Consider the following 52381-nt stretch of genomic DNA (forward strand, 5'->3'; position numbering starts at 1 on the left):
TTTTGTAATAGCTCCACCCACTGCCCCAGATCTGAAATGTCACATATGCGTCACATTGGGCATACAAGGTACATTTGTTCCATATTTAGAAAGTAATTCTGTAAACACTTTCTTGCTTTTAAAAACAGAATTTCCTTTTTATTTTCAAATTCTTAACATGGATAATGATGGTAACACTTCTTGGTTTACTTCAACAAGCTTCTTGGAAAAAAAATCATATAAATCAGCCCAATGTTGGAGGTACAATTGAAAATGTCACTGAAAAAACATTAACATTAGAGAGGTGTAATGAACTAAAAACATGAGCATATAAAAACATTGTGCCAAAATAGAAAAGAATGTTACATAAAGTCAATAACTTGCTCAAATGGCTTTTTTTTAAATTGCAGTTGTTAGAAGTTTACCTTTGGTAATGGTAACTTTTGAAGCAATTTCTTTCCTCTGTGAAACAAAGACGTACATCACATTTTTCACAGAGGGTGGTAGTTGCATTCACCTTGCAATTTTTGCACCGACCTCGCTTTTCACATTTTACAGGCCAATGTGCAACCTCATCAGTCCGGACATCCTCTGGAACTCCAACACGAACTCTCTTGGGTGGTGGAGGTGGTGATGAGATGTTCTGTGATGGGCGCCCCCTGTGTGATTTCCAAAGGATCAGGCTTGTGGCAACTTCTGCCTGGAAGCTTCTTTGTTTCAGTGGCTTTTGGACACCAAGTAGCTTGCAGTCACGACGGTAAATCAACCATGCGTTGACAACACCGAGCATGATGGTTTGCCAGAACAGGTACAGATACCACCTCCGTGACTTCATGTGGTACTTGTACCTTGCAATGCAGGCATCAAGCAGGTCAATACCCCCCATGAATGTGTTGTACTCCTTCACAATGTGTGGCCTTTTGACCTCAACAAATGCCTTGCCCGATTTGCTCCAGCGACGGACTGTATCTTGAGGCTCAGTTGAACAATAGGATGAGATGAGGGTAACAGATTTGTTGTCATACCACTTCACAATAACCATGCTCTCCTCCTTATTCACCCTGGCATCAACAGATCCTCTGCCTCTCTGGGCAAGACTTTTTTCATCTTCAAGCTGACAACCTGCTAAGCGATTTCCACGAAGTGTTCCTACAAAGTAGATCTGTCGCTGAAGAAGTGTGAGCACAAGTGGGGCTGAGGAGAAGAAGTTATCAGCAAAACCTTTGTAGTTTTGCTCAGCTGGCAGAGTTTCACACAACTTCACCACAACATCTCCTCCAATCCCAAGTAAAGTTTTCTTCCCAGTACCACCTTGATAAACAACAAAATCATGGAGCATACCAGAGGATGAGCACCGGGCCCAGATTTTCAATCCCCAGGGGTGGGGCTTTCCCTTCACATACTGCCTTATTGGGCTGTGTGTCCCCTTGAAGGGTACCATTTGCTCATCAACAGAGTTGTACTCCTCTGGGACGATATCCAGGCATTGTTTGTGAAACATTTCAAGCCATGGACGGATCTTCCAGCACTTGTCTTCTGCATCTCTGTGTAATAAATCTGTATTGTCAGTGAAATGTAGAGATCCCAACAGGGTTTGAAATCGGTTGCGGGACATGTTATCTTCTACCATAGGACACCTGGTGTCATTTTCCCAGTATGCTCGATTTCCAGGCATTTGGCATAGACCCATCCTCAGATAGAGACCAATGAGTATTTCTAGTTCTTTAACAGTGGTATTTACATTTCTCAGATGGTTGGATTTTTGTACACTGTATAAATTTGTTTGTTCCATTAACAACAGCAGCATATCATCTGTGATGAAGTTTTTGAAGTACTCCAGTGGAGTGTGGATCTCATCTGGAGGTTTGGCACAGGGTCCCTTGAATGTGGTCTCAGGGGTTTCGAACATTTTCTTTCTCCAGGAGAATTTTTGTCCTTTGATAGCTGCCTTGGGCTGCCCAGTGTCCATATGGCTTGAATGTGGCTCTGTCTCTAAATCACTTGAATCACAACTGTCTGAATCACTGGATTCACTTTATTCATCACTGTCCACGTCTTTGTGGGGGATGTAATTAGGGTCTTCAGAATCTTCATCTGAGCTACTTTCACATCCCTCATACTCACTGCAGAAGACAGTGAGTATGAGGGAGCGCATCTTGAACACTATATTTTTTCTTTTTATCCATTCTACAAAAGAGTGAAAATGATAAAAAATGGGGGGTAACTGAAAAACCCCTCGACAAAGCTAAAGTAAAGTTCCATCACAAATTTAGGTAATTTAATAAATTAGTTATGCTTGAATTTAGTTAAATATGACTGAGAATTAACAACAAAAAATACATTTACTTAAAATAACTGAATGAGCTAAACTGACTAAGCAAATGATCAGTTTTTGTCTTTTTGTGACAAATATGTCACATCAGTTTTTTTAAGAAAATTTGGAGTTTAATGCCCGATGTGACATATTTGTCACAGCGATATTTAACAAACTGATTCTAGATCAAATTGTTTCAGAAATATTACCAAACTAGGTTACAAGGGACCTATGACATCTTATCTAAAGTTTAGAATTGCTGAATGAGTAAAAGCTTACCTTTGCAAAAAGAAAAGAAAGTTTTTAAAATTAGCATAGTGGTCTCATTAGCTAACCAGGTGGACCAAGACTTTGAAAATGGTGTCTTGAACACCCAGAGTGCCTCACTTGTCACATGACTGAATTAGTTTGTGCAGTAGACGTCACTTAGGGACTTTATTAGTTAAAAGTCAAAGTTAAACCATTATAAATAGTTTTTCTCTAAGTGTAAAGGGGCGGTGACGCCAGTGTCACTGTGGGTCCTTAAGGGTTAAGCAAAAATAATCATGTCTTTACAAAATTCCTCGGTCTCAGGAATGAGTATGACACAAAACTAACATAGCAGGATTACCAGCAAACTGTAGCTGAAAAGCTAATGCTTCATCTTGCATTACTTTGCCCGAATGGGTGCTCTGCTAACTAGCGGGAATGTAGCCCGAAATTGCGGCAAATATTACCAAATGAAACATGCACACAAACTGCTCATACTCTCATCAGACAGTACATAAACCTCTCAATAAACACAATATATGCTTAACAAACCGCCATTTTACACAGTGGAACACTTATTTTTAAACAAAAAACCAATGCAGTACACCACTGACAGTGCTTACCTTTGCAAATCACAGTAAACACTGAACCAAGATGGCGCCCGCGCGAACAAGAAATCTGAGCTATGGTGTCCTGCAGAGGACAAATAGTCAAAATTGCTTCGATCTACCATACGTATGCAGCTCAACAGTGACACCTTGTGACTTATTCCAGTCACTGCCTTACATCCACCTCTCCTTTAAGTGATGGCGTCACAGTCATCAAACAAAATAAAACAGAACAGTCCCACTATGTACAAAAGAATAATGGTGGTGGAAGATATGCAGTGTAATGCGAAAATGGCTATGTGTGTATCCTATTAGTATGGGTACACTGGCTGTGTCATCCTATGTGTTTCCTGCAGCCCTCCTTGCTTTTGCCCTCTGCCACAGCTTCCATCCCCTTTCTATCTTCTTCTGATCCTCCCCTGGTTCGTTAACTCTCGACCCATAAGTCAGTCTCTTTGGGGGATGCCGACTCCTCGGCAAGTTCCTCCTTGGTCCACTTGGTCTGGGAGGTGAGTGGGTGACCCTGGCAGTTTCATTCCCCCTCCAATCTTCACTCTCTTGTCCTGCCCCTGTGTCTCTTTCCTCTGGTCCTGTGGGGGCAAGTGATCCATTTGCTGCTTCAGGTGAAATTCCCTCCACACCTCCTTCCAGGCTTTCAGCCTCCCCGTCCTCGATCGTGTCCGACTCTTCATCCTGTCTGATTACTTCACCAGCCTGCTCTCCACTGTCCTCTACATCCTCAATCTCTCCTCCATGAACCTCCTCCACGTCGAGCTCCATTTCCTCCCTTGCCTCCTCTCCCACCTGCTCCACAGGAAGAAACATACACTGTGTGAGTAGGTTGCGGTGGACCACTCTCTCTGTATCACCATTTTCTGATCGCACCACATACACCGGCATGTCTGGCTGTTTCTTCACCACAATATATGGACGTGACTCCCACTTGTCTCCTAGTTTGCTTCGCCCCTCCACATGACACACTTTAACAAGGACTCTGTCACCCGGGCTGAAGCTTTGATTCTTTGCTTGTTGGTCATAGTATCTTTTCTGGTGACCCTTAGCCTGGCGAGAGGCCTGATTAGCCTGTGCATAAGCCTGTGACAAGCAGTCATGCAGGGTCTGGACATACTCGCTATATCCCCCCGACCCATTAGTGGTTGACAGCCCAAAAACCAAGTCGACAGGGAGCCGTGGATGCCTGCCAAACATCAAGTAGTATGGTGTGTACCCTGTCGAATCATGGCGGGTGCAGTTGTAGGCGTGTGTCATTGCATCCACATATTCGTGCCACCGGGGCTTCAGGTGAGGTTCTAGTGTCCCCAGCATGTTCATGAGGGTGCGGTTAAACCGTTCAGTTGTCCCGTTGCCCTGTGGGTGATAGGGCGTGGTGTGGGTCTTAGTGATGCCGGTGCATTTACAAAGCTCCTTCAGCACAGCACTTTCAAAATTGCGCCCTTGGTCTGCATGCAATTTTGCTGGGAAGCCAAACCGACAGAAAAAGTTTCTATACAGCACCTTAGCCACTGTGCTGGCTCTTTGGTCTTTAGTGGGGTATGCTTGCGCATAGCGTGAGAAATGGTCAGTGACAACGAGTACATTTTCGATACCACCTTTTGATTTCTCAAGAGTCAAAAAATCCACACAAACTAGCTCCAAAGGGGCACTGCTGTGGATACTGACCAGGGGGGCCCTGACCCCTGCGGTTGGAGTTTTCCTAAGGCAGCACCTCTCACATTGCTCACACCAAGCCTTGATTTCCTGAAACATCCGTGGCCAATAAAATCTCTCCCTTATCATGTGCAATGTCCTCTCAAAACCAAGGTGGCCTGAGTCATCGTGGAGAGCAGTCTTCACTGATATACGCAAATCCTCTGGTAGCACCAATTGCTCAACTACTCCCCTTTGGCTGTCTTGGACACAGCGGTACAGGATGCCATCCCTTACCACTAACCTTCTCCACTCCTTTAAGAGAAGGCGCACGTGCCCTTCAGCACTCATTCGCTCACTGCGGCTTGGCTTCTGGTTCATACTCTTATAGTGCAAGACAGGGCCAATAACAAGGTCTTTTTTCTGCCCTGCACGGATCTCCTGTTTGGTCATGGTGGGCAGGGATTCCATCCCCACATCCCTGTAAGGCTCAGTGGGTGTAGGGGGCCCGAGTTCCAGTTCCTCCCCTGCAGGCGTGCCGTGGCCAGTGAGGTTTTGAGTATCCTGGGGAGCCTGTGTCACACCATGCCCCTGTTCGTCGACACCAACCCACTGAGGGCATGTCTGTAGGATGTGCATGACCTCCTGGTTAGACATGCGAGAGAGGGCGTCAGCGTTTGTGTTGCTCTGTCCCCTCCGATACTGGACATCGAAATCGAAAGCAGCCAGCCTAGACACCCACCGCTGGCCTGTGGCATCCAGCTTTGCTGAGGACATAACATACTTGAGAGGGTTATTGTCTGTCTGGACAGAGAATCTACACCCATAGAGGTGGTCGTAGAATTTGTCTGTGACCGCCCATTTGAGAGCAAGGAACTCGAGTTTGTGTGCAGGATACCTTGTCTCTGCTGGGCTCAAACCTCTGCTGGCGAAGGCTATGACCCTCTCAGCTCCCCCTTGGACCTGAGCTAGAACGGCGCCCAGACCCTCCCCTGAGGCGTCCGTCTGCAGAATGAAAGGCAAGCTATAGTCAGGATATCCCAGCACTGGAGCGCTTGTCAGCCTTTCTTTTAGGGTCTTAAATGCCTTCTCGCATTCATCTATCCACAAAAAGGGTGGATCGGTGGCCAGACTTTTCTTTCCCCCTCTCTTTTTCTTTCTGGGGTCACCAGCAGTTAGGCGGTACAGGGGAGCAGCTAGGGTAGAGTACCCACTTACATACTGCCTATAGTATCCAGCAAATCCCAGGAATTGCAACACTTCTTTGCGATTTGTGGGCCTCACCCAGTTTTTCACCTTGCTGATCTTCTCTGGGTCTGTCCGGATCCCCTCAGCAGACACTAAGTGACCCAAATACTGAACCTCCTTTCTCACTAGCTGGCATTTAGAAGGCTTTAACTTCAAGCCATGCTCCCGAAGCCGATCGAACACCAGCTGCAGTCTTTCCAGATGCTCATCAAAGGTTTTGGAGAATATGATGAGATCATCAAGATAGATTAGGAGGTGGGTGAAGTTCAGGTCGCCAAAGCAGCAGGTCATGAGTCTCTGAAAGGTGGAGGGAGCATTCTGCAGTCCGAAGGGCATATGATTTGCTTCAAACAGCCCCATAGGGGTGCTGAATGCCGTCTTGTGTTTGTCATGCTCCGCCACCTCTACCTGCCAATAACCCGAAGTGAGGTCAAGGGTGGAGAAGTATCTTGCCTGCCCTAGAGCCTCCAGGGCTTCCTCTATTCTGGGGAGAGGAAAAGCATCTCTCGTGCTACAGGAGTTCAGTTTCCTGTAGTCAATACACAGCCTTAGTGATCCATCTTTCTTGGTTACAATCACGACAGGTGAAGCATATGGACTTTTGCTGGGCCTGATAACTCCTGCTGCCTCCATTTCTGTCAGCAACCTTCTCACATCCTGCCACTGTGATGGGGGGATCTTACGGTAAGGCAGTCGAAATGGCTTAGAGTCGACCAGAGGGATTTCATGTTGCACAGTCTTTGTATGGCCATAATCCATGGGATGCTGTGAGAACACACCTACGTTCCTTTCCACAAGCTCTTTAAGAAGGGAACGCTGGTGCTCGTTTTCGACATCTGCTCCACTTAAATCCACTTCCTGGCTTGCCACAACGTGGTCCATACCCAGGCATGCTTCACTGCCTCCGCGAATGTGATGACTGCCCCGCACCCTGTCTGAAAAGTCCACAATACTTTCCACCAGAGATGCCTTGGCCAGATGCGTGTGAGGCTTGATAGTAATAGCATGCTGGGAGAGGTTCATCACTCTTACCGGGGAACATCCTTTCTTTACATCAGCAAGAACTCTGGCGACCAGGATGTCTTGGCTGAGCCGCAGGGAGGGGTGGCCTTCAATTAGGGCTGTATAAGTCGTTCTTTGTGGTCCAGCTTTTATTTTGCACATTAAATCCATCTCTTTCCCTGCTTGAATGTGTACCTTACGACCAGTGTAAACAACAGGGCCCACTGTGTCATCCATATCACACTGTTCAGTGCTCCCAATCTCTAGCAGGGAGGTGTACCACTCCGGATGAGTCTCCTTGACCTGGAGAAGAAACTGCTGGCCGTAGGTTGCCTGGAGGTGACTTCTGGAGGCACGGAGGACATTAGTTCCCACAAGCAGAGGAACAGAGGAGCGGTACTCTGTGTTAGTGACAACAAAAGCAGGCACACCCTTAAACTCTCTCCCCAACAATTTCAGGTTGATGCGTAGCACACCATGGTAGGTGACACTCTGGCCCCCTGCACCTTCTATGGGTATCTTAGAAGGCTGTAGTTTTTGTTTATGGAGGGTGGGGTGGCTGCGCCAGTACTGATGCGTAATACTGGTTATCTGGGAGCCAGAGTCGATGAGTGCCCTGCACTTCATTCCGTTGACTTCCACCTCCCCCTCATTCCTGGGACCAACTAGGGGAGTGCTCTCTCCTCCGTCACCTTTGTTCACTTGCAGTGTGGGGACTTGCTGCTCGCCCATGGTTGCCCCAGCGACCATGGGCTTTATCTGTTTAAAGGCTGAGCTGAGTAAGTGTTTCCCTCCATGGGGGTCACAGGCTGAGGATCGTGTGCCCATGTCTGATCAGGCCCTGGGAGCACTGCTCTGCAAACCCGGGCTATATGTCCTTGCTTCCCACACCGGTAGCATGTGACCACTGACATTGGGGTTGTAGCCCCAGGAGGTGGTCGGACTCTCAGTGGAGTGGCAGAGGATGGAGCATCAATTCTCGATTCAAGGTGGGCTGCTGGGTACTTTGCACCGCTGGGTAGTTGGGATATGAGGCAACATGGGGTGCCGGTGTAGCAGTGGGCCCATGGACACTGGCCTGAGGGGAAAAAGCAGGGGGCATAGTTATCTGTACATCTGGCTGAAACACTGGAGGGGCTGTAGTTAGAGGGCTGTGGTTGGACTGGCTTGTCTGATTGGCTGGCACTGAACTTGGGCGAATTTCAGATAGGTGTGAGGGCACCTGCATTTGGCCTCCATAGGCTGGCAGTGGTGGGGCATGAGCTGGAGCCACGCCAAGATCAGTCTGGGGTGAAAGCATGGTTGGTGGTGGGGTCTGTTGTGTGCCCAGCCCAGAGTCGGTGAGGTCCCTGATTGGGGTGTGATACTGTAACCGTTGGCCAGTGAAGCTGGGGAACTGGGTGACCAGCTTCGACTTCACTGATGACTGTTGGTCCACTGTACTGGCGCTAGCTGTTGCCCCTTCATTCAAAAGGTGAGGCTGTGCCCTCTTTGGAGTGTCTGCATAGTCTCTCATCATTTTCACTGTCCTGTATCTCTAATTTAGCTGCACCAGAAAATGTGTGGGCTACCCGTAGTATGCTTAACTGTGAGTAAGTACAATATATTTCTAGTAAAATAGAACACAACACAGATGTATGACGACTATCATCTCATAACGCAAAAAAGAATTCACAAAAAAACAGCATTAAACTCAGAGTGCAGTTAAACAACTATCTTCGGCACAGAGGTTGTGAATGACACAAATCAGCAGCAATTGCTTAACCGTATTCAATGATTATCATTATAGACAGGGAACATCATTTAACATTCTTGCTACAATTCAAGTCTGAGTCTTTTTTTTTTTTTCAACGACAGAAAACCCTCAAATGAAACCACCCCAAGATTTCACTTTCAAAGGATATGCCTGGGGAGGTGAAAGTCCCAGTAATACAGCTGCACAGGCAGTTATATACTTAGTTCAGTACCCCATCAGATGGCAACACCTCCTACTGTGGCAGCGTAGCTGGGGGGTGTCGGCATTGCTTTCTCTACGGTCTCGAAGTGCCACAAATCCGGGTCACGGCACCAAAGATGTAACCCGACCAGTGCAGGGGCCTCCCTACACCCCGGACTCTGCGTTGTGTAAGTTTGTGTTGGATTGGGGTGCACAGTAGAGAGACCAGTCGGACACAGGCGTTCAATTTGTGGCTCGGACCGCGCCGTTTATTCAGATGCTGGGGCAAACACCACTCCAACTCTGCTGCTGGCCCTTTGCAAATCACAGTAAACACTGCGTGATTATCAACATATAGTGAAAGCCAACAACAAATATATAAAAAACACATTAAGCAAAAATAATCATGTCTTTACAAAATTCCTCGGTCTCAGGAATGAGTATGACACAAAACTAACATAGCAGGATTACCAGCAAACTGTAGCTGAAAAGCTAATGCTTCATCTTGCATTACTTTGCCCGAATGGGTGCTCTGCTAACTAGCGGGAATGTAGCCCGAAATTGCGGCAGATATTACCGAATGAAACATGCACACAAACTGCTCATACTCTCATCAGACAGTACATAAACCTCTCAATAAACACAATATATGCTTAACAAACCGCCATTTTACACAGTGGAACACTTATTTTTAAACAAAAAACCAATGCAGTACACCACTGACAGTGCTTACCTTTGCAAATCACAGTAAACACTGAACCAAGATGGCGCCCGCGCGAACAAGAAATCTGAGCTATGGTGTCCTGCAGAGGACAAATAGTCAAAATTGACAGTACATAAACCTCTCAATAAACACAATATATCTACCATACGTATGCAGTTCAACAGCGACACCTTGTGACTTATTCCAGTCACTGCCTTACATAAACTATGAGCACCATGACTGATGCTACCTCACTCGTGCATTAACATCCTAATGAGAGCGTGTGATCTGCATGTTGGAATACGGTTACCAAGAAGCCTTGATCATTTTAAGATATTATAATGTAACATTTTCATAAGTAAAATAGCTTGTTGCTGACGAAGCTCCTGTTAGTTTACCCAGTTATTGAGTTGTTTATAATGTTTATATTTACTTTATGTATTCGTTTGTGTATTTCTGTTCCTAGTTCTCATTTGCTTCAGAGTTTAGTTTTTACCTGAGTGTCCCTTCCTCTTGTGTCTAGTCTTTTGTATTTAGTCCAGTCATGTGTCTGTTTTCCATGTTCCTTTATGAATTCCTTATGCTTTTGCTTCTAGTTTTGCAGCCATGACTTCTTCTGCTGTCTTGTTCGGCTGTCTCCACTCATATAATCACCCATTTAGTCGCTGTCTCCCCTTTTTCTCATGTCAGAATGTCTGATTGTATTTCAAAATCTGTTCGACTTGCCTCATTTTTTTGGTATCTCTGGTGTGTTTTCTGTAGTTAAATATTTCAGTCTGTGTATTTCTTTAATTTTAGGTTTTGGTAGCTGTAGTTTCAGTTTCACTTTTTTGGATTGTGTTTTTTGCCATTTTGGCTTTTGCCTTTTTGGATTTCAACAGGCTGGAAATTAATAGCTTGCTTTAAAATTTACCTCACTCTACCTCTGCATGTCTGCATATTGGTTATCCATTCAATATTTAGTCTGCATGTCTTGCACATTACGACAGTTAAATTAAATGCAACCACAGTTTCCTGAACAAGAGGACTGATATCTGATACTTAGTTTGTGACTTTCACAGAAGTGGCTCTGAAAACAGCCTAAAATTATGCACAGTATCATTTTGGAGTCTTTGCAGTTATATTTCTATACTAACTGCACTTGCAAGTTGCATAAATTTAACAGAAAATATATTGGGTGTTGTTGTTCGGCTTATTTTTAATTTTTTTTTACTATTGCCTTGCTTAAATGGTTGAACTGCTGCTATATCAGCCTATAGCATCTCTCACGCTCAGTGCACAACCTGTATCTTGGTTTAGATGTTCAGGCCAAATGTAAAAAAAAAAAAAAGCGGTGATTGTTTTCATATTGCAGCATGTGGGGAAGGAAAAAGGTTGCCCAAGTGATTTTGTTTTTTCATGACATGACTGGACATGACATGGTTTTTGTAAGGCGGCGTCTCTTCTTGTTTTTTAATCTCCAAAAACATCACAGCTTTTTCGTCACACTGAAATTCAACAGAAGACATGACAACTGATGCTTACGGTAAGTTTATCAGTACTAGTTATACTCTGAATTTTGTACTTAATTACGCTTCATGCTTTACTACTATACAAAAACTAAAGTACATGTTTCTCTCATTTAAGGCAGATTTGCTAAGCTAATGTGTTTAATTATAGTTCTCTGTGCGTGTTTTCTAGAAAATTAAAAATGGAAAACAACATGACAGCTAATGATGGAGTGAGGGATCCTGAACATTACATTTGTAGAGTTGAATTTCCAATTTTTACCGGGACTTTCTTCATCTTAATCTTCATCAGTAGCCTCATAGGCAACATCCTCCTCTTATGTGTTCTTTTCATCTACGAGGGCCTGAAAAGTATCACAAATATTTTCATCCTGAACCTGGCCTGCTCTGATTTGATCTTCACCATCACACTTCCATTTTGGGCTGTTCATCACCTACACCACTGGGTCTGACTTCGTGTGAAGTGAAATGTGGAAAGGAACTATTACTTATCACAAGACTATCACAGCTTTCACATCACAGTGCAAGTCAGCACAAAACGTGGCAGTTGACGTTTGTGGTAAGTTGATCAGTACTTGTTTTTATTACAAATGTGCTACATAATTACTTTTTATATTTACCTAAAATACAAAAACTTAAACTAAAATCAACAATTTCTGTTTACAGAAAAGTGTTGAGTTAATGTGTTTAATTACGTTTTTAAAATGTAGGTTTGTGTTTATGTTTTCCAGAAAATTGAAAATGGCAAACTTCACATCCACTTATGATGGAGTGAGCGATCATGCTGCATACTTTTGTGATATTAATGTTCCCACCATCACTGGTCCCTTCTTCATCTTGATCTTCATCATCAGTATCACATGCAACAGTCTCCTCTTATGTGTTCTTTTCATCTACGAGAATCTGAAAAGTATCACAAATATTTTCATCCTGAACCTGGCCTGCTCTGATTTGATCTTCACCATCACACTTCCATTTTGGGCTGTTCATCACCTACACCACTGGGTCTTTGGGGACTCTAGTTGCAAATTCCTGACTGCCGCATTCTTTGCTGGTTTGTACAGCAGTGTCATTCTGCTGACTGCCATGACAGTGGCCCGTTTCATTAGGGTGGTGCTTCCAAACTGGAAAAATAACCGTGCTATAAGAAAGAAGTGTGCAGTTGGTGCTTGTATAGCTGCCTGGATCATCAGCATCTCAGCGTCCCTGATTAATGCAACAAAAGCAAAGTTTGAAAGCTGGGGTGTTAAAAACTATTGCTATGATGAATCTGAAGACAAGCTTGGACATTATCTCCAAGTGTCACTGCTATTCTTTCTCCCATTTGCCATCATTATTTTTTGCTATTCTGCCATCCTCAAGACAGTTTTACAAGGTTTAAATAGAAAGAAGCACAAGACTGTAGCTGTGCTGTTGTGTATTGTTGCAGTCTTCTTCATTTGCTGGGGGCCATACCATATTATGCTTTTAATCAAGTCTCTCAATACAAACACAGATTGTAAGGTACTGAAACGGTTAGAAGTTGCCTACCATATCTGTGAAATGCTTGCCTGTTCTCACTGCTGTATGAACCCTCTGCTATGTATGCTCTCGCAGAAGTTGAGAAAGCATCTTTTAAATCTTTTGCGCTGTGAAAATGTGCGCAGGAAGAACAGGGAGAGAGACACCAGGCAGAATGTGGCTTTCACTGCTGACAGTCCACATAGTCAGTCATTAAATTAAACATTGATTCAGTTTGTAACTGTAAATGTAGAGACTGTATTTCTTTCATATATATATATATATATATATATATATATATATATATATGTTTATTTGTGTCTGTATGATTAGTTTTATTCTGATTTTAGTGTTTGCTTGTGAGTGTAGTTTTGATTTTATTTGCATGATTTTATTCTGATATTTGTATTGCATGTTTCTAGTTGTTTGTTTTATTATATAAATATATAACGTTGTTTTAATCCATTGTGGGCTGGCTGGACATGGGACAGTTTAGCTAATAGCAGGCAGCTGTTGAGGCGTGAGATTGGTGTTTGTTTGTTTTTTCCCTCGTCCTCCTGGGACTAGGCTGGGGTGGTCCCCACGTCAGAAGAGGAGTTCCTGTCTCTAACTTTTACACACAAGGAATATTCGTCTTGGGTTGTTGGACAATTGACTGGCGGGAATGTGTGGGATTCTGGTGTACAACGAACAACGAGTTTCTTTTTTTTTGTCTTTTAAATCAGGTTTTATTATTGCTTTCTGCATCTGGGAATACTTTTTTTTCCAGTTAGACGTGTTTGGTCTCTGGGTTTCTGATTCACTTGCTTCCCCCGTTGTATTCAAAGGACCTCCTTGTATGACATTTTGGCGCACCAGCTTTAGGTTCTACGTGTGTGAATATATATGTAAAAACTTACATTCACTGCTTTTATTTGCAATGCTGCCTCTGTACAAAATAACAACAATGTAATCAGTCAAAATCTAAAATACAGTCAGAATGTTAAATAAAACTTAAAAGTAAGGAAGGAATTGTGCTATTAGACAAATCATACAAATGTGCGGGTATTTAATTTTTACAAACGAAATGTTGGCGTTGTGATGAAAGCAGCAGTGGGTTTTTGTTTTGTTTTGTTTGTAACGATTCGTTTCATTGAGTCACAGTGACCCCTGTAGATTTTTGTCATTTATAGATCTCTGGTTTCATGTCATTGTGCCGGAACACAACATCTAAAGTTGCCCACGTTATTTAAATTTTAGTCAGTCTTCTGAATATGGATGGAAAAATAAGACATCCCAGATCTGAATGAATGAAATATTCTTATTAAATACTTTGTTCTTTACATAGTTGAATGTGCTGACAACAAAATCACACAAAAATTATCAACGGAAATCAAATTTAACAACCCATGGAGGTCTGGATTTGGAGTCACACTCAAAATGAAAGTGGAAAAACACACTACAGGCTGATTCGACTTTGATGTCAGGTCCTTAAAACAAGTCAAAATGAGGCTAAGTAGTGTTAGTGTGTGGCCTCCATGTGCCTGTATGACCTCCCTACAATGCCTGGAGATGCTCCTGATGAAGTGGCAGATGGTAGATGGTAGAGGAGATCTGGGAGTGATCTCCTCCCAGGCCTCTTCCACACTCCCTCCCCTTACCCCCAACCAGTAATGGGACATGGCTGTGCCTCCCTGAGCCTGGTCAAGTAAAGGCTTTGACATATATATCATTAGTAAATCTGGCCCTCTATGCCCCTCCTTTATAATCCGGTGTCAGACTGTTAAAGAGAGATTCATATTCTCAGCAAACCATTCTTCTCTTTTCCTGAGGGCTTATCAGTTCTCCTAGTTTTCATCGAGGTGTAGGAACCATGAGAAGGAAGGGAACGAAAAAATAGGTTAGGAATAGGAGATACTTTTGAAACGCACCCTTTGTGTTTCCCTGATGAGCATCAGTGATACAGATTCTTAGATGCAATTTAGGACACCTACACTATACTTGGTGACCCCATATCTAATTTATATGTTGACTATATTTGAATGTTTTTTTTTTAAATATATTTAATCTTTACACTCAAAAGTATTAACAGCACTGAGACTGCAGCTGAAACAATAAAAAGAACAAACTGATAACATCCGAAGTGGTTTTGGTCTGAAGTTTCGTTTAAAATCAACTGCAAGAACAACGTTTTACCTTTAGTTTCACTTTGATCTTGATCGAGGAAACTGAAGCGATTTTCTCTTTTCCGTTAGCAGGTTGGGAGACATTAAAGTTTCAGAGATGCTGTTTAGTCCTGTATAGGCCATCTCCTCCCTGTATCCGTCTGACCTAATGTAGTCTTAACTTGTTGCAACTAGATTTTGTCGTTTTCCTCTCACTAACTGTTTACTTGTTTTATCATGCAGCACAGGGACTTTAGGTGGTATGTGATGGCTCATAGGCTTACTGTGGAAACATGGTGTCCTCCTGAGACCCAGAGGAAAAACAAGTTATGATACTTATTTATTTATCTTTTTAGAATAATGGAAGCATTGCGTTTAAAACAAACATATTGCATTTTTTAACAAAATTGTTATGTATTTGTTGTTTTTATCATCTGTAGTATAGTATATTGTATCAGGTGTTGTTTAATCACAGAATGTTGTGATGTAATAATGTCATACATTTTCAAAATCTATGTGGATTTCTGTTAAAGGAAATTTTGTTACATATTGAAGCAATTAGACAGAAGCAGATGTAATTACTAAAATATCATATTGTGGCATGTTGGGAGTGGCTAGTTAGCTCCCATCATGCCTTGGGAATATGTGTTGCTGTTTAAGATGTTTATTGTTTTGTGACTCTTAACTGTTCTTGTTGATGCTGCAGTATAAATTCACTGACAGTTATTGTTTGATGGAAATAATTTTGTACCATGAGTGAGTTCAGGCATGTAGTTATTGACCCTCTGAAGCACAGTGTAATACAGCAGAAGCGTTCAGTGAAGTTCTCCCCTTTTCTGCTTGGGGTAGGATAACATGCTCAACCTCAGCATGGGTTCTTTACTGTTAAGATTCCTCAGTTTGGCACAATATTAACAACTGACAAATAGACTTCTCATTTTAACTTTTGTTTTTGTCAACCTTGCTTCTGCACACCTATACACTCATATCAGTGTTAGATTGTTTCATCCACAAATGACAAAGGACCGGGAGACAGAAAGGATTTTACTCATAACTGTGGAAGTGGAGTTGTTCTTAGAGCTGTCAGGAAATGAGGTGGAGGAGGGCCAGACATTAGAACAAGAAGGTAAAAACTCAGAGGGGGAAATTTCAAGTTTTGAGGAGCCTTAGAAGTAGGGGTGGGTTTTGATTATCGATTTTCTGATGAAAAGCTTGAATAATGCGATATCGATTCATTAAAATCCTGAATCGATTTTTAAATATAACTTTATTTTGCCCCAAACGACAGAATCTCAGGTTAAACCTCACCTGGGAATATTAGGTGCTGCAAGCGCCTGGGTGGCTCCAGCTCAAGAGATAGAGTAGGTCACCTACTAACTGAAAGGTTGGTGGTTTCGTTCCCCAAGTTGATCTCCAGTGCGTCCATTGGAAGGTGAATGGTAGATAGAAAGCATTTACATAGGAAAACAAAAGTCTACGGTGACTGTAGACCAGGGGTGTCGAACCCCAGGCCTCGAGGGCCGGTGTCTTGCAGGTTTTAGATCTCACCCTGGGTCAACACACCTGAATCAACACACCTGAATCAAATGATTAGTTAATTACCAGGCCTCTGGAGAACTTCAAGACATGTTGAGGAGGTTGTTTAGCCATTTAAATCAGCTGTGTTGGATCAAGGACACATCTAAAACCTGCAGGACACCGGCCCTCGAGGCCTGGAGTTCGACACCTGTGCCGTAGACGGTTACGTCTTTTCATTGGCCCAGAGTCTTCGGTGACCGTAGACACTGTAGACTCGGGGCCAATAGGAGCGCCGAATCCAACTGTAGACTACCAATCGTATGTCGATGGAAGTTGCGTCACCAAAACGACAACACACGGCGGGACAGCGAAGAAGCCGGTGTTCTGGGAAAAAACATCCTACCCAATGGTTCTGCGCAGACGCACAACACCAACGCCGAATTAACGTCTTTTTCTCTCACCCATCCGGAATACTTCTTAAGGTTATGGTTAGGGGCAGGGTTAGGTTTAGTCGCAAGTCACCGTCAAATTATAATACGGGTAGGACGTTTTGTCAGAGTAGGATGGCTTCTCAGAACACCGGCAAGTCTGCTATTTTTTATGGAAACTGGCATTTCTTTTATGTTTACGGTAAGTGATAGACTCTAAGACGCTCCTGGATTTAGCTGAAATTACACGAGGCTGAATAGCCCATTTAACTCTTTTACTTTAGGGTACATCTAATGTATTACGCCAAATTTTTGGTCTTTTCAGTGGCTACAGCTGATGATGGCGACACTAGCAATTCGTGTTATAAATCCAGATGCCCCTCCACCTCGTCAGCAGACCGGGTGAGAAGTATGGTCTTCACCAAACATCCACAGGAACTGCTCAGCCGAGTCGTTGCATTCACTCACGCACAGAGGGTATCCACGCGCCTTCACGTGGTGCTTTCGGTGGCTCGTTACAAACGATGTGAGATATATGAAGTAGTAAGTGTATCGTGTATTTAATATCATACTAGGCAGATTTACTGCACTGCCATTTACTACCCATTTACCCGTGTATGGCTATTGTCAGTACATGTTGCTCGTAAACTTTCTTTAAGTGTGTAACATTCACAGTGATATTGTTGATGGCAACGTGTATGATTCAGATAGTCTTGGTTGAGGTCTAGTGACTGTGAAAGATATGATTACACCATTTTCATAATCAACTATTCAGTGACCCCTCTTCAAATACTTACGTCACAATACAACTTTGTACTGATTTTACGACTCGTTTCCCTTTGAGAAGTGGACCCTAACATGGCAGCAAAGTGCAACAATGTCTCTCCGTGTGGGGGTCAGAAGTTCAGGGTATGCCTTTAATTTCTTGCTTGTCTGTAAATGACAGTACAATGGTATGAATAATCCTTCTCAATTTACCAGTATAAAAGTAAAACAATTACATCGTCTCATCGGGGCACTCCTCCTATGGCCAGTCTTTGCACATCATAATAACACAGAAGAAATGAAAGCAATTTATTCTCAATTGCTGTTAATTTCATTGGATTTTCCAACCTGTTTTGGTTCAAAAGAGCCAAAGGAAAATCCTCATCGATGTTGGAGTAAAAACTAGATGCTTTTATTGTTTGTACACTGATAATGCTTACTGTGCTGTCATTGTAAACCACTCAAAATAAATAAATAACACATTGTGATCATACTGAAGACCACAAACAGCAATCCAGGCATCAGTTGGGATAAAGGAGCTGGAAACATCAACTGATAAAGGAAAAAGACAACCGACTGAATGAAAAACAGAAGTTTCCTTCATTGCACATTTTTCACCAATCACAAGCCTCTTCTTTCCCCTTTTGCCACCCTAGACTTTTGACCAATCACCAATCTGGATGAATTGCACTACCGTACTGTCGATCCCCTTTCTTTTCTTCTGTGTTATTATGATGTGCAATGACTAGCCATAACAGGATTCGGAGCTCCTATCGGGCCAAGTTTTACAGTGTCTACGGTCACCGTAGACTCCGGGTCAATGAAAAGACGTAACCGTCTAGGTCACCGTAGACTTTGCGCTACCGTAGACTCGACGGGTATCTTCTCCTGAAATTCAATTGAAATTACATGCATTTTTTAATTTTAATGCGCCAAGTAAAAGTAAAATGTATGCGTTTAAGAATCTGAACTTTTCTACTGCACTTTTACAAGCAATGCTGTTTTTGTAAAAAAGAAAATGAAAATAAAATGTTGCTGAAATCCAGTGAAGCTGTTTTCACTTCTCTCTTCTCTCTGCACATGTCATGATAGGCTAGATGGAAAAAATGCAATGAAAGCAAATTTCTGTGGTCATATTAGTACGAAGTGTAAGTGTATTAACACAATCAGTGAGGGAAACACAGAGTGCACACACAAGGTAGGCTCTTCTTGGCTGTTTTTCTCTTTTGAATTAGGTGATAATACTCATAAGAAATGATTCATGTAATAATAAAATATTAGTATTTATTATAATAACAATAATAAAGTATTATTTATTTATTATTAACAAAAATAAATGTTGTGACAGAAATACAGGAAATGTAAGGAAATGTAGGAATATGGAGTGGAATTTGATATTACTGCGATATGAATTAACCAGAGAATATTAAATAAAACTTCAGTGCTGTTATGCAAGCAACATTATATGTTTTGACCATTTTCTTCACTGGTTCACAATAACCCCTGTGGACTTGCTTTATTTGCCATTCATAGATTTATGATGTTATATCATTCTTTTTACATTTCTACATTAAATTTTTCCTGAATGCTGTTGAAGGCATGAATATTATGCTGTTCAACTTTATAATCATTGGTTCTAAACTGCATTAGTTTTTATCTTGACTAACATATTTGTACCAAAATGCATTAATTATGTTACTATATATAAATAAATAAATAAAAAAATCATCTTCACAGTATAAGATTTTTTTTTTTCATTTCCTCAACAGCACTTTCCTCCCAAGACCTAAACAAGTAAATCATGGCCTTGGACAGCGACAGTTATGATTACATACACTTTAATGAGACTCACAGCAGCGAGATCGAGTATGACATTAAGATATCAGAACTTTACTATCCTGCTGCTGTCAGCAGTCTCGTCTTCTGCATCAGCCTGCCTGCAAACAGCCTCCTGCTGTGGGTCCTCTGGACGGAACGAGCTTGGAAGATCACATCGGATATTTTACTTCTTCAGCTCACAGTTTCTAACCTCTGCCTCACTGTGACATTGCCTTTTGCAGCCTGTAATGCACTCCATACGTGGGTCTTTGGAGAGTGGGCCTGCGGAGTAGGTGTAGGGATTTATTTTCTGGGACTGTTCACCGCCGTGGTGATCCTCACTGCCATGTCTTTGCATTCTTATGTTACTGTGGTTCAGCCTTGGTGCTTGTCTGCACAGGCCTTAAGAAAATATGGTGTTCTCATAGGTAGCATTGTGATGTGGCTGGTGTGTGCTGCTGCAAGCATTAAACTGGCTGTGAGTGGTCGAGTCATCGAAATCGCTGACATGAAAGTGTGTGTAAATTTGGTGGAGTCACTAACCATGAAACTCACTGAAATCTACACACAGATTTTTCTTTTCTTTCTCATTCCTGTCCTTATCACTTCATTCTGTTATGTTCACATGTGGATAATGGCGAAGCAGGGCAGGATAAACAGCCAACAACAGCCTTCAAAATTGATTTTAGGCATAACTGTCAGTACTTTTCTATGTTTGGCCCCTTCTAGCATCCACATGTTCATACAGTCCTTGCTACTATTGGATTTTTATGAGTACACACATGAACTGATATATGCATTGAACTATGCTTGGTTGATCATTCATCCCATCATTCACATCTACTGCTGCTTTATCCCTTTGGTGCATTTAATAGGAGTACAAAGGTTTAGGAGGTATCTTCCCATGCCGTGCAATACATTATCACTGTGCAGAGATGAAACTAAAACTGACTGTCCAATGGCATTAATCCCTCTCCAAAATGCGGAAGAAATTTGAATTTACTGTAGCATGCATGCATTAGGATGAGACGGGTAGATGCTGGAGAATTTGATTAGATAAATTAGCTGAACTTAATATAGTACAAGCAAAAAAACAACAAAAAAAAGTTGGCAGCGACTATTAATGATAGAGTCTGACTTTTTTGATGCCAAAGGGGTGTACCACACAGCAAGATTAAGTTTTCTGTTACAAAAGTGACTTTGTTTTTACCTGGCTAAATCACCATGGCAACATGCTTAATCGAGGGCCGGTGTCCTGCAGATTTTAGATCTCACCCTGGGTCAACACACCTGAACTAAATGATTAGTTCATTACCAGGCCTCTGGAGAACTTCAAGACATGTTGAGGAGGTCATTTAGCCATTTAAATCAGCTGTGTTGGATCAAGGACACATCTAAAGCCTGCAGGACACCGGCCCTCGAGGCCTGCAGTTTGAGACCCCTGATATAAAGAGAAACAGAAGTGACAATTTCAGTTTGACATTGTGCAATGTGTTGTGTTTCAATACCTTTTCTTAATGTTTTTATCTGTGTTTATATACTTTCTAATCAGAATCTTCTATTTTATACTTCCACTACTCCAAAATGATCAGTTGATTATACTGTATTGTAGTAGTGATATTGTAGATCGGTCACTATGATTACATGTCTCCAAAAGTTGAATCTGTTCATCTGGACGTAGCGTTTTCAGTGGGAGAAATGTTTTGTCACTCATCCAAGTGACTTCTTCAGTCTCAGCCGACTGCAGCTTTCCCCTATCTTATAAACAGTACATTTGCATAATGACTGAAACCAGCCAACTGAAAGAAGAATGGGCTGGGAGGTCAGTTCCTTCATCATAAATATGCAAATTCTCATGACCATTGATCAAAGACCACTGATCATTGGCCATGAGTACCATTCACAGAGATTTGGGGAATGGCTGCAATCACAGCATTGTAAAATGGCAAATGATGTAACCTTAGGCTCCCTCCTCCTTTAAAAAAAAAAAAAAATCACTTTAAAAGTTGTTGTTTTTTTATATACATTTGATATTATGATTATTTTTCTCAATGAATTTCATTTTAAAAAAATTAAACTAACTTTTGTATCTTGTTGAAGTTTATTTATTTTGAAAGAGATACCTTTTAATATTTTCTTAACAGCATACTTTCTTTTTCAACAAGCAAGCAACTAGCAAATAAATTGCACTTTGTCCTGTCGACTTAAGAGGTCGATTTTGTAATCATGTTGGACCAAATTCCTGGTGCAGATCAGTTAGAGTGTAGTGTGAAGAAGCCTCAAATAACTCACTTAGCATGATAATAGAAAAGGCTCAACGATTGATCCAGCATGTTAACATCTTCCATGTTCGGTTCAACAAAGCAGGCAAGTTCAGCAGGTGCAGACTCAGCCATCAGATTAGCATGTATGAAAAACAAACAACAAAATCTTGGTTGCTGAACGTCTTTAATTTAACCAGTTAAACCACTAATACAACATCTTAAGTTTCCATATTTTATGTATTTAATATTTGTTTTTATCACCTAAACAATCTTTGGATGAGAAGGAAAATGTTTTAAGTTTTCTTCATGCACTTACCTGTGACAAAACTGTTCTTAGATCAAAGAGCCTTTTATTGCTGTACTACTGTAGTAATTATAAAAGTATATTCATCTACTGAGTATGCCACATTACAGATATCTCTTTGTTGTTCTGTTTTAGGGATTTATGTTATTATATCAATTAGTTTTACAAAGTTTTTTTTTTTATTGTTTCCATTTTTTTCAGCAGGATATATTTTCTTCCCAAAAAAGTAGCTTATTTTCAAACTTTATATCATCAGCATTTTCAGGCTTTACCAAATAAAAAAAAATCAGATAAATAAAACTTTATCTTTATCTTTTGATCAGTGCAGCAAAACTGTAGACAATTAGTTGTGAGTGATATTGAAACATAGGTGTAATTTTGTTTAAGTTTCATTTTAAATGTGGACAAAATGTTTGTTTGTTTTTTAATGTAGTTTTGGTTTGGGCGTTATCTTGAACTTATTGTGAAACAGAAAGAGGAACTGTTGGTTTGCTTAAGATCATCGCAGCTTTTCCTGAACAGTACAGTTCAACAGAATACTTGCTGGCAGATACAAGAGGTAGGTTTCTGTGTTTAATCCCCTTTATTAGTCTCTGTTTTACATATTAAACTAAAACTAAAATCCACAGTTTCTGTCAGTATAGAGAAAACAGCTAAGTTATAGTATTTAAATGTGTTGAAAAAATCTTATTTTGTGTTTATATTTTGTAGAAAATTGACAATGGCAAACAACATGACAAGCGATGAAGTCCATTTTCTTTGTGACAGTGACTTTCCCAGTATTACTGGCCCTTTCTTCATCTTGATCTTCATCCTCAGTGTCATAGGCAACGGTCTCCTCTTATGTGTTCTTTTCATCTACGAGGGCCTGAAAAGTATCACAAATATTTTCATCCTGAACCTGGTCTGCTCTGATTTGATCTTCACCATCACTCTTCCGTTCTGGGCTGTTGATCACCTACAACAATGGGTCTTTGGGGACTTTGTCTGCAAATTAATGACTGCCGTATTCTTTGTTGGTTTGTACAGCAGTGTCATTTTACTGACCGCCATGACAGTTGCCCGTTTCATTAGGGTGGTGCTGCCAAACTGGAAAAGCAACCGTGCTAGAAGAAGGAGGTATGCAATCGGCGCCTGTATAGCTGCCTGGATCATCAGCATCTCGGCATCCCTGAGTGATGCAATTAAAGTAAAAGCAGTAAACTGGGATAATCATAACTATTGTAATGATGAATCTGATGACAAGCTTGGACGTTATCTCCAAGTGTCACTGCTATTCTTCCTCCCATTTGCCATCATTATTTTTTGCTATTCTGCAATCCTCAAGACAGTTTTACAAGGTTTAAGTAGAAAGAAGCACAAGACTGTAGCTGTGCTGTTGTGTATTGTTGCAGTCTTCTTCATTTGCTGGGGGCCATACCATATTATGCTTTTAATTAAATCTCTTTATAAACCCAAAGGTTGTAAGGCAGAGGAACGGTTAGAAGTTGCCTACCGTATTTGTGAAATGCTTGCTTATTCTCACTGCTGTATGAACCCTCTGCTATATATGCTCTCACAGAAGTTGCGAAATAATCTGTTTAATCTTTTGAAATGTAAAAATTTGTGCAGTAAGAACAAGGAGGAAAATATTGGCCAGAAAACCTCTGGTATTCAGAATGTAGCTTTCACAGTAGACAACTCTTCTGTTAACACAGAACGATGCAATGATCCATTTAAAAGTCCCTCTTGAAATTAAACACTGATTCAGTCTTTAAATACTTTTACAAAACAAAGGTTGTATATAATTTGACATGTTTTGCATATAGGCTTGACATTTTTGTTTTAGCCTTTTTAATGTGCAAGGTCAAAGATGTTTGTAAAATTGTGCATTTCGCTGGCGTCGTTTTATTAGTATTTTTTGTAGAAATGAAAATGTTGCTGAAATACAGTGAAGCTTTTTTCACTTCTTTGTTTTTGTGGTATGTAATGTCAGATGAATTGGGAAAAAAAATGCATTGACAGCAGTTTTCTGTGGTCACCGATAGAGTCAGAGTAGTGTGTAGTGTAAGTATATTAACATAATCACTGAGGGAAACCGTGAAGCAGAAGGGAAGTCACTTGGGCCTTTAATCTTTCTTTGAAATGGATAATAATGTAATGAGTCGTGTAATAAAAAATGAGAAAAGTTTTGGAATATGGACATTAATATTACAGGAATATAAATCATAATAGAAAAAAAAATACAAAATGTTAAAGCTTGGACATATGGAATAAATTATGCTTAACTGACAATTCATACAGGTTTGCAGGTATTCTACAGGTATGCTAACTCTTTGTTTCACTGACTCACAGTGACCCTAGACTCACTTTATCATTTATAGATCTCTGATGTCATCTCATTGTTCTCAAACACAACATTTAAATTGCTCCACTTTATTAAAATTCCATTTAGCCTTCTAATTTTTCTTCCATATAGTTGACTTCATATTTTTTAACTGTCTTTGATGACAGGACACATATGCTGACATGCTGGATAAATGTTATGATCATTCTGGATGCTTTTGAGCAGGATTAGTTTCATCTAGCTGTGGCCAATATAGAGCTGACACAAAAAGTGAGGCAATGTTTGCTGTGCTGGAAATGTTGTAATATTCTTAAGCAAACTAATAGCTTCTCTGTCATAATCTGCAGGGTGTTTAGATTTGAAGGTGAGTTGAACCCAAATGCAGACATGAGCAGGCAGAGGTTAACAAAGCGAACTGTGTATTTGATTGATGGCAAAAAAGGAACGAAAGCAGCAAACATCCAAATGGGTGAAACAAAAGCTCAATGGGGAAAACAGAAAACTAAACATCTACGAAAAAACACAATGAGGTGGCATGACAAAACACACTAGTACTGAGAAACACAAAGGACAACGGAAAAAGGAACTACAACAGATACTCTGTCAAAGGACAGTGCGCTAAGAACACAGGCTCACTAAAATAAAACAGGAAGCATAAACACAGAGAGACTAAGATACCCAAATTTGACATTGACAAAACTTAAACATACATGGAGACATGACAGACTTCAAGGAGACACAAAAGAATAAAACACAGACAGATGTCTAAAGGGGCAGGAGGAGAACTAACAGACAAAGTCATTTCTGACTAAACTAGAGACATAAAATAATAGAATAGGGAACTAGTGGGAATAAAAAAAAAGTCATAAGCACAAGGAAACCCAAACATAATTAACAGAGTCTGCAAACAAAGCCCACATCACAAAATCTGTAATGAAATTGCAAAAGCTCAGAACCCTTGGTCACCTGACCCATAACCATGACATCCTCTTTTTGTTTTGAATTTACTGTGAATTTAATGTTTTGTCAGTAAAAAGACATGCGTGCCTAAGTTGGTGCACCAGCAGTTGCATCAGTGTATTCCACAATCCTTTCCTATCTGACATTTCTGCTGATGAAAAACCGCTGTGTGGCGTGAAGACAGTGAAGAATTGAGGAGTCGTGGGTAAGACAGTTTAAATATATATAAAACTGCATCAGTGAAACTAAAGGTCAAAGGTAAAAACATAAAGGATATATGACTTTGACTATGACTGATTTCAGGCAACTTGTTGTGATCCCTAGAGTCCGGTGCTCTTCCCAATCCTCCTCATTCACTTACTCTCTGTAGCTTTCCCTCTTTTGCTCTCTTCTTGCCTCCTCCTCTGCTGCATGCAGGCATCACTACATTGTTCAACTAGTTTGATATAAGGATCAGTTTGGCCTTAACGTGATTTTAGTTTGAAATGCTTATCTTCTCCCAGGGAAACCTCTACAGGGAGTGCAGAATTATTAGGCAAATGAGTATTTTGTCCACATCATCCTCTTCATGCATGTTGTCTTACTCCAAGCTGTATAGGCTCGAAAGCCTACTACCAATTAAGCATATTGGGTGATGTGCATCTCTGTAATGAGAAGGGGTGTGGTCTAATGACATCAACACCCTATATCAGGTGTGCATAATTATTAGGCAACTTCCTTTCCTTTGGCAAAATGGGTCAAAAGAAGGACTTGACAGGCTCAGAAAAGTCAAAAATAGTGAGATATCTTGCAGAGGGATGCAGCAGTCTCAAAATTGCAAAGCTTCTGAAGCGTGATCATCGAACAATCAAGCGTTTCATTCAAAATAGTCAACAGGGTCGCAAGAAGCGTGTGGAAAAACCAAGGCGCAAAATAACTGCCCATGAACTGAGAAAAGTCAAGCGTGCAGCTGCCAAGATGCCACTTGCCACCAGTTTGGCCATATTTCAGAGCTGCAACATCACTGGAGTGCCCAAAAGCACAAGGTGTGCAATACTCAGAGACATGGCCAAGGTAAGAAAGGCTGAAAGACGACCACCACTGAACAAGACACACACGCTGAAACGTCAAGACTGGGCCAAGAAATATCTCAAGACTGGTTTTTCTAAGGTTTTATGGACTGATGACATGAGAGTGAGTCTTGATGGGCCAGATGGATGGGCCCGTGGCTGGATTGGTAAAAGGCAGAGAGCTCCAGTCCAACTCAGATGCCAGCAAGGTGGAGGTGGAGTACTGGTTTGGGCTGGTATCATCAAAGATGAGCTTGTGGGGCCTTTTCGGGTTGAGGATGGAGTCAAGCTCAACTCCCAGTCCTACTGCCAGTTTCTGGAAGACACCTTCTTCAAGCAGTGGTACAGGAAGAAGTCTGCATCCTTCAAGAAAAACACGATTTTCATGCAGGACAATGCTCCATCACACGCGTCCAAGTACTCCACAGCGTGGCTGGCAAGAAAGGGTATAAAAGAAGAAAAACTAATGACATGGCCACCTTGTTCACCTGATCTGAACCCCATTGAGAACCTGTGGTCCATCATCAAATGTGAGATTTACAAGGAGGGAAAACAGTACACCTCTCTGAACAGTGTCTGGGAGGCTGTGGTTGCTGCTGCACGCAATGTTGATGGTGAACAGATCAAAACACTGACAGAATCCATGGATGGCAGGCTTTTGAGTGTCCTTGCAAAGAAAGGTGGCTATATTGGTCGCTGATTTGTTTTTGTTTTGTTTTTGAATGTCAGAAATGTATATTTGTGAATGTGGAGATGTTATATTGGTTTCACTGGTAAAAATAAATCATTGAAATGGGTATATATTTGTTTTTTGTTAAGTTGCCTAATAATTATGCACAGTAATAGTCACCTGCACACACAGATATCCCCCTAAAATAGCTAAAACTAAAAACAAACTAAAAACTACTTCCAAAAACATTCAGCTTTGATATTAATGAGTTTTTTGGGTTCATTGAGAACATGGTTGTTGTTCAATAATAAAATTATTCCTCAAAAATACAACTTGCCTAATAATTCTGCACTCCCTGTATGTCTTGCTGTGCTTCATGCTTTCCTCTTAGATCTCCCCTTGACTGCAGTTTGGCTCTGAAACCATGTTGGAAAATAAAAAGGTGTTAAGATGATAGCGCCTTGCTTTCCTCCACCATCTTGTGCAGCAGATTGATAAAAGCACTACAATGTAGGAACCCTGTTAGATGTCTGCCTGGCCATAATATCCTGCAGTTTCTGCATTTCACTCTCTGAAAGATATAAACTAATACAAACTCCCCCTTTAGTTACAACTATTATAGCAAGGTGTCATCTTAGTAAATAACTGAAAGTTTTCTGGCTGGGTCACAGTAGGAACCTTCTCAGTGGACTTTGAAGTACTCACTACCCCCCACAGAAAATGTCAGCTATTTTTAGAACAGAAAAAGGAAGTCGAAAAAGCACAAAAATGTATAAATAATGTGCAAACATGACCCATTTGAGTTTCAGAGAATACTGAAATGTAAGTATACCATCAGAGTCTAAGGAGGTGTTTAAGAGAGGAAGAGAAACACTGAGCACCAACAACCACAGGGTACTTTCAGTTTCACAAATGATGAAATAGGGATTCACTAATACCTTACCAATGCTTAGTAGTGTGTCGTTTACCATATCTTATGGTGTAACAAGTTATAACAAAATAAATGTGAAACTCTTTGTGTAACTAAAATGTCTAACAGTATGCAGATTTAATGGGCAAAGGGTATTTTAACATTATAGTTTCATCATAAAGAATAATGTAAAATTTCCTGCTTCAAACTCAGTATGAACACAGAGAGAATGCAGAGGTAACTACAGGAATGGCCTGTTTAAGATGGAAACATGGTTATTTCCCTTTCCCCTGTTGTTCAAGTAAGCAACATACATGTATGTTCCTTACTGGAACAGCACCTGAAATGACATGGCCTCCTAAAATTAGCTAGACCAGACTGAGCTAGGATAACACAAAAACATGTTGGTGTTATTTTTCATGGTATTGCATCAGGTTTCCTGAGTAATTACACTTTGATTCATTTGCCTTCAGTATTAGCCTTCAGCAGGAGCTTAATCTTAGCCAGTATAGAAGGAGCTTGCCCCCTGCTTATACTACAAGGATACAAGTGTGACACTCACATGATGTCCTCTAGTGGACCAGCCAGTGCATTACATATTTTTTCCATTTTACTGGGCTGCTGGTCTTTAGTGAAATGAACTGACTGCATGTTCTTTTATAAGCTAATTTAATTATTATTAGTAATCATTGTACAATAGCACCGATACTGGGTTGTATGAAGACCAGCACAAACTGCAGTGGGTCAAATTAATGCAGCTTCCTCATCTGGATGGATCCTGCACTCCACCTGAGAATGACTATATATTATGTAAGTGCAGTTTGCAGTTGAAATTAGGTTTAGATGCTTTGTATTAGAATTAGATAAATTACCTGAAATTTATATCAGCATCAGATTTGTTATAATAAATAAAGCTGTAACTTTTCAGATCATTTTCCTTAACACTTCTTTTGTCTGACAGTCAGAAATTACTGATGATTGGGTCTTTATCTTTATTACTGGTTGCTTATTGCTATCATTTGATTAAACATGAATGTACTAATTTGTTCATTGATAAGGTGTATTATTTCAGGTTAAAAAAGGAATGTGACCTTAATGATTTTAACTTTTTACTTCCATAAGAGCTGGCTCAAGGACAAGGACTCAGTTAAATGTTACCCATTTTGGTACAGCTACATCAGGCATAACATGCAATATGTTGTTTTAACATTATATTTTGCACAATTTGCAACAAATTATGTCCCCAAAACTCTGGTAAATCATGTTTGTGTGATTCATTTGAATGCAATTTAAAGTTGCTTATTGTTTTCTTTGTGAGTTGATCTCTGTGTAGAGATGTAACCTAAGCAGGAAGCTGTTTTCACTTCTCTGTTCCCACAAAATGATTTTGGTATGTCACAATAAACTGGACTGGAAAAAACAAAATGCTCAGACAGCACTTTTCTTTGGTTCATGTTAGAGTGAAATTAGTGTGAAGTTTACGTGCATTAACACTATCACTGAGAGAAGCTGTGAGCAGGACCTAGCCTGACACATGAGCACATGCACAAGGTAAGAAGTCGATTTATGTAAATGGGAACGTTTGGGAAAAAATTTAATGAAAAATCCAAGAATATGGAGTGAAACTTATATTACAAGAATGATAATCAAAATGAAAAAAAAAACCATTTTGATGTTGTTATGCATACAATAACACTTGTTGTGACAATTTTTTTAACGACTCACTATAACTCTTACAGAATAGGTTTATGTGCCATTTATGGGTATTATAGTGCTTTAGCACATTTCATTTTATGTGGTTCATTCTAAGTTAAAGGCATGATACATACGGAATTGTGATATTTCCAATAAATATCATTAATAAGCATTCTGATCACTTTGACTGTTTATGGTTTGCCTTACAAAAAAGGCAGTATAACACAACCTCTTAAACACTTTAAGACAGTTCAAGCTGTGTATTAAAAGATAGGATCTGTTATGTTAGGCTTAGTCTAGGTTGGCCTTTATCTAGGTTGGCCTAAAAAATAATTACTTTATTAATGTATATACTACTACTAATAATAATAATAATAATAACAATAATATATTCTCACTTCTTTGCTAGATCAATAGTAATGTCCTCACAAAGACTCATAAATAAAAGCCTCAAACGGTGATTTTAAACTCTTAATTAGACTAAAAGTCTAGGTTGAGGTTGAGCTTCATCATGGTTTCACTAGTAGGGATCCCAAACCCAACTACACATTACAAATGTTTAGTGATCATGAAGCAACAAGCTGCAGTGGCTTCTGGACTTGGCAGATCCACAAAGGAAGCCCTTCTAGGAGCAGAATGAATGTACATGCACTTGGCAGGTGGTCGTGAGTGTAATTAGAATGAAGAGAGATGCATTTCGTGCTATAGGATTGTCCTGAAACCTGACAGCAGTGCGTGGAAGGTGGATGAAAAGAACCGGTGTCTAAATTAGACAAAACTGATGCCGCTGTGTTCACCTTTACTGTACACATTATAATTCACAGGAATAGATGGGGATAGGATACAAGCGCAAAAATTATATGTTGAATAAATATTATGATTACTTTGAATTAATTGATATTACATTAAAAAGCACTCATGGTATTTCTTATAAACATTACAGTATAACACAACAGTCGCTCCAAACGACAGATTTCCAAATCATAACCTTTTAACTTTCAACACTGTTGAAGTTTGTATAGTGTTGTGTCTATTACACTGGACTGGATTAGTTTTTATCGAGATTTGTCTGATAGATTTAAACCACAACAAAAAATGTAATCATTTATGTATATTAAAAAAAAAACTAACCTTATATCTTTACTTCTTCAATAGATCAGCATCCATTTCCTTACAAGACCTCAACAAGTAAATAATGGCCTTGAGCAGTGACGAGTTTACACTCTTTAATGAGACTGAAAGCAGTCAGGATGACTTTCCACTGTCGGCGCTCGAATGCTATTGTGCTGCTGCCATTATTATTTTCTTCTGCATCAGCCTGTCTGGAAACAGCTTCCTGATGTGGGTCCTCCGAAAAGAACAAGCTTGGAAGATCACACCTGATATCTTACTTCTGCAACTTACAATATCTAACCTTTGCATCACTGTGACCTTGCCATTTGAGGCCTGTAATTTACTCCGTAGCTGGATCTTTGGAGAGTGGGTCTGTGGATTCATGACAGCAGTTTATTATCTAGGACTGTACGCCTCTATTTTAATCCTCACTGTCATGTCGTTGCATTATTATTTTTCTTTTGTTCAGGTTTCACGTCTGTGTGCACAGGTCTCAAGAAAATGTGGTGTCCTCATTACTAGCATCTTGGTATGGCTGGTATGTGCTGCTGCAAGCATTAAGCAGTTCATGTATTCCGAAGTCATATTTGAGGTTCAACTGTGTCTGTTTGAATGGACCCAAGCTCGAGTCTACACAGAGTTTTGCCTTTTTTTTCTCATTCCTTTCCTTATCACTACATTCTGTCATGTCCACATGTGGATAATGATGAAACAGGGCAAGATAAACAGGCAGCAACTGCCTTCAAAAGTGATTTTAGGGATAACTTTTGGGACTTTTCTTTGTTTGACTCCTCTGCATGTCTGCGACTCTGTAATGTCACTTATAATCTGGGGTTTTGTGAAACACGCACATGCAGTGATGGAAGCATTGCACTTTTCTTGGTTTATCCTTTATCCTCTGTCTCAGTTCTGCTGTTGCCTTAGTCCTCTGTTCCATATAATTGGAGCACAAAGTTTTAGGAGGTATCTCCCCATGCTACGTAATCCTTTATCACAAAGCAGAGACGTTAGTAACGATGGGAGTTCAGTTGCATTCATTTCTCTAAAAAACACTGAAGAAATCTGAATTTGTGATGCTTAGCATTAGATTAGATCAGCGGTCCCCAACCCCCGGGCCTCGGACCGGTACCGGTCTGTGAGTCGTTTGGTACCGGGCCGCGAGAGTTGAGGCTCAGGTGTGAAATGTATAGTTTTCAGGGTTTTTATCGGTTTTCAGCGTTATTTTGTTATCGTTTTGATTGTTAACTCGGTTTTCCTGGGTCTTTTCACGTGTGTTATGAATAAATCTTCTGTTTTTCGGTACCGGTACTAGTTTTATTTTGTTGTATTTATCCACGACACCTTAAAGGCCGGTCCGTGAAAATATTGTTGGGCATAAACCGGTCTGTGGCACAAAAAAGGTTGGAGACCGCTGGATTAGATGTTTTTAGTTCAGATAAGATATTACGAGATCTCTAATTAGATTAGATAAAAACAAACAACAATTAAATTGAATAGCAGCTGTTTATAACAGAGATTGATTTTTGTTAATGTGAGGATTGACAAGGCCAGGTTTCTTGTGCCTCATTCATTTGTGAGTGAGGTTGCTGGAGTTCTTGTATTAAACTTGAGAGGCTCGACAGTTCCATGTATTTAGTTTTTCTAACAGGAAACATGCCTAAATTGTTCTAATAGTTTTGTATTTTTCAAAGGTTTTTTTCTCCACCAGAATGCCTAGTTTATTTTAACTATTATAAGTTAACCTAGTTTTTTGCTTTTTAAGAGTGTGACCGTGATAAAAAAAATATCCAATACTAATTTATGTTTCACAACCTTTTCACTTTAAAGAAAGGGGCTGGTTGAACTTGGATGACCTCGTGTAATACGTGTAATACGTGTAATGTGTAACGTGCTGTGTTTCGTAACGTTTTGTTTTTTTATGTAAATATCCGTGCCGATCAAATTTCTGATCAAACTCTGCTGTGATCAAGATTGTTTTTATTTTAATTCTCATCTTTTCCATATTTGCCTTAGCTTATATATTTTATCTATCTTACATGTTTTTATTTGCCAAGTCAAAAATGTATGTTTCTGAAATCTGAATCTCATTCCTGCATTACATTTGCTGTTTTTGTATAAATGAAAATGTTTCTGAAATGCTGTGAAGCTGTTTTCATTTATCTAAATAGTGATTTTAGTATGTTACAATAAGCTGCACTGAAAAAATTGCAATGACTAAAGCTGGTTGATGCTACACTCTGGTACTTTGTTTTGTTTTGCTTTAACAAAAAACAAACAACAATTAAATTAATGGCAGATGTTTATAACAGAGTTAAAACTGGACATTTGATTTCTAAGATTGAAAATGAAAATGAATTTTAAAAAAAGAAATAAAAATAAGTGCTCTGACGATGTTTGATTGATTATATGAATAAATAAACAGCAAAAGGAACATTATTGTAGTACAAGTCAACAAGATTAATTGAAGTATATGTCAGTAAAATGCAGACAGTTCATATTTTCCCTGACCTTTGACCTTTGACAACGACTCCTTTAGTTGTGATAGGACACTTTCAAACTTTTTTCCTTTCTATATTATGTTGCACGACAAAGGTTGATCAAATATATACTGGTTTCAGTACTGTTTGTAGGAAAGAGCAAGAATGACTTAAAATTTATCAGAAAAAAAAATGTGACTTGAAAAAATGCACTTTATAGCTAAAGTAGATTATAATGAAGGAAAACCGTATCACTGCAAATGATTTAGTTTAAAAACAATGCATCCTTTTGTACCCAGCCTTTTGTAGGTATATACAAGATTACCGTATGGGAACAGCAGATCTTGCAATGAGCATTCAAAGGTTAAAGACCTATTTGGACACTACACTACACAATTAGCACAAAAGTGCTAGAAAGGAGAACGGTGCACCTGCCTGGGAAATCAGCATTTCAGCATCACTGAAGGATGATATTAAAGTGAAGGGACGACAATGTTAATAAGGTTCTTTTGAAGGACCTGATGACAAGCTGTCATGGTTTAACCACTATTATTCCTCGCAGTTACCATAATTGTTTTCTGATATTCTGCCACCTTCAAGACAATTGTTTTTTTAATATTTCTTTGAAATTATATAACATGGTTTTCACTTCCCTTCCATTTGGACTATTGCAACTCTCTTTACCTGGTCCTCCAACTCTCCCTCCTTCAGCGCCTGCAATTGGTCCAAAATGCGGCAGCACACCTCTTAACTGGCGCTAGAAGGCATGAGCACATCACCCCTGTCTTCGCTAATCTACACTGGCTTCCCCTCAAATATCGCATTGATTTCAAAATCCTTCTGCTCACTTTTAAAATTCTAAATAACCTGGCCCCTAGCTACTTAACGGATCTCCTCTATCCTTACAACCCAAAGAGAGCACTAAGATCCTCCAGCCAACTGCTCCTAATGCAAGGAGGTCTCATTTAAAAACCAGAGGTGACCGTGCATTTGCCATCGCTGCCCCTAGACTCTGGTATAATCTCCCAGTCAAAATCCGTAATTCGGAATCAATTCAATCGTTCAAATCCTGTTTAAAAACACTCTTGTTTAGCTTTTGAAACAAATTCATTTGAATTTCATTCAGCCTGCACTACACCATGTAAATGCAATTTTAAATAAAATTATACTATTTGTTCTTTGTTCTGCCCGCACTGCGGTTTTATTGTGAAGCAATTTGATGTACACTAGTCTTTTAAATGTGCTATATAAATAAACTTTGACTTGACTTGACTGTTAAGTGTTTAACTTTCTAATGTAAGGAGTTATCGCCTTGACAAAAGTAAAGCAATCTCTTTCATCTGAAGGAATGCCGTCATCAAGCTCATCAGTTTATCTTGTAGCTGCAGTTGGCTATTGTTAAGCTCTGCTTGTTTCATACTAGTAGGAAACTGTAGCTATCTCATTTTTATGTGTTAAAGCTACTACAAACATATGAAACAATATGATCCTGGACATGGACATTACACAGAATATTGAAAAAAAATAAGAAAGAAAGAACGAAAAGAAATCACTATTTTAGATTATTATTATTATAATTTGTATCTCAAGTAGAATGAAAAGTACAAGATGCATTTTACTACTATTGTTATTATTTATTACTATAACACTGTAACACTAACACTATTATCGTCTTTTATCTCTGATATGCATGTCATGAATGATAGCATAACTGCAGGTTACATCAGTGCTGGTAATCTAACTGTTCACTGATCAGATTTTTGCTTTTCCAAAGACAAAATTCAACCTCTAAAATATGGAGGGATTACCAATTTACTTTACCTGTCTTGCTTAAAGCAAACCTTCATCTGCAACACAATAATAATATTTCATTTTAAACTGTAGGCTAGTCTTTAATTTTAATAAAATTTCAAAATAACACACGTTGAAATGCATCAAGGGTAACAAACAAACACAAAAAAAACCCCCAACTCATTCATTGTCATACGCTGTGTAAAAGAGAAAAATGTGAAAATTCTAAAATTAAACCTTTGTATATTCTCAGTTGTAGTTCTTCTAATTGTTACTATCACTGTAATTCTGTAATTACTGTACTGAACAAATCAACCCACAAGGTGGCAACAAAAATGACAGTAATGACAGAAAGTAATGTAGATGGAAATGTCTTGTTGTGTGTTTTTCTACAGAGAAAATAGACATCATTATTCAATGTTATTATTTGTGATTATTTTTATTTTAATATTGTTAATCTTTTTGCTTTGATTTAACGAACTTAAAAGCAGATTTTATACATGGTGTTTATACAATTTAACCCTATATTTTCAATTTAACAATAAAAAAGCACAACAAGACAAAATCTCTGAGAGCGTTATAAAACATAACAACTGCATTTGTTAAAGATCAGTGTTTTGTGTTGTGTCTCTCACAACATATTTTCAATCTGTAATTTTTGCAATAACATAGATATTATATTTTTTTTGTATTCTCTCTGGCATGAGCTTCACTATTTGACACACATGCAAAACGAATTAACTCTCTGAATTATCAGTAGAATAATAAATTCTCCATATAATTGATTAAAGTCAAATGAACATTCTGACATCCCTGCATTTACCTCAAATTATGTTTGGGAGAAAGTCAGTTATGCCATATTATTTCAGTAATATGAACCAATTCCCTGTTTATTTATGGCCCAAATATTTTAACTTTAGTATAAGTAATGCATCACTTTTGGGGTCTGTCAGTGTTCTTGATTATGGTTGACTTGTAAGGCCATGATGGCTCCACTGGGGGTCCTGAGAAGAGTGTATAGGGACAGCTCAGTGGGCCTCTCTAACAGCACTCATATCTGTCTCTAGGGCTAGATTAAGCTTAATTAACTAAACCATCCAGCACGCTTGGATGAATGGATACAAGTCAAGGGCAGAGCAGTCGGGAGTGTGTTCACACTTTCTCTGGCAGAGAATTAGGGAGGGTTTTGTGCCAGATATAATTTCAGTACATGTTGTTTGTGTAATAGCAAAACGTGAAATTATACTGTAGCATGATCAAGTTATGTTTGCACAACTCAGCAAAAATAATGGGCTTTTTTAACGTGTACTATCAGTGACCCATCAGAGCCTACATTTGGTTCCTCTTTCCACACCAATTTGAGCAATTCTCTTGAACAAATTTTGGAGTTATCAGTTTTTTCTCTATTTGAGAAGGAAGTGAAAGAAGTATTTATTTATTTATCAGATTGTATCCTTTCGTGGAGACAAAAGTTTCCTCTTCTTTCTTCTTTTTTTTGTATTTGTGTTTTTACATTCACAGAAAACAACAGATTTAATAACATCAAAGACTGCAGAGAAAAGACAAAAGTCTAAAACCTACCCCACAGAGTCATCCCATTTCTTATCTTTGAGCCAGTACAATCTCTTTTCCCAGATCATTTTCTTAGCAAATGATGTTGTTGTTCAATCCTGTTTTTAGCCACGAGCGAAACAGCTGTTGTTGTTTTCTTATGGAGTTTCTGCTACTAGCCTCCCTGGCCCTCACATTCACTCCCTGCTCTTCTTTTCTCCAGGGCAACTCACCCTCCTTTTTCACATTGATATCTCCCCTTTCATTTTAGTTATCTATAACGATAATTACTCCAACCATATGTGAATTTAATTGATGCCTAGCAAATGTGTAAGTGCGTGTGTGCATATTGCTAATAAAGTCTTATTGCTTGTTAATCTGAACTGTCAGGGAAATGCATGCAAATCGATTAAGTGTGTCAGCCTTATAATTACAAACAACTGTTTTAGAGAGACAAATATAGATGACTTATCATTTCGTGACACACACTGGCATGTAAGACATTTCACTAATGCACCTAATCCTGATCGAATTTGTCATGGGAGTCTTTTTGTCTTTCCTTTTTGTTTTAAGGCGTAAAATACTTAAATTTACACTTACCATACACACTTTGCAATTTTTTTTTCAATCAAGAATTCAGGTGGGTGACATGGAGCTTTTGAAGTTCACTCTTAAGAAAAAAATATACTTAGAATTGATCATTTGCTATCTTTCATCCAGCATCTTGGCCTGTCTTCTGCCAGAAAGAGTCCTTTGCCACTTGCAAGGCTGCAAGTCTCCACTAGAGGGGACGTTGGTACAGGTTTATGCTGATTCTTTCTCCACAGTATAACTGAACCAATTGTACTTTCATTTGAGCCATAAATAAATGAAGACAGAGATGTATGCTTTAACAGATCTGACAAAAAATGATTATTCCCTAAATGACTCCACTGCTGTGAGTGGATTTCTGTGTTTATTTTGTTGACTGAACAACTTTTTTGGCTGCTGGTGTGTTTTTCAAACATGAACCACAAAGAACAAATGCAGCTTGTCTCCACATGTATCAGATCTCTATATTGTAGGGTCATTCTCCTCTTTTTACCTGCTGTTGTCAGATGGGAAAAAAACAACATGATTAACTACCATGGAGACTTAATTAACAAATCAAACATCTGGATATTCAGACTTAGCCTAGCTGCCTCAGAATGGCCATTTGATGTATCAAACAGTGCGTCCTGATGTTTCTTGCAAAATTTTTCCATCTGGCTTGTTTTGTGTCTGGACTTTTTCAGCTTCTCTTACTTTCTAACTTTAATTTTTAATGTCTCTCATTTCTAAGTTCTCCCCTTTTTTCTGTTTACTTACTTCTGGCATCGTGGAAGAGTTCATCATGGATCAGAGGAGAAATGCAGAATTAAAAAACTGCCGATGATGACCTGAATGCAACCAAGTGACAACCTCTAGGACTATAAATTAAGGAGTGAGTCCCAAAAGCTGCACATGATAACATCAGAGTTTGATCAAAAAGTAGATCAGCACGGATAACTACATAAAGAAAAATGTTATGAAACAAAGCACATTACACATCTGTATATCAACTGGAAGTCTCACATCTCTCCTGGTTTTAGTGCACATTATTCTGTTGTTTTGAGTCACTGTTCAGTTTCTAAGGTAACTTCTCAATGTAAGCTGAACCCAAATGTGGTTACATATAATTATAGTAACAGCAAGAAGGCGATAGCCAGAAATTCCAAATTTGAGACTTCGAAACATTAGTTCACAAAACAGTGGCTGACATGGTGGCTATATTTGCATTTTGTATTACACTGTAATAAAAAATGGATTAAAAATAATGACTTTATTTTAAGCATAAACTGGTCAAAAAAGGAAAAATGAAGGTAATGAATATGTGCCTAAGGCTGCATTACTTCTAATGACCAATAGGAGGCAATTCTTTTGCAAGTCTCAATTTATAGGACTGAAGGAAGAAACCCTACTGCCTCAGTCGAGCCTTCATGGTGGTCTCAGTCGCTAGTTTCAGATCAAATTGAACAGTCATTTTAAGTTAAAATAAATGATAAAGCAGAGTATATTTGTGTGTGTGTGTGTGGGGGGGGGGTAGTTTGTGATTGACAGTTCACTCCCCTGTGAGCGTGTAGGATCCTCGGTTTCACAGCTCGAGGCGTCACTTTTACATTAGTTTTTTTTTTGTTTGCTTTGTTTGTTTATTTGATTTTTATTATTATTTGGGGGTGGCAACTCTAAATGTGAAATGTAAACGTCTAAATATTTTTATGTAATATGAATAATATGTGAACAAAACCCCAAGATGAATTAAACTCATCTATTTGGGACAGGAACTTGTTCCTGAGTATGAAAGCGAAGCCAGCTGTTCCTACCCTAAACTGCAGTCATGAGCTGTGAGATCAGAGACACAAGTGGCAGAAATGAACTTCTTCTGAATGGTGTCTGGGTTCTTCTATAGGACAGGGTGAGGAGCTCTGTCATTCAGCATGGGCTCAGAGCTGCTACTCCACCCCATTGAAAGGATCCAGATAGTTGAAGCTGACTAGGATGCCTCCTGGGCACTTCATGGGTGAAGCATTTTGGACTTGTGCTACTGAGAGGATGCCTGGGGCCATCCCAGAACACAGCGTAGACTGCTCTCCCTACAAACTGGACCTATGTAAGTGGCAAAAAATAGAGACTAGATGGATAACAGATACGGTGGCTTGCAAAAGTATTCAGCCCCCTTGAACTTTTCCACATTTTGTCACATTACAACCACAAACATGAATCCATTTTATTGGAATTCCACGAGAAAGACCAATACAAAGTGATGTACACGTGAGAAGTGGAACGAAAATCATACATGATTCCAAACATTTTTTACAAATAAATAACTGAAAAGTGGGGTGTGCATAATTATTCAGCCCCCTGAGTCAATGCTTTGTAGAAACACCTTTTGCTGCAATTACAGCTGCCAGTCTTTTAGGATATGTCTCTACCAGCTTTGCACATCTAGAGGCTGAAATTCTTGCCCTTTCTTCTTTGCAAAACAGCTCCAGCTCAGTCAGATTAGATGGACAGCGTTTGTGAACAGCAGTTTTCAGATCTTGCCACAGATTCTCGATTGGATTTAGATCTGGACTTTGACTGGGCCATTCTAACACATGCATATGTTTTGTTTTAAACCATCCCATTGTTGCCCTGGCTTTATGTTTAGGGTCGTTGTCCTGCTGGAAGGTGAACCTCCGCCCCAGTCTCAAGTCTTTTGCAGACTCCAAGAGGTTTTCTTCCAAGATTGCCTTGTATTTGGCTCCATCCATCTTCCCATCAACTCTGACCAGCTTCCCTGTCCCTGCTGAAGAGAAGCACCCCCAGAGCATGATGCTGCCACCACCATATTTGACAGTGGGGATGGTGTGTTCAGAGTGATGTGCAGTGTTAGTTTTTCCGCCACACATAGTGTTTTGCATTTTGGCCAAAAAGTTCCATTTTGGTCTCATCTGACCAGAGCACCTTCTTCCACATGTTTGCTGTGTCCCCCACATGGCTTGTGGCAAACTGCACACAGGACTTCTTATGGTTTTCTGTTAGTAATGGCTTTCTTCTTGCCACTCTTCCATAAAGGCCAACTTTGTGCAGTGCACGACTAATAGTTGTCCTATGGACAGATTCCCCCACCTGAGCTGTACATCTCTGCAGCTTGTCCAGAGTCACCATGAGCCAAGAGGCCCATGGTGTCCAGAGTCACCATGGGCCTCTTGGCTGCATTTCTGATCAGTGCTCTCCTTGTTCGGCCTGTGAGTTTAGGTGGACGGCCTTGTCTTAGTAGGTTTACAGTTGTGCCATACTCCTTCCATTTCTGAATGATCGCTTGAACAGTGCTCCGTGGGATGTTCAAGGCTTGGGAAATCTTTTTGTAGCCTGAGCCTGCTTTAAATTTCTCAGTAACTTTATCCCTGACCTGTCTGGTGTGTCCTTTGGACTTCATGGTGTTGTTGCTCCCAATTTTCTCTTAGACAACCTCTGAGGCCGTCACAGGGCAGCTGTATTTGTACTGACATTAGATTACACACAGGTGCACTCTATTTAGTCGTTAGCACTCATCAGGCAATGTCTATGGGCAGCTGACTGCACTCAGACCAAAGGGGGCTGAATAATTACGCACACCCCACTTTGCAGTTATTTATTTGTAAAAAATGTTTGGAATCATGTATGATTTTCGTTCCACTTCTCACATGTACACCACTTTGTATTGGTCTTTCACATGGAATTCCAATAAAATTGATTTATGTTTGTGGCTGTAAGGTGACAAAATGTGGAAAAGTTCAAGGGGGGCGAATACTTTTGCAAGCCACTGTATGTATGATCAAATTAACTGGCATACTTTTGACTTTTGATAAATACAACTAAGCAAGCAGGTACACCACATCAGTACAGTCCTCTGGAATTTTATTATTATTATTATTTTAATAACAAATATTTAATCCTCTTTGGAACAGTGCTGACTGAGCAACAGCATAAAAGTTTCAATAATTTATTCAAGGAAAATATCAATATATTAAAACTTCTGCAGTGGAAAACAAAAGTACAGCCTTGGTCTCTTAAGTAGGTATTGCCTCCTTTAACAGAAACAACTGAATGTAGGTGTTTTGCATAACTGTCTTGGTGAAACAGTCTTTCGGTTAAATGTATTTGTTTAGTTACATGCATTTGTCTCTCCCTCAACATTTCAGTAGGATACAAATTCTGGGCTTGGTTTAGCCCATTCTATAACACTCTATTCCTCCTGTTTCATTCATTCCTACACAAGATGTTTGCTTGTGGGTTTACAGTCATCATCCTGTTGAAAGGTCCCCTTCCGGTTCAGTCTTAACTTACAGACAGATGGTCTCATATCACTTTAAAGTATACTGTGACTTGATGCAGAATTCTGAAGCTGAATCAGTAACTAGAAGCTTAGCATTGCCTAAGGCAGTGAAGCAACCTAAATCTATAACATTTTCATACTTCACAGTTGGAGCTCTTCTCCTGAGATGCTGCCTTTGGTCTGGGCCAAACAGAACTATTCTTACTGCTGCCAAACGGCTCTATCTTAGATTTCTCTGTCCAAAACACATTATTTTAAAAGATACTTGCCTATAAACTCTCTCTGAAATGAGTTTGTGAGTTTTTCATTTTTTATGGACAGCAATGGTTTTTCTGTGACACGTTTCTCATACAAGTAAAAATTGTGCTGTATCCTTCTGATTGTACACGAGTGTACTTTGACACCAACTGTTACAACAGTTGCCTGCAGATCCTGTGCTGGACAGTTGGGAAGACTTTGGGGAATGAATTTACTGGGGCAGTCAGTCCTGGACAAACTGGCAATCATTAAAATTTTACCCCACATAGTGACAGTGCAATCACTGAGCTCAAATAATTTGGAGATGTCTTTAAATCCCCTTCCAGACGAAAAGGCATCCAAAATATATTTTTTTGTAGGCCTCTTTCAAGCTTGGCATGAAAACCTCACACACTCCAGTATTGGAGAGAAGAGCAAGCCCCAGGGGTCAGAGGTTTAAATGAGACAGGTTCCACCAATCACGTCACCTAATCTGGAAGCCAGGATTCAAAATCATGGATTAAAAGAGCAACAAATGTAAGGAGCTGCAGACTTTTTCTCCATATATATTTATGCATTTAGATAATAAAATACAACTGTTAATAATTATATTATGTTATTATATAATTATATAATTATAAATTGTAAATGACATTTGAATTAATAACATTTTTTCACATATATTTTGCACATGATTGAATTTTCTATTATTAACATAACATATAACATAACATGTATGAAATGCTATATTTCTGGTCACACCTTCATATAAGGGGCATAAAATAACATCACAGGATATGCCATGAAATGTTTCTTCCACTGTTGTTTTGCAGACAAATGAAAGCATTAATCGACATAGACTAACATGACTTATATTTAATATGTCTTAGATCAATGATGGATCAGCTGTATTCCTATTTATATATTTCTGTACCTATTTTGCCATATGGGAAAACACCTGGTATATATGCTGCTGGAAATTAAAGATTAAGTCGTTATTTAATCATTTATATTATGAAATGCACGTCATGCATCATATTACATGACATACTTTTTGCTTTAAAGTGCTTTGCATTAACATGAATGAAAACATTTTTATCTTGTATGGTCCCAGTGAGAACCTCCAGACCTGGCACTGACTCTTCAGTGCTCTATTCACTGAGCAAATATCCTACAGACCCTGCTTTTTGGCTTACCCTTCCTTAGCCTCAGGCTGCACCAGCTGCTGTCTACCTCCGACCACACTTCACGCCCCTGATATGTTGTCCTCTATCTACCTCGTCCCTCCTCCTCCTCATTTGTAGGTGTTCTATCTCCGATTTTTGGCCGCAACTTTCCAAAAGGTGAACAGAAGTGATTTTCGATAGCACCGTGCATGACTAATGGTGGAAACATGTTAAAATCATCGCAGAAATGTCCTTGGGAAGACAAATGAATTTTCAGCAGAATAATTAACTTAATTAACAAATTTGCATGCATATTCATCAGGGCCATTGAAGTCTTTCCAGCTCAGCTTGATGAACGTTGCTGTGTAATAACCAGCTCATTTACATTCTGCCATCCACTGCCATTTGTGTGGATTACTGAGAAAAGGCAAAGTGCGTGTGTGGGTGTGTGTGTGTGTGTGTGCCTGCATATAATGCTAAGGCTACAATCTATGTGCGCACACTTTCCTCTTTCCTTTAACATCTCACACTGAAAGCTTGATGAATTGATTTGACATACAGTTTTGTTGGATGTACGCCCCAATATTGGTCCCAGCTGTCTTTCCTCACATACGCAAACACGCACTGATAAGGGGAGAAGCATTCATATACGTATACATGCATGCACACATACCATGAGGGAATGTGCCAAACAGAGGCCTGACTTTATGTGCGCGTGCTCCTCTACACCCATAACTCTCTTCATCCCCCTCCCCCACACCTATCTCTCTGGTGGGCAGTTCTTGGCACCGATCCTGAGTTGTAAACCCTCCTGGGTTGCCAGACTGTGCATTGTTAAAAACGTGAGGCCCTCCGTATCCCCTCCCTGTCTCTGCAGGGCAATCTTTAAAGGCAGCAAGGTGTGACGGCACAGACTGGCAGCTTGGCAGCCATGCCCGAGGATACCAACACTCTGTCAGCCGTGAACGGGCACCATCACATGGGCTCGCCTAACTAATATGCTCGCCGTACATGTGCCTTTCTCATGCCTCATCTGTGCCAGTCAGAGACAAAGGAATTCATTAAGAAATTTCACATGGCATTGTTTTGTCATTTTGTCGGGATATAGTTAATTGGGAATTTCACACAAATAAGGTAACTGAGGGAGAGATTAGTTGGGAAAAGTTAATTACACTCACTTGGCTTCCATGCCCTTGATCAGGTTGGGCAGAGAAAACAGGAAAACATACTTGTAAATGATTTTTCTCTAACAATATGTTTCTCTTTCACATCTTGTTTTTTTTTCTCCCTCTAATTTAGGAGCTGCTGAACACCATTAGAAACAGATCCTTCCCAGCATGTTACTTTCCAGCCTGTCAGAAAACTGCTGTACCAATAGAATTTTCCCCCGACATAAACAATAATGCAAAGCATATTTCTTCGCACCTTTAACATAATCAATATGGTGCACTGATTTTGAAATAGTAATTATCACATTTAGAGGAGGAAAAAAATGCCTCGCTTGACATATAAAAACTTGCGATATTCAGCATACTTTCCTCTCTTTGCCTCCGTGATAATTTCTCCTTCACTTTTTATGCAGACATATGTGTGGCACTTGAAGCTGTTATCATAGCTCGAAGTGTGAAAGAGAATTGTTGCAGTAATATGCTGCTCTTGAGTGTTGTGACAGGAAAATGCTTTTCAGATACAGAATTGGCATTTTCAAGCCTTGTCTGACACAAAACTGTTTGTCTTCCATACTGATAACAATTAAGCCAAGTTTACAAATTAATTTCTGCAGCACTGCTTTGATAGTCTCTTTGGAGAACAAGTTGTGTGATATGTTGAAAGACTTATTGCATTTTTTAATGACATGTTTTACTCATAAAAAAAATCTCATTTATAGCGCTGTCTGACCCTCTTTGTTTTGAAGCTTCCACTGAAGCAAGACGAATACAAAACACAAATGGACCATTAAACTGACCTTCAAACTGGGCACTATGAAAATCAAATGGCTGTCAACACAATGATGGGGAAATTTACAGAACTGCAACCTGTTTCCCTCCAGTGAGACTATGAAAAGTACAGATCAGATACACATTTTCATGATCCTCCTGTTTGAAGTAACAACTCTCTCAGCTCAAGTGAATAAATTCATGAAAGCTTCGATCACAGAACATGAAAGGGGAGTTTGCTTGGATGCAAACGGAGAGCATCCTCGGCAGACTTGCTTTGTTGGCCCGCTGATGTGATTGTTGCTTTTCTAAAGCAGCAGCACATTATCGTTAAAACTCTGATCTCTGGCACAAACTCCTGTTCCATCGCAGACATGTCTGAAATTGAAATAAAACCTGGTTTGCCGTGGAGGAATCTGGATCTCCCTTCCAGTCATCTTCCCTCTTTCAGCCCGTGATCTGACATTTCTGTGCACGTTAACAGAATACTGCGACTGCCACATTAGCCTCGCTAACTCGCCCAAGTATATCAGAAAATAAAATCTTGTAACTTCTTTGCAACCCCTTCTTTGAGGTAGAGGGAGGCTATATTTGACTATGGTGCCGTTTGATGGTGCAATTGATGGGAAAGTTCTGAAGAAAGTCCCAAAGCCTCAGAGGAATTTGATTACCTCCATCCATTATCTGCACAGTGAGCAATCGCGAGGCTCACCATCTGTCATCCGTTTCATTTGCATCGTCAACACCTGCCCTGCCTGTTTATGCCTTCACATTTTTTATAAGCTGCCTTTCATGGCAGGGAAAAATGTTGACTTTTCCTTCTAAATGCATTAATTTCACAAGTTCAAAGAACATATTGAAGACGAATAACTTGGTCTATGTCTAATAGAATCTGGAAATGCTTCATTTTTATTTCTGCATTTTTGCAAAAAAAAGACAAAAAAAAAACAAGTTTCTCTTACAGCTCAGTGAAGATAGATAGATAGATAGATAGATAGATAGATAGATAGATAGATAGATAGATAGATAGATAGATAGATAGATAGATAGATAGATAGATAGATAGATAGATAGATAGATACTCAGTTTCAAGTCCTCCTGTCTGTTACTAACACATTGTGCCACATAAACTCCCTCTTCTCTCCCTCCCATCCTCCTCAGTCCTCCCCCATCCATCCATTCCATCTCCCATATCCCCAGGTGGTGCCGACGGCTGCGGGGCCCATTAGCGACAGAATTCCTGCCTCCAGCAGGCCATGCGTGTCCCGAGTGACACATTTTTGGACCGGCACCAAGAATCCAACCCTCCACAGACAGCTCACTTCCCTCTGCTGCAGTCACCACAGTATGAGCATGTGTGTGTGTGTATGTGTGTGTTTGTGTGTGTGTAAGAGGGAGGGAGAGAGAGAGAGAGGCCTTGCGAACACAGCATGAGTCCCACAGGAAATACTTGAAAGGCAGTATGGGACAGATTGGTGATGGCATAGAATGGACTAGAATACTAAATACTAAAAAGAAACTGAAAGATTTTCTACAGCACCAAGATCACACACCGATGAGACTCTAACGCCAGGTTGGGACATTTGTTATAGTCGTAACGTCCACAAAATCCCCAACTGTGCATCCGCATCTCTTACAATGCAAACTGCATAGAAGTAGTCTCTTTCATTGAAAAGATTTAATTGGATTTCGCTGATGCACATTGTTGTTTGTGGATGCTCTTTGCCAGCTGATGCATGTGTACCAAGTTTTATCTTACAAACACATCCTGTTCAGGGAAGAGAACTACTTCAAAATGAGATTTTTATTAACTTTGCATTCACTGCATGAGAGTGACACCTCGTCTGAAATGATCTACACAAGTGATATTTGATGCTCGATCAATATTCTTATAAATCATAAGGAGGCGCGATTATGAACCAATACGTTATGAGTTAAGACAGAGGAGCAAGTGGTTTAAGAATAGATATTATGAATGAATTCTTTCTCCATACTAATAGATAGTTAATTATCTACCTAATGACTCCTCACAAAGCTCCATTTAATTAGTCTAGATGAGCCGAGAAAGTTCCTCCTTGTTCTTACATGTTTAATGTTGGTTATTTCTCACTTGCAAATGGGAATGTAATATCTATCTATCTATCTATCTATCTATCTATCTATCTATCTATCTATCTATCTATCTATCTATCTATCTATCTATCTATGTTGAAAAATATCCATATAAATAGTAATAATCTTCATTGTCTTAAATAGAGTGTTTTCTCATAACAAAGTCACTTTGCTCTCTCAAACACTACCAACAGAAATTCCTACAGATCCCACAGGTAACGTTTGAGGCATCTCAACATAATCATTTAAAATGGATTTACAGATAATTACATAGAAAATGTATAATTTATTTGACAAAAAATGGAGAAAAGTTTATTTTGATACATTTAATCTTATTACTTACACTTATTTTAGCATCCTGGACTAGTAAATTGAAATGTCACTCTATAACGATGGTCTCTGTAAATATTATTTTATTAAGGGTAATAAACTAGGTATTTATTTAATGTGGAGTTTTCTTTGCATTTACAGTTTTCTTACTGTGTTGTGTGACACTTACCTTATCCAATTCACAGAAATAGTGATCCTGATGTCTAAGCTGTCATTGCACCAAACCATGACCCTTGTGGAAATGAGAATAGGCATGTTTTTTGTTTTGTTTTGTTTCATTTTGGGGAGGTTGTGTGTGTTAGACTAATTTTGTTATCTGATTGACTTTTTTCTCCCTAAAATTAAATGTTTCATTCAGGTTCCTCCCCAATGAATGCTTAGACATCACTGGGTTAACAGGATTAGGTAGCTGTTCACTATCAATGTTGCCTTTTCAGTCATTCTCCCATCAACTTCCAGTTTTTCTCAATGTCTCATTTTTGAAGTTCTCAGCAGACTTTAGACTTGCCTTTCGCATCTTCTAAATTAAATAAGAGTCTTTCCCCGCAGTATGTGTTCCCTCTAACACTGAATACCTGCTGTACAAAACTATGATTTGGAGGATAACTGCTTTTGTGTATGAAACTCAAGCAGCTTCAGATGCTGATTCATGAGATCAACACAGTACATTCTTCTTTTCAAAGCAAAAGCCCGCCTACATGTATTCCACATTATATTACAGGAAAAAAAATTTCCTGGGAATAGCTGACTTACTGTTGCATGTGTACATTTGGCACCAGTTTCTCAGCAAACACCTAAAGCTCTCCCTTACAAAGTAATGGAAGAGATTCACTGTTTCACTGGTTGTTTTCTCCACATTCTGACTCCACTTTCTCCTCCAACCCCAGTGAAATGAAACTACACAGCTTAATATTTTTTACAATAATTATGGACACAATTTGTATCTGTGGAACTTAAAATAATTTACTTATTTGGTAGATTAGAATTTACACGATGCTAACATATTTTGGAGGGTAAAACTATTCAACTGAGAAGCATAACTTATTTTGGACATGCAAAAACCCAGGATGTTTTTTTCATGTTGCACTTTTTCATTTGCCTAAATGTGTTAAAATGTTTGCAAATTGTAACAAAGAATGAGAAAAACTCTTTCTGCTGTGAACAAGCATCAAAATGTTGTGAAAACGTTCACATATTTTGTCAAGAATTGAGCCAAAGCAACTGAGAAAAACATTATTCTTCTCTCCCTATTTAGAAGAGCTGACTGTTTTTCTTTATTTTTTTATTTTAACAGATGACTGCTTGAGCTAGTGAACAGTGAGTAATATGATTAATTCTCCAGAACACCAAGATAACAAACATGACCTAAACACTGCTCTTCAGAAACACCCTGTCTGCTTGCCTCGGTTAGAGATCGGGTAGCTACAGCTCTGAGGATGCATTTCACTAAACTAACCTAAAACTATAACTAGTGTTTCACAGTGAAGTCATTGCCTACACAATAAAAAGCTCCTCGAGCTGTGTGTAAACCAAGCCAATCAAAATATTCACTCTAACAGAATGACAGCGGATTCTGAAGGTGCGTCTCTCACATTTAGATTTTCTTGCAGTCTCACCCTGCGTCTCATCAGTGTAACCGAATGCCTGCTGTATTAAAATGCCATTTTTTTTCTGAGGATAGTTAATTTGGTTCGTGTAGGAAAGTGAATAACCTTCAGATACTGATTTCAAGAACTTAATGTTTCACATTCTATTTCTGTTAAGAAAAGAGAGTCTGTCAGTTGCATATAATGTGAGGAGAAATATATTTGCATACAGCTATTTGTCCAACACAGTTTTAGAAAAACAAAAAAATGACACAGAACTGTAAAGCACAAAGCAACGTGTAGTATGGACAAAAAACATAGGTCTGCTAAGTGCAATGGAGCATCACACGAAGAAAAAAAGTGCTGTGATTCTCTGGACATCCTGTATCTCCTGTCCCTTTGGTCACGGACTCTCATCAGCACTCGTCCCTTCACCGATTCTTCAGTTGATTTGCAAAGTAATGGGAAACATGTATGTTTAAACCATCCTCTGCATTTCCAACTGTTTTGAGCACAAAGACATAAAAGAAATATGCATTCAAAATTCACTCATGTCCACAGTCGTGTGCGCACTTTACAAATGTTAAACCTGTCAAGCTACTGCTGGAAATAAATATTCATATATAATAATAAAATATTATAGTGACCGATCTTGACTAGTGTGTCCTCTGCTGTGCTAAATTTAACCAACATGTTATCCAACATTGTACAAGCCGCATGTAAAATGATTTCTAGACACTCTAAACCCACCGGCACAATGTACATTTCAAATTCCTTTAATTTTAAATATGTTCATATTGTCTATTTTGTAAACTCCTTAGATTGTCTACTCTTATTTAATTCGCTTAATATACAGAATTCACCTGCTTGCTGCATACATGCTACTACTGCACATTCCCCTAATGTATATATTATATATAATGTTCTCTCCCCCCCCCGCTTGTACAAGTCAGGTTACATTTCACTGTGTGTTATACTTGTATAAACGAATAAAGAACCTTGAACCTTGAACCTTGAAATGCAAAATGATCTGGCGAGTAATTCAGCAGTTATGAGCGTTTTCGCAGCAATAGTGAAACATTTCTTTTTGATTGTTTATGACAGACATTACTCATCATCTGACTTATCCATCTTACTTACTTCTCATGTGAAAGTAATATTGAATCTATCTATCTATCTATCTATCTATCTATCTATCTATCTATCTATCTATCTATCTATCTATCTATCTATCTATCTATCTATCTATCTATCCAGCAGATGCTCGCATTCACAGTCGAGGGAATGAAACCACATCACCCAGTAGCACCCGTCTCTTTCTGCCCTGAAATAGGGTGTTACTGGGGTGTCAGAGGATCACACCCCTATGTGTTTCCCACCTGCTCCAAAACCCACCCTATACTCTCTGGTATTGTAGCCACAGACACACAACCCATACACGCTCACTCGCACACACTCAACTACAGTACCCCTAGACAAAGAGCACAAAGCACAAAGGTGATGTAGTGACAGATGTTCCTGTCACATGCTTAGCATATCTCCACCTCCAAAACAGCACAAGTGCAGAAGTCAGTCTGTCTCTCTCTCTCTGTCTGATTTCACTCCGTGGAAATCATCAGCGCTACTATTTTCATGCATTTCTACTCCCCAACGGATAAAAGCGGCTCTTAAACTGCAATCCTTTACCCAATATTTATCCAATCTGACCAAATACTATAATTAATGCCTCTGTCTCTCCTCTCCTCTCTCCCCGAGGCCAATATATCCCCCACATCTCCCTCCCTGTCTAACCTTTCAGTGCCAAGTTCACAGATAGAGAGAAAGTACTTCCTGTGAGAGGCCGGGCCGGCTGCCAGAGAGACTGATCCACCAATCTGACACGTTAATGAGATCCTGGCCCGTAGTACTGGAGTGTCAGGCCTCCTCTGCTGCAGCATCAGCCCTGGCGTGACCTGCGCCACACACACATCCACGCACACCAACGCCTCTGCTCATACGTATAATTTTTCTCACACACTCACAGGAATATAAGCATAAATGAATCAGAGTGTTTCTACACACACACACTTTAAAGGAGAAAGGGGGGCTCCAGCTCCTTAAATCTGTCTAATTAAAACACCAAATCCCTCTACTCCCCTCACCCACCATCCCAATCCTCACTTCTCATCCCCACCCCACACACCCCACACCCTTCTTCTGCACACACACGCACCCAGCCCTCCTCCATCCCCACTGCCACCACCCCCGATTCCGCAGGAGAAATGATTATTAGGAATTTAATGGGGGAACGTTTCCCATCCCACACCATCTGGGGCTTGGGAATGGCACAAAATTTGAGGATGCTTGCCGACGTGGCGGGGAACATTATTTTCATTTTTCTTGACTGGTGCTCAGATTTTCAGACATCGCAGGAAAATGTTCCTGATTACAATAAATTACCATAATATATCACAAAGCAGTATATTTTTATATATAAAGATGCATTTTTTTGCGCACGCGTTTTTCTGCGCGTGGAGATTGCACTAAACTCTTCACAACTTCTCTGATGATCATTGTCATTTTGCAACTCATCGCTATAGAAACGCGATGATTGTTTTTGCACTAATTATGACACCACGTCTCCGATTACAAATGTACCTCCGTACAGTATATACCCCACATTACTGTCCTTTACCTCCCACACAGAGCCGGGCCATATGCTCGCTCGCACCCTCTCCCCCTCTTTCTCTCTTCCCCTCTCCATTTCTCCTTTACTTCTTTCTCCAACTGTCTCTCTCGCTCTTGCCACCAGGCTTAATGAGCTGCATGAATTGAATGCGCCTGTACACGTTTGACCCCGTGCTAAACTGCAGCACGCCGCCCTTTGAACCCTGTGGGCGTGTGGCACCCTCCTCCCTACACTCCCACTCACCCTCGTCAGCTTCTGTAGGGAGCTCCACGAGGGATTTGAACCTGCTTCTCCTACAAAAAAAAAAACACGCTCGCAGACACACACACATACACACCTACACTCGTGTTAGTTGGACTATGACTGGGATTTTTTTTTTTTTTTTTTTGAAAACGGGTGTGGGTTAGAGGGGAGCTCTAGCAACTCTAACTGGATATGTGAGAGACTTTTTTTTAGTTAAAATAAATTTTAAATAGAGTTTTTCTTCACTGTTTTTTGTGGGTTTTTTGTTTGATTGTTTGTTTTTTGAGAGGATGTTTCTTGATTTTTGGAAATAAAGTTCTGTAAATACAGTTAGAGTTATACTTTCGACATGAACGTAAATAACAAAAATAAAATGAGTTTGGTTTTGTCTGGTTTGTGAAACCACTTAGAAGTCTGAGATCTGTCTGTCACTCCCGATTTGCGATTTTTTCCACCGACTTAACTTTCCATGACGGAATTGGACATTTATCAAATGCACCGACAAAATTTGCGCAGTTACTTTAAGTCTTACTTTATTTGTAACACACACAGAGACACACACACATATGTGTGTGTGTCTGTGTGTGTGTCTGTGTGTGTGTCTGTGTGTGCTACAGTTAGGTGATGATTTATAGCCAAACTTTTCACTTTCGGTCCTCTAACTTCCGACGAGTTGAACAAAGAGTTCTTCAGGTTCTCACGCCGTTTATGTAAAAACCTGTACAGTTAGCCTGAGTTGTTTTCTGCTAATTCAATCTTTCTTCAAA

General features: G+C 39.7%; 4 protein-coding genes across 4 annotated transcripts; all 4 read left to right on the top strand.

Moving 5' to 3' along the window:
• The first annotated feature begins 11103 nt into the window (after positions 1-11103).
• LOC146367806 (chemokine XC receptor 1-like) lies at positions 11104-12945 on the top strand. Its single transcript, XM_084913337.1, has 2 exons — positions 11104-11753; positions 11926-12945. The coding sequence occupies exon 2, from the start codon at positions 11936-11938 to the stop codon at positions 12914-12916; it is 981 nt and encodes a 326-aa protein (XP_084769463.1). The 5' UTR covers positions 11104-11753; positions 11926-11935; the 3' UTR covers positions 12917-12945.
• A 3848-nt stretch (positions 12946-16793) lies between these two features.
• LOC146367807 (chemokine XC receptor 1-like) lies at positions 16794-21331 on the top strand. Its single transcript, XM_084913335.1, has 3 exons — positions 16794-16986; positions 17110-18747; positions 19319-21331. Exon 3 carries the CDS (start codon positions 19351-19353, stop codon positions 20362-20364), a length of 1014 nt encoding a protein of 337 aa, XP_084769461.1. The 5' UTR covers positions 16794-16986; positions 17110-18747; positions 19319-19350; the 3' UTR covers positions 20365-21331.
• Positions 21332-22371: 1040 nt separating this feature from the next.
• LOC146367808 (chemokine XC receptor 1-like) lies at positions 22372-24544 on the top strand. The gene is made up of 2 exons (XM_084913336.1): positions 22372-22494; positions 22647-24544. The coding sequence occupies exon 2, from the start codon at positions 22657-22659 to the stop codon at positions 23665-23667; it is 1011 nt and encodes a 336-aa protein (XP_084769462.1). The 5' UTR covers positions 22372-22494; positions 22647-22656; the 3' UTR covers positions 23668-24544.
• A 4787-nt stretch (positions 24545-29331) lies between these two features.
• Positions 29332-33167, top strand: LOC146367809 (chemokine XC receptor 1-like). The gene is made up of 2 exons (XM_084913060.1): positions 29332-29401; positions 30701-33167. Exon 2 carries the CDS (start codon positions 30741-30743, stop codon positions 31722-31724), a length of 984 nt encoding a protein of 327 aa, XP_084769186.1. The 5' UTR covers positions 29332-29401; positions 30701-30740; the 3' UTR covers positions 31725-33167.
• The last annotated feature ends 19214 nt before the right edge of the window (positions 33168-52381 follow it).

This window comes from Perissodus microlepis, chromosome 18, assembly GCF_051167445.1.
Source record: "Perissodus microlepis isolate ML-2025 ecotype Zambia chromosome 18, ASM5116744v1, whole genome shotgun sequence".
NCBI lineage: Eukaryota > Metazoa > Chordata > Actinopteri > Cichliformes > Cichlidae > Perissodus > Perissodus microlepis.

Excerpts from the sequence above, each read along its gene's own strand:
- LOC146367806 (XM_084913337.1), top strand. The coding sequence starts at position 11,936 with ATGGCAAACTTCACATCCACTTATGATGGAGTGAGCGATCATGCTGCA.
- LOC146367807 (XM_084913335.1), top strand. The coding sequence starts at position 19,351 with ATGGCCTTGGACAGCGACAGTTATGATTACATACACTTTAATGAGACT.
- LOC146367808 (XM_084913336.1), top strand. The coding sequence starts at position 22,657 with ATGGCAAACAACATGACAAGCGATGAAGTCCATTTTCTTTGTGACAGT.
- LOC146367809 (XM_084913060.1), top strand. The coding sequence starts at position 30,741 with ATGGCCTTGAGCAGTGACGAGTTTACACTCTTTAATGAGACTGAAAGC.